The following is a 65,176-nucleotide window of genomic DNA, read 5'->3' on the forward strand; positions in this document are numbered from 1 at the left end:
CATTTCAGGGTATAATTTTATCATTTTGATTAAGCAGATGATATGAACACGACATTTTTTAAAATTAAAAGTTAAACTCGATGTTTCACTAAAACACATTGTATATATATATAGTAGTACTAGTGCTACTAATTAACTTGGTTGATGGCTAAGCACTCAAACGTGCCAAACATAAAAGTCAAGGAATTGCGGTACCTGCTGGAGGAATGCATCTAGAGCCCTTTCTCATCTCAATTAGAGAAACACTAATTGATCCACTTGGGAATAAACTTTTCTTAGAAAGCAGTTTTGCTGTCAGAATAAAATTAATTTGACAGCGTGAAAAGTTCCGGAACTGGTGAACGTGGTTTCGATCTCCAATTAGTAATACGCAAAATCGATAATGATTAAGTTGAATTTAGCCTTAATTTTAAACATGTTTTCTAACTCAGAGGCTTTTAAACAAATTTGTAAGAAAAATAAGGATTGGGGTTATGAGATTAAGAATTCGCGAGTGAGGTAAAACTTGAACTCAAATTAACTTTGGATCGAACCTATATATAGGCGTTTCATGAAGGATGTTACGATTATCCAAAAACTGTTGAATTAATGTGCCTTAGCTCATTCCATTTAGGTTTAGCAAACCTTTAGAGTTGATAAATATGTGGAGTACTCCAAACGGATCCATTGAATATCTCAAATATATAAGGAGTTTTGAGATGAGAAATTTCTTTAATTGAGCTTAATAAGCCATTAAATACAGATAAATCTCAGATCTAGAGGAATCCAATGCTTGAGAGAGAGAATATTCTCTCGCAGTGTTTTCTGTTTTGATTTTATTGCTTAACTGAATTACTTGGATTACATGTATTTATACAATCCATGACTGTCTAGATACAGTGTATTTAACTAACAACTTTCCTAACTGCCTAAGCCAACACCTTGACCAATGGAGACGCTCAGCTGACGTGGCAGCTGCGCTGGCTGTGATCAAGTGCAGTCGTCTTCAGGTTTGTCTCTATCAGCCCCCCTCAAACGAGGCGTCAAGGCATGGACGTGAAGTTTGTCCCTGAGCTTGAGGAACCGTGAGGCAGAGAGGTTCTTTGTGAGAACATCAGCGACTTGGTCAATGGTGGGGACATATCGGATTTCGAGCTTCTTCTGGACCACCATGTCGCGGATGAAATGTAAGTCAAGTTCGATGTGCTTTGTGCGGGCATGAAACACAGGATTCGCTGCCATAGCTGCAGCACCTAAGTTATCACACCAAACAACTGGTGGCGATGTGACAGCGACACACAACTCACTGAGAAGTGATCGAATCCAGGTAATCTCAGCAGCAACATGAGCTAAAGCACGATACTCGGACTCTGTACTTGAACGTGCTACCACACCCTGTTTGCGTGAGCTCCAGGAAACTAGACTTCCGGCTAGGAACACACAGTAAGCGCTCGTTGAACGACGGTCGTCGACGTTGCTTGCCCAGTCCGCATCAGCAAAGCTCGTGAGATGGAGTGACTTGGAGGGAGCAAGTGAGAGACCATGTGTCATAGACCCTTTGAGATACCTCAGTACTCGCTTACAGGCTAACCAGTGAATTGTAGTTGGAGCAGCCAGGAATTGGCTGAGTTTGTTGACGATGAACGCAATGTCAGGACGCGTGATAGTGAGGTATTGTAACGCCCCAATCACACTCCTGTATTGATAGGGCTCAGCAAGTGGTTCACCCCCTTCACGAGATAGTACTGGAGTTGACGCTGCTGGCGTAGAACATGGTTTGACACCAGTGAGGTTTACCTTGTTGAGCAAGTCAGCAACATACTTTGTCTGGGAAAGGAACAACCCAGACGCAGACCTGGAAACCTGAATGCCAAGGAAATAGTGAAGCTCACCCAAGTCCTTTAGTGCAAACTGAGAGTTTAAGTCCTTTGTGAGACGTTTGATGACAGCCGGTGTATTTCCAGTGACTATAATGTCGTCTACATAGACCAGCAACACTATGAAGACAGAGCCTTTGTTGAAGATGAACAGGGACGTGTCTGCACGAGAACCAACGAATCCCCACGCTAGAAGAGCTAGTCTAAGCCGATCAAACCAGGCCCGTGGGGCTTGTTTCAAGCCATATAAGGCCTTGTGCAATTTACACACATGATTTGGTCTGGCAGTGTCAACAAACCCTTGAGGTTGACTCATGTAAACCTCTTCTGTGAGAACGCCATTTAGGAACGCATTATTCACATCCAATTGGACAATATTCTAGTTGTGGAACACTGCAAGAGTAAGGACTACACGGATAGTGCAGGGCTTCAGGACAGGGCTAAACGTCTCAGTAAAATCTACCCCGGGTGTCTGTGAAAAACCCTTGGCGACCAGGCGTACCTTGAATCTTTGAACAGAGCCATTAGAGTTGTATTTGACTTTGTAAACCCATTTGTTTCCAATGATATTGTGTGCAGGTGGAGCAGGGACTAGGGACCAGGTTTGGTTTGAGGCTAGAGCAGCAAGTTCAAGGTTCATAGCCTGAGTCCATTTTGGATCTGTCAAGGCTTGGGCGACTGTTTGAGGCTCTAGTGGACCAGGTTCTACTTGGATAGGGTGTTTTGTAGCTGTAAGGACTTTTGGTTTATAGATCCCTGACTTGGAACGAGTGGTCATGGCGTGAGTGGAGGGGACTGGATCAACAGTGGGTTGATGCTCAGTAAGTTGTGGTTGTACTGGTTGAGATGAAGGTTCAAATGGGAGTGTGGTTGGGATAGGTGAGGGTGATGATTGCTGTGTGGTGACCATTTCTGATGAGGTAGGTGATGGTATGTGGGGTGAGTGCAGTTCACTGGATTGATTTGTGTTCTGTGTGTGTGGATCAGGTGTTTGCTGATGTGGTGGTGTGAAGGTGAGAGTTGGAAGCATGATCGTTGTAGGGTCAATGTCAGGAGATACCTGGTCAGAAAATAACTGAGAAAATGGGAATTCATTTTCATTGAACACTGCATTCCTTGTAACATAGATACGCCCTGATGAGTGTAGGCACTTGTATCCTTTATGTAATGAGCTGTAGCCAATAAACACGCACTTTGAGGACCTGAATTGCATCTTGTTGTTGTTGTATGGCCTCAGGTGTGGAAAGACTGTGCATCCAAAAACACGCAGGAATGTGTAGTCAGGTTGTTTTTGGAACAACTTCTGATATGAGCTCATTCCTTGCAGTACAGGGGTTGGAAGTGAATTGATCACGAACGTAGCTGATGAGAACGCATCCCACCAAAACTGTAGAGGTAAACGTGCTTGAGCAAGCATTGACAGCCCCAGCTCCGTGATGTGTCTGTGTTTGCGCTCAGCCTTCCCGTTTTGACCATGAACATAGGGACAGCTATAGCGAGCTGTGATGCCGTGTTCTTCAAGAAAAAGCTTGAAGGGTCTAAACTCACCACCCCAGTCGCTTTGTACTGCACAAATCTTGGCGTTGAGAGACTTCTCTACGTATCTCTTGAAGCTTTTGAACACTGTGAAAGCTTCTGACTTGAGCTTTAACGGATAAATCCATGTGAACCTTGAGTAGTCATCTACAAAATGAATATAATATCTGTATCCAAGTGTAGATACTGTCGGAGATGGTCCCCATAGATCTGTGTGTATCAATTGTAAGGGTCTAGTAGACACAGTTTGAGACAATGTAAATGGCAAAGAATGACTCTTCCCTAGTTGACAAGCATCACAGAACTGCTTATTGTGTTCAACAGACAAAGAGACATTACATTTTCTCAATACTGAATCTACAATTTTATTAGAAGCATGACATAACCTCATATGCCACGTGTGCCATTGGCATTCTTTTGTTGTAGAAAAATATACAGATGTCTCTGGCTGGCTGTATTCAGGTGACTTCTGACTCAAGAAAGCTGGATGACTTGTTCCTCCCCTGCGATCTTGTGACTTGCATAGCACGTAAAGACCATTCTCAAGCATTCCTTGTACCAGTACCTGCCCTGTCTGATTATCCTTAACAGCACAGCGATCAGCATGAAACTCAACATAGACATCATTATCTAGTGTTAGTTTCGATATGCTAACTAGACTCTTCTTTATTTGAGGAACACGCAAAACATTATTCAGTTTTATTTTTGCTGATTTGGAATGTAAATGAGACTGTCCAGTATGAGTAATGGAGAGACATTTACCATTTCCAACCATGAGCTTGTCCTTGCCATTGTACTCAGTGTTCATGTGTAGCTTGTCAAGCTCAGCAGTGACGTGGTTCGTTGCACCAGAGTCCGCATACCACGCTGGATCAGCCACAGTTTCAGGACCAGCATAGAAAGCTGCTTTGTTGAGTTGATTGTTGTCGTTGCTCGTAGCTTGTGCTGAGGTAGGTCCTTGGAAAGATTCATCGAGTCTGTGCCAACAAGCCACAGCCACGTGTCCCTGTTTGCCACAAATCTGACAAGTAGGTCGTGAGTTTGAGCCTCGACCACCAGCGAAACGTCCTCGACCACCTCTGCCTCTAGCACGACCTCTACCACGAGTGTCTGTGTAATTCACCATTGCTCCACTGTAGTTTGTGGTGGCTGACTGAACATCAATCGTCGACTGTGATGTGAGCTGCTCAATGCGCGTTTCTTGTGAGAGAGCCATAGCTAGGACCTCTTGAACGGTTATTCCAGACGAATCACCATCACATTGTTGTAGACGATTGTTCACCAGTGCAACAACAACATCATACTCAACAGGTAATCCCATGAGTAACGCCAGGATCAGATCATCGTCTGAGATGTCACCACCAGCCAAGAAGATTGAATCTGCAATGGCTTCCATTTTGGCGAAATAGTCGCAGATCGAGAGGTTTCCTTTCTTTGTAGCTTGAAGCTGAGCTTTCAGAGGCATTAACCTAGCCTTCGATCTGACATCAAATCTTTGTTCCAGAGCTATCCACATTCCATGAGAAGAGCGAATTCTTGTAACTGACCTGAGAATTGTGGTTGATAAAGACGAAATGAGCCAGCTCAAAAGCAGCTGATCCTCTCTCAGCCACTGGATATACTCTGGATTTGCTGATTTCGTGACATTTCCTTGGGAATCTGTGACTTCGATGACCTCATTGGGACAGATCTTCGTTCCGAAGACGAATCCTTCAAGATTATGGCCGATCACTGCTGGTAAGACCTGGCTTCTCCAAACAGAGTAGTTGTCTTTGTCGAGCTTGACAGAGATTGCAGATGAAAGAGTAGGAGCGAAGTGTGATGAGGCTGCTGATCTCAGGATCTCTGATGACGACGAGGAGATTCCGTCGAACGCCATTGATGAAGCTCTGATACCAAGATAAATCTCAGATCTAGAGGAATCCAATGCTTGAGAGAGAGAATATTCTCTCGCAGTGTTTTCTGTTTTGATTTTATTGCTTAACTGAATTACTTGGATTACATGTATTTATACAATCCATGACTGTCTAGATACAGTGTATTTAACTAACAACTTTCCTAACTACCTAAGCCAACACCTTGACCAATGGAGACGTGGCAGCTGACGTGGCAGCTGCGCTGGCTGTGATCAAGTGCAGTCGTCTTCAGGTTTGTCTCTATCAAATACCAAGATTAGACCCTAATGTTTAAAAATATCTAAATATGGACTTTTGACCCAAAATCGGACAAAAATACCCCTCTGAACCCTATACATTCACACTTCATTTTTATCATTTCAATCACACTCAAATCCACTCAAATCCTCTATACTTAAGTGGGTTTCAAAAGAATCATGAGTAAGATTACTAACTTAATCATTTTTACAAAATTTATGATTATATATGAAAGAATGTAGCAAAAAAAATCGATCAGATCTGAAAACAAAGTCCAAAATCTGGATTTAACTTGTTTGTACGATGGTATACGATGTGGTAGGATGATATTTAACTTTTTGTACGATGAAATTTAGAAAAAAATTGCGTTCTGTACGATGATGTACGATTCTGTACGATGCATCTCTGTACGATGTTGTACGATTCTGTACGATGCTGTACGATATAGAAGCTAATTTTGCATAGTTTGACTGTTTTTTTGCAGTTTTTATCATGATTAACGGCACTTGTGAGAAGGAAGGACACCAATGGGTTTTCACCAATGCAGAATTTCGTGCATTCGTAGTTCCGAAAGAGGTAATGTACACAGAGTTAGTAGATTTGTTATACGAGAAGTTCGAGTTAGACAGATTCGCGTTCGACTTAAAACTCGAAGTCCCATACACAGTCGGTACAATTCCGCTGGGTCCTGCCGTATTGAAGGACAATGGTGATGTTTCGCATTTTATGAAGCACAAATATCGTAATAGATTTCCACTTTGAGTAAGTTTGGTACCGAAACAAATCATTGCACCTATTACGTATTGAGGAGTATGTAAAGGGAAAGATGTGGAAGTTGGAATGGTGTCTCGCAATGAACCGAAGAAGAGACGAAATACTCTTTTTATCGAGGATCAACAAAATGATCCTATAATTGAAAACAAAGACGGTGGCTGTGACGATGACTTGTTTAACGAGTACAAGGGTGTCGAAAACGGTGACGACGTATACAGGCCAAGGATTTAAATACCGGGGGAACCGGACGGGAACCGGTCCGGTTCCCCCTTTTTGGAGCTACCCGGCACCGGAACCACCAAAACCGGAGTTTTCCGGTGGTTCCGGGTGGGAACCCGGTTCCCATTTCCCGGTCCGGTTCAGTTAAAAAAAAAAAAAAAAAAAACCGGCTGTAAAAGGCCGGATCCCGTTTGAAATTTGTCATTTGATTCGGTTTGATCTGTAAAACTTCCCGACGCATCTCAAGCTTTTTTTTCCCAGATCCCGGTCGGATCCCGCCAAACCACCCCCTTCCCGACGCGAGCACAGCCATTTTCTCCTAGTTCCCGCCGGATCCCGCCTTTTCCGGTGAGGTTCCCGTCCTTTTTGAGTTTTTTGATGATTTTGAGTTTAAATCTTGAAATATTTTGATGATTCTTGAAGATCAACTTGAAATACGAACAAGAGAGGAAAGTGTGACTTTTTCTCTCTTCTTCTTCCTCTCTTTCGTTTCTCAGCTCTCTCTCTCTCGATCTGCAGAGTTTTATTATTTTTTTTTATATTTGTGCTTTGGTTTTGGTCAAAAGTCAAACCTCAAATTGTGTGGACCCCACTTCTCTTCTACTCAACTTAAAGGTTTTGTCAATGAAAGTCGTAGGAAATGGTTTACTTGTTTATTTTTATAGAGTGATCAAAGAAATAAATGATAAACTTCTTTTATAGAAAAATAAATATTCTAGTAGTAACTTTCCATTTGAAACCTAAAATGATATTTCACCAAAGGAATGGTGTAAAATACTATAAAAATGGAAAAAAAAAATATATTGCTCAATTTTTTTTTAAATGATGGATTTTAAAACCATATTCATATTTTTTCAATATTAACTCTCATATTCACAAATAAAAACTACGCCAAGCCTTTCCAAATCTCAATAAAATATAATAGATCAAAACAAGTAATGATTCAGAATCCTCGAATTTACTTTTTTAAATTATATCAAACTGGAAAAAAAACTATCTGTATAATCTGTATACGAAAATCAACTAATATTGATAAGTATCTTCCTAAAAGACAACGGGCAAAAGATTCTAACTGATATTTTTAGGCTTAGAATGTGTCAAAGTATACTATTGTGTTTGTAATTTGGTATTTTGTTGAAACATTCTACACTATTTTTAATTTTATGAATTTTAATCTTCGTATTTTGTATGTTTTTTTGTATATTTTTTCTGAATTCCCCTCGGTAAATACGATATTTGACGGTATTCCTCTACGGTAACGGTAAGTTCAACGGTACCGGTTTCCTTTTTTTTTCCTGCTTCTCCCGGTATTCCTTTACGGTATGGGGGGTTACCAGTAAATTCGAAAGTTCGGAAAGATAACGGTAACGGTATTTCGATCCTTGATACTGGCGTGATAGAGATTGTAATCACAACAGTGACGAATATGATGGACACAATGGTGATGAATACGAAGATGGCGAAGGTGATGGAAACGAAGGTGGCGAAGGTGATGAAAACGAAGGTAGCGATGATGATGAAGAGAATAGTGACGGATATGACGTAGATAACAATGTTAGAGGTGAAGAATTTGAAGGATTCGCCAATCCCGAAGAATATGAAGAATTTGTGGAAACGTTTACGATACCAACGGGTCATTGTGAACCATCGGGTCAATGTCAGCGTGAGCCTCCGATGATCGGATCACCTATCGTTCCTTATTCATGGAAAGCACCTGAGTTCAGCGCCGATGATGTTGTGAAGGAAAACCCGAGTCATTATCCAAGTCATTCTTCTATAGGTAATTTAAGTGGATTCAAATGAGATTCAAGTATAATATGAAACCACCTATTGTTTAACTAATCTTTGAAACTAACAGGTAGCTCAGAAGAAATATATATTGGGTAGCAATTTGAAAACAAGCATGAACTGAAGAAACATATCCACTTGTATGCGTTGAAACATAATTTCGAATTTAGAGTGAAATCTTCTTCGAAAAAGAGATGGTATGTTCTATGCAAAGACGAGAGATGCACATGGAGGTTGATGGGTGTCGTGCAGTGGTCTGAGATGTGGGAGATTACGTTGTACGAGGGTAAACACTCATGTGGGCGTGTTGTTCGAACAGAGGGCCATCGAGGAGCGGCACCATGGGTCATCGGTCACGTATTTAAAGACAAGTACTCAATTAACTCTATGGCGGAGTATTCGGCGCATAACGTCAGGGAAGAAGTGAAGACAAGATGGGGTGTGAACATATCGTATTTGAAAGCTTGGAGATCCAGGGAGAAAGCTATTGGGTACGTGCGGGGTACGCCGGAACAATCATATCAGAAGTTACCGTACGTCTTGGCTGTACATGTTGAAGCAAAAGAATCCTGGGACGTTAACAGACTTTGTGCAAGATGGTGACAAATTCAAGTATGTTTTATTTTCCATTGGGGCGTGTCGTAGAGGCTTCAAAGCATGTCGGCCGGTCATAGCATTAGACGGTGCATTTCTGAAGATAAAATACGGCGGACAGTTGCTTTGCGCAATTGCAATGGATGCGAATTCACAATTATATCCACTTGCATTTGGAGTTGTAGATAGCGAGTGTCATGCTTCTAGGATTTGGTTTTTGAGAAGATTACGAGAAGCTATCGGTGAAGACGTACCTAATTTGGCGTTCATATCCGATCGCCACGTTAGCATCATACATGGTGTCGAGGTTGTGTTTCCCGGTATCCCTCACGGAGCATGCTACCTTCATTTACAACTGAATGTCTAACACAAGTTCAAGATAGACCATTGTCGCTTTGAATTTTACGATGCGGCTTACGCCTTCAGTAAAACAGCATTCGAATCTAATTTTAGACAGTTGAGACGCAAGGATGTCGAGATGGCAAAGTATCTCGAAGAAGTTGGTGTCGATCGGTGGGCCAGAGCTTTCTTTCCTGGAAAACGGTAAAAGTCTAGAACTTCTTTTGTACTGAATTTTTTATGTCGTTGATTATATAAATCAAGTATGTTTTATATAGGTACGACCTAATGACGAGCAACAACGCAGAAAGCTTCAACAACAAAACAAGGAATGCTAGGACGTTTCCCATTACGACGTTGCTCGAGTTTATTCAATTCACACTCCAAACTTGCTTTTTTGAACGAGAAGAGATAGCGAACAAGTTGAACACAAAATTGACACCAACGTGGCAAAACGATCTCGCACATCTAAATAATAAGGCACGGTTCGTCAATGCGTACGGGCTTGGTCTATATGAATGTCATGTCAAAGACGCAAGAGGTGATTTTGATGTAGACCTTATGGCGAAGACATGCACTTGCGTACTACCACAACAATTGAATATCCCGTGCGAGCATTCTATCGCAGCAGCCCAACATCGAAGCGTGGACGTGTACTCGTTATGCAGTGACTTTTATTTGAAGGAGACGTGGATTGAGATGTACAAGGAAGCCATATATCCGGTTGGCAATGAAGATCAATGGGATGTCCCGGATGAGATAAAAAACATGAAAGTTTTGGAACCCGTTGAAAAGAAGCAAGCCGGTCGACCGAAGAAAAGTAAACAAGGAAGAAGAAGAATTAATCGATACCCATCTCAAGGCGAAAAGATTGTTGTCCAGCGAAAATGCGGGAAATGTGGTGGTAGGGGACATAACAAAAAAACATGCACTTGGAGGGATTAAAACTTTAGACTTTGTGTTATTTTTATTTTTAAGTTTAAAACTTTAACGTTTATTTGAGTGACCTTTTTATTTTGTTTAATGGAGTGTCATCCGTATCATGTACATTTTTTCGATTCAACTCTGGAAAGCATGAAGTTTCAAGGTCAAACAGAACAGACTAGTATGTAATGATCAATTACGAGATATGTACACTTGATTAGGATCTTCCGTCTCATTTCATTTGAAACCATTTGAAAAATATATCATCATAATTCAATGAAAAAAGAAATAAGAATGTAAAAGGATAGTGATGAATTCTAAATATTTAAATAATTGATTAATATAATGTGATAAAAGATTAGAATCTATATTTTTTTTTAAATTGGGTTTTGTAAATTTGTAAGTGTCAAAGCGAACTAACTTCTAAATGTGATAAAATTATTTTATTCGAGTTCTAAACATGTTTATAAGGTACAATAAAAACACATTCAATAAATAGTCAACGAACCATCTCGATAATATGTTCATAAGGTACTATTACATACAAAACCAAAAAGATAAAACAAAAAACAATCGAAAATGCAAAATCACGGGATAAGGTGGTTGTAGAATAAGTCCACAGACCATTTCTTCCTGAACGTTCTCATATTGGCACTTTGAAGAGTGTCAAATGATTCGTTCAGTACTATATGCTCGACATACTTCACTGCGAACATCCCGTAATCACCGCTAAAACACAAAAATAAGTAAAAGAATTTGTCAAACTTGTCAAAAAACGTGTCTGAAGAAAGTTGTAAACTTGTCAAAAAAAAGTTTTTAAAAATAACTTGTAAAAAATCTTGTCAAAAAATTAAACAAACTTGTAAAATAACTTTTCAAAAAAAGTTGAATATCATAACTTGTAAAAAAAACAAAAAACTTCTAAATAGCTTGTCAATAAAAACAAACTTGTTTAAAACTTGTCAAAAAGTTCAATAAACTTGTCAAAAAAAACTTTTTAAAAATAATTTGTAACAAATCTTGTCAAAAAAATAAACAAACTTGAAAAATAACTTTTCAAAAAAAGTTGAATATCATAACTTGTAAAAAAAAAAAAAAAAACTTCTAAATAACTTGTCAATAAAAACAAACTTGTTTAAAACTTGTCAAAAAGTTCAATAAAGTTGTAAAAAAAAACTATTTAAAAATAATTTGTAACAAAAAATGTAAACATGTTTACCCGTATGCACATTGTGGGAGATTTTGATCGACGAGCCACGTCGGGTTAGTGAACTTAATTTCACCGTGCTCACTCTCCCAGTAAGAGTGGAGATGGTTCTTGAAGAAACCACCTATGCCCACAATCCTAGCAAATGCTCGAGTCCAAGTCTGAATAATAAACATTTTAACAATGTTAAGTAACCCTTATAATTTAATTAATTTTTTCTCTAAGGTAATAATTGTGAATAACAAAACATTTTACGTACCTCCATCATCTCCGTGAACTCCTTTTGATGATTCGACGACTGCATGAGATCCTTTTGGCAATCGAGGACAGTAATGGTCCAGGCCTGGATGTCGATCCGAAATGTGAACCAATGAAGGTTCTTGAAGTTCACGACGAACAGAATCTCGCGAGCACTATCCCAAGGCAAAATATCGGTATCCCTATACCCAGTCATCGGGGTAATAGTTGCCCTCATGTCCCAGTCCACGGGTTTGGGCTCTGCTCCCAGCTCGATGGCCTTCTTGATGTTCGCTTTTTCCTTTGTGAATCGGCCGTACACGTGCTGGAACCACCGACAATCCATGATTCGGACGTCTTGCCGATATCCGTCGAGAGCTCGTTGGCGAGCCCGAATCATGTGAATTATAGCATCAATATGCTGAGACATAACAAACATATAGCGTTATTTTAAATTGATAGGGAAAGTTAAATTATATAATAAATAACGTACCGAATCATGTAGCCATCTGGTTTCTGTCAATATCGTGTCGAAGAAATTCGTGTCTCCGTCGCACGTCTTCAGGCGAGTAGACTCCATGAACTTGCCGTCCCACTTCTTTGTCCGCAACCACTTAACGAAATTATTAAACTCCTTTAGTCTCGCGTCCTTCAACGGGTTGAACTTCGAGATCGGCTGTTCTGAATACTTGGGCCTCGTCGGATCAGTGAAATCGGCCCAACGCGACGACTTCTGTCGCACTTTCCGATCTGGACGTGGCGGAGTAAGTTGTGGCTTGTGGCTTTTCTTTTTAAGCGGAGTTGTGAGCGGGCGTTGCTTACCCGGAATGACGTCTTCTCTACGAGGACTCGACGAAGACGTCGACAACCTGAGCGAAGTCAACGGCCTGATCTCCGAAGACGGCTTCTTCGATGACTCGCGATGCGAAGAAGACGGCTCGTGCGATGAAGACGCCAGCTTTTGACCAGCCGCCGCATGAGGATGAGGATGAGGAATGGGAGGGGTCCGGCGGCGTTTACGACGACCATCAGCTTGGGTCGTGGGAATCTCACCCCCAGGCAAGCCCATTTGTTCCTCGAACAAAATGTTCAGCCTCTTCCACATATCAAGCTGCAAATCAAAGTAACAAAATATGTCACGAAATTTAAACTTGTCACGAAATTTAAAATAAAATGATATTTAAAGTTGAATTAAATTTAAACTTAACTCTAAAACGTTAAATTAAATTTAAACTAAAATGATATTTAAACTTAACTCTAAAACGTTAAATAAAATTTAAACTTCACTCTAACACGTTAAATTAAATTTAAGGGTAACCCTAAACCGCTAAATTAAACTTGTCACAAAAACTAAAAATAAAATAAAATTTAAACTTAACTCTAAAACGTTAAATTATATTTAAACTTAACTCTAAAATGAAATTTAAACTTAAATATAACTTGATTTAAATCTAACCTGGTTATCCCTGATGCGCTCAATTCTACGGCCGCTCGTGCTAAGAGCACGTAAGAGTATCCCTTGTGGCTGCAGCATTTGTTCTTGGGATGCTCGCAATTGTTCTTGGGAAGCTCGCATTTCTTCCCACATTTCCCGTGTTATGACAAAGGGCTCTGGAATGTCGGCGCGAGGGGTCGGTGTGGGCCTCGATCCCATTGCGGGACTGGTCGGTGTGGGCCTCGATCCCATTGCGGGAGTGTCTGACACGTGTTCGCCGTCGGAGTCTCCGACGATGACATCTTTTGCAACAGCCGCGACTCGATCTATTTCTTCTTCGATATCTCACGGCTCTATCGCATCTTCTCCCTCGACGTCTATGGGATACAGACATTTGCTCGTCTGTGTCTCGAGGAGAGTGAAAAATTCTTTCTCTGCTGCCCTTGGTCTCATCATTTGAAGAACACCCACCTTCAATACATTAATAAACGTTACCAATATTCCAAAATAATGTAAAATACATTAATAAACGTTAAATAATAAAAAGTTACCGTTTTTTTATTCAGGACGGCCTCGATGTCTTTGCCCATGATGACCACATTACTAGACCACGAGTGCATCCTGGGCACACGAATCCCCTAGTTCGACCCGAACCTCATCCCGATCTCTGGGATAGCCTCGTACGCCCAGTAATGAAGGGTATGGAGATTACCCGTCAATGTGTACTTGGCCTCTTTCTGTGCCACGTCCGGCTTGTCCTTCAACTTCTTTTGCAGCGTCTCGTGATAACGCCTTAGGTTCACCGAGAGGCTGGAATACGTCTCCGCCCAACTCAAATTTCCCCAAGGCATCTTGAAGAAGAAGGGGAGGTCTTGAACGATGTATAGAAATTTCTGCCACCTTTCTTCGATGGCTTTGTTGGCCGGCTGCCCCAGAAGATACACATAGACGAATACGAGCAGCCCGAGCTTGAACGCATCGTCATGGCTCTGACATATGGTGAACGCGTTGATCAACGCGCTCAACTTTCATCCGACGACGCCGTTCAAGTGGTTCGTGATCAATCGATCGTTGTTTCGCTCGTCTTGTTCGGCTTTGGTCGGACCGTCTTCATAGCTCATCCCCGAGACGAGTGCGTACTCGAGGCGTCCAAATCGTACTCGTTTGCCTCCGATACCAAAATGTATCTCCCCCCGTACCGTCGCCTCGATCTTCTTCTGAAGGAGAGTATGTACGAGCACCAGTGAGAAACCAAGCTCGCTCTCCGTAAAAAATTGCTCGAACGGAGTCCCGAGGATTCGTTCTTTTATCCCGAGCTCATCGAATCTCCTTCGTACCAGCTTCAAGATCCCCGTCCCACCGTAGGTGATACGCCCCGAGAATGAGACGTTGTATATGTAGTTCAAATTGTCCTAAAAAAACAACAAAATTAGGTCAGAATCACAATTCATCGTATGGCATCGTACAGACTCGTATAGCATCGTATAACAAAAAATTCTATTTTTTTAAAACTATCGTACAGCATCGTATAGCATCGTAAAACAAAAAAATTTAATTTTTTTTAAAACTATCGTACAGCATCGTATCGCATCGTACAGCATCGTACGATATCGTATCGCATCGTACGACTATTTTTTTAAAAAAAAACTTAAACCCATCGTACATCATCGTATCGCATCGTACATCTCTATGAATTTCATCGTACGACATCGTACAGCATCGTACGACATCGTACGATGTATCAATCTCATCGTACACTGGCCCTAATTTCAAACCCTAACATTCTAAATCCGACCCAAATCAACTCAAATCAACTCAAATAAGATTAATACTAACTCATAAACCCTATTCTAACTATTTCCAAAGACATTTAACAACAAATTAGTTGAAAACTTACATTTTTAGATGATTTTTGAGATCGGGATTTCTGTGTTTCACCGCTGTCGAAGATTGAAGCATTTCCATCGTACGCCATCGTCCTCTATCGTATTATATCGTACTGGCTCGTACAAGATCGTATGCCGTCGTACAATATCGTAGGAGTTTTTGTTTTTTCTTTGTTTTGAAGTGAACGAGTGAAATGGAGAGAGAGAGAGAGGCGCGAATGAGTTCAAATAGAAGACAGTGGTATTTTTGTCTGATTATGGTACAAAAGTCCATTTTTGGATATTTTTCAATATTAGGGTCTAACCTTGATATTTAATGGCTTATTAAGCCCAATTAATGAAATTTCTCTTTGAGATCAATCCATTTTCTGATGGTCAACATGAACATTGACTTATTTATTTCACTTTTGTCAATGCCTCGTGATAATTGCATATCTCGATGTATTTCATGACTACTACAAAATTGGCTATACCAATCAATAGTGTTTGAAAATAGTTAAAATAAATATTTTTATTTTTATTGATCGATTAATTTGTGGTAAATATTTGAGTGAAACCCACACGTCGAAACTAAAAACTTTTAACCGGTTCTTTGTCTTGATATTCTTAATTTTCTTTTCTTTGCGGTTTTTTGTTTGATTCGATTTTATTTTTGTTTCAATTATTACGTACTCATGTCTACATATTTGTTATATATTTATTTAAATAAAATGATTGCAATTTATCTATTTTATTCATGTCCATTATTAATAAATATGGCTAAGTTGCTCATTAATTAGTCGTTGATATATACGTCAGGGTTTATTTATAAAATATCCGTGTATCCACATTTTAAAAAAAAAATATCTTTGGCTTTACGTGGTAGGAGGTAGATATTTTATCTAAATAATATACGTTTGCAATATAATGCGATCAGTATTCGGTGTACCGTTTACTTGCACAAAAACTAGTTAAACAGGTATATTTAATAGAGTTGTCAGATAATTCATTAATTTTTTTCTTTTGTCTAGCTGTTACGATGACTGCATCAATATATAAACACGTAGTTTCCGATTCGAAAGACACATTTGAATAGAAAAAAAAATCGTTTGAATTTAACATTATTCCATAATTGATTTAATTAAATGTATGTATCAATTGTATATATTCTATAAAAATAAGAGCCGCTAATTTAGCTGGTGCGTTAAATGTAAAAAACTTACGGGGTGAGTGCATTATTTCTTGTTAGTTCATTATCATTTTTCATCATTTATTTGCGTCTCAAGCTTAAATTGCGGTCATAATAATACTTTCATATTGTATTTGTGTCATGCAGCTTTGAATCATTATCGAGTAATCAGAGCTTTTATGGAAGAAAATGATTAAAGCTCTAATCCACATCACACGGCCCAATTTAAATCAGACGTGAATGCACCATCCTTGTCAAAGACTAGGTAATTATTCGGCCCAATTTAAATCAGGCGTGAATGCATGATTAAAGAGAAAAACAATGGGCTAAGGCCCAAATTTCCAGCGCATGTGAGATAAAAAAATAGGGAAATGGCCCTAAATACTACCACTTTTCATAATTTGGACCAAAATATGGAAGTCCATGTTTTGGACAAGAATAGTAGTTGGTCAGCTGAAGAAGTACAATTTTGCCCTTTTGTAAACATACTCACACCACACACACGTCAAAACTAATAAATTAATAATAAAAAAAACAAATTCTTCTCAGTCTCTCTCTACATTCCCGCTCTCTATCTCCTAACTTTCTGGCGAAATCGGCGCTATAACCATCGAGCGAGTTTCTGCAAGTCCGGCCAAAACCCGCTCCGTCGCGAGCCGTCCTCTACCTCCGATGCACGACTCCGAGCTCAGCCCAGACCGTGCCAATCTTCGCGTGAACTCCGATCAGAAAGAGGAGAATCGCGAGCTCCGAGCCTCTCTTTTCTTCGCCGCGTGACTCGGTCGAGACAAAGGAGACGCGAGCTCCACCGACTCCAGACCAAGGAAAAGCCATCAGAGAAGCTTTTGATGAAGCTCCGACGAGCCTGAGAACATCAGCCGAGCCAGAGGAGACCGCCGAACCGAGAGATCGACCGAGAAAGGATTGGAGGAACTCTGAAATGGTTTTTTTGTATTGTCGGAGCTGACATACAAGTCTACAATTTTATTTATTATAGACTTTGTAATAAATGAAATTGTAGACTTGTATGTCTACACTGACAGTATTTTGTAGACAAGTATGTCTACAATTACTATATTTGTAGACATACAAGTCTACAATTTCATTTATTATAGACCTCTATATCTACAATAAATGAATTTGTAGACTTGATTGTCTACAATAAATGAAATAGTAGGCTTGTATGTCTACAATTTCAGACGTTGTAAACTTGTATGTCAACTCCGACAATACAAAAAAAACCATTTTTTTACCCAAACACACGAATGAACCTATAAATATGAAACTCAGAAACACGAATGAAACCCAGAAACATGAAACCCAGAAATAGACACGAACGAAACACGAAACCCGTACGTCAACAACGAAACTCATACCAAAAAACAAACACGAACGAAACTCACCCAGAACTTCCCAGATTTCGTTCGCCAACATGAAGAGATAAAGTTTACCTCTTCGGCGACGACGACGACGGACAAACCACTGGCGACGACCAACAGAAAAAGGCAAGCTTCTTTTTTTTTTTTTTTTTTTTACCTTAAATGAATGAGAGAAGAAAAAAGAGGAGAAAGAGAGAGCTCTGAAACAACGAACGAGGAGAGAGAGATCTGAGAGCAAGTTTGATGGAAATGAACAAAATAAAAAACCAAATGGCATTTAAGATTTTTCTCACATGATCAGGTAGTATTTTTGTCCAAAAACAATGACCACAACATTTTGGTCAAAAGTATCGAAAATACTACTATCTAAGACCATTTCCCTAAAAAATAAGAGAAAGGTGGATTAAGCCCATTACGGGAAAAATATATGGAGATATTGTCATAAAGTGTTGATGTCAATAAATATAATAAGAATATCTTACTTTTTGTTTCTTCTACAAATAACATGCACGGAACTTTCCATTAGAATAAGGGTAACATACCCATAAGTACAGATTTAGACCATTTTTATAACACTATACAACACAAACTTAAAATAGATCAAATCTAGCACTAAATATCAGTGTTATCGCAATTTGTGTTTATTTACTACATGAAGAAGAACAATAAGCACATTATACTTGAAACATTTTTTTGGCCCTTTCGAAATATCTATAATGGTTGATAGAAATATCCAAGCAACTACTCATTTAACATGAATAAAATGATTCTTCAATCTGTATAAGACATAAATCTAACACAATTTTCTTAGAAAGATAGTAGCAGCAGACGGTTAATACACCACCAATCAAAACTAAGGCAACTAACACATAAACTCAAACTAGAACCCAAATAAACTCAGTCCAATTAGACAAAAAAAAAAAAAAAAAAAAAAAAAAAATCTAAAATTACTAAATAAACCCAAAAAATTGATTGTTTCACCAATTCAACCTCCTTCACCAGTAAAAAAAAAGTGAATTTACAATTTAATTGCTTTATTCTATTTTACTAACCAGGTCATATATTTTGATATAATTTGAGAATTGGTTACACAAAAATGATCGTATTTATGAATTGAAAAAAATAACTACCCACAATATTAATTTTAATTAAAAGCATAAACTAATAATTTTTATTAATACTGGGTATCGAATATTTAAAAATTGCCATTTAAGGCCCGATTGGCTATTTCTTGAACTTTCGGTAAAAGTTAAATTTTGATGTGGCGTAGTTCGTGTAATTCAATTTATAAAGTCAATAATATTGGTTTATTTCGTCGGGCCTTTAAACATCAAAATCGTACCCATGAATATGAAATTTGTGTATTTGATTTGTTTATGACCAACAAACGATTTCTTCGTTATAAATTGCGCTTGTGAATATGATGAGAGTGCTGTTTGATTGGGAATATTGCAAATGAACATGTGTATGAATGTCCCTCTCTCATGGGACTAAATTGTCAATTACCTAGTGGGAACTTCTTGTTGCTTCTCTTTTAGCGGCTACTTGGCATTCACCGTCTAATTTATAGGTTTCTTTGCATATTGTAGGTCGCAATTGCAGAGTACGTGGTATCATTATTGACTTTATTATATGTCCAATATCGATTGAGTATTTGAACAGTATTTGACATCTATCTACTATGAAGCTAAATTTGAAATGTGAGTTAGGCCCACATTTTTAATACACCCCACATTTTTAATACACATGTACCAACAAATGAATGGTTATTTCGTTAGTACGTGATCACGTACGTTTTTAATTGGAATAGTTCTAGGTTCCGTTTGAAACCCGGAAAATAGGAGGGAAAAGAAAATGAAAATCTCTTCTATTTTACATAGGTTGTTTGGATCGATGAAAATATGGTGAAAAAAAAATATGATGAAAAATGCCAGGAAAAATAACTTAAATAAGGATTTCATTTTCCTTCGAAAATCAAATGGAAAATGAGAATCTCTCCAAATTTGTCTACGAGGGGATCACATTTGTGTGTCTCGTCCAGGGACCGAGCCAGAAAAACTAAATAGGGGGGCTTATTTGAAAAAAAATATTTAGAGAGGCTAATTAAAAAAAATTCATAGTAAAAATGAATTTTTTTTTTAAAAAAAGAGTCAAAAGTGTAAATTTTTAGGGTAAAAAATGTAAATTTTTTTAAAAATGGGCAAAAAAATGTAAATAAAAAATATTTGAAGGGGGCTACTTAAAAAAATTCATGGTAAAAATGATTTTTTTTAAAAAAAATGGGTCAAAAGTGTAATTTTTTTAAAAAAATGGGTCAAAATGTAAATTTTTTTTAAAATGGTCAAAAAATGTAAATAAAAAAATTTTAGGGGGGCTAATTAAAAAAATTCATGGTAAACATCAAAAGTGTAAATTTTTTAGGGTAAAAAATGTAAAACTTTTTAAAAATGAGCAAAAAATGTAAATAAAAAAATTTGAGGGGGGCTCACCCTAGACCTGATTTAGCTCCGTCCCTGGTCTCATCGTTACTTTTCCGTCAATTTTCTCTCATATTTTCCATAACTTCCAAAAACAATTAGAATTTTGACTTTTTCTATTATTTTCTCTAACATTTCCATTTTCTCTATAATTTTCACTTTTTCTCTTATTTTTCGGGTTCCAAACGGAGCCTTATTGACCTGCCTATTTCTATTCCAAGCTATTTCGAACGACAAGTTGTTCCTCTTATTTTGGATCATCGAACTCAACCAACTCGAATCCTATTGTGGTTGTTTGTGACTCTTGATAGTAATCGAGTTTGTAATATTGGTTTACATTAGTTTTTTTTTTTTTTTTTTTTTTTTTTTTGCAAATAAACACGCCCTGAATTAAAAAAAAACTGATATCATATATATGTGGTATTTGTACTTTGAAGAAATCTCAAGGGTGAAACTCTCGTATTAGAAATGGTCAGTTCATGTGGTTTTATAGTCATGTCAAGCCGTTTTCACTCTTCATATTCACAACTTATTAATCTTCGTACTGTTCTACAATCAGTTGGAGTCCATATATACATTTATAAAGTCATATAAATAGAAACTTGAGAAATAAAGGCCACGCTCCGTCTAAATATTGAAGCAGATATTCGAAATTCCGATGGGTTTATTTTTTTAATTAGCTAGAGTCGTAATTTAGAGACAACAGATAAGGAATAAATAAACTCATAAACATACGTGTGAGTGTGTGCCTGCTTGTCACAGACCGTGACGAGAAGATTTAAGAAGACTTATGGTCCCTCGTCGAGAAGAAGAAAAAATAAAACAGAATATTAGGAACTCATATTATTGTCATATTGTCGTGGAAACAAAAACTTAATGAACGCATACATATGCAACTCTGAACATGGACCACGTTGAGCTTGTCTAATCTTCTGTAAGTTTTCTCTGCTCGATACTACCTTGGTTTGAGAGAAAAAGATGACGTTGAAATTAATAGTCTCTATGTTGCATTTAATAATAAGTTGCTACTAGATGAGTATTTTAGGTGTATGGAAAATTGCTATTAATTCAGCAGACAAGTAATGGTTTATTTATTGTTTTTATGCAAATTTTAGTTCATAAATATCTCATGTAATGATTGGTTTTAATCCATTTATATTATTAGTACTCGGAAATTCAAGTGAAAATTGTACAAATTTGATAGTGTATATATATTTAATAATATTATATATGGGCATATATTTTCAATATGTCATCATCAGTGGAATAAAATGCTCAATCGGATAAGCTACAATTCCATGTAAATAGACTCGGTGAAATCGGATTCCAAAGTTTCAGTTATTTATTTTAAATCTAATTTGTTATATCAATATCATTCTTCATATAGTGATCTCAAATATATAAAACTGCATGTGTACTTAATAACTATATGATGCCACTTAATAAATAAATTTAAAAAAAACACTAATGATGGCACGTGTAGACCTACTGAAATTGGCAGGGAAAGGTTTATTTGATCGGCTTCTCATCGTTCGTCATGTCCAGATCTGCATGCATACGTATTATTTATTATACATCGTCAGAGCGTAGAATTGATACACATATACATATGAGGATTGAATCAGTCCCTCGCCAGGAGAGTTCTGTTTCTTGGCTCTCTATTCCAAACAAGTATACGTAATAACACATTTTCTCTCACTGTAAAACGCATCTTTCTGTTTACTACTGCATTGAAATTTATTCACCATAGATTTGGACGATATATCATTATGTATACAACTTAATAAACCTTTTTTTTTTTTTTTTTTTTTTTTTTTTTGCAAATCTACATATTTTTTTATTTGCTACAATAATTTAATTGCTTTTTTTCTTTTCTGCTATGATATAAATCAGCTGCTTAATCAATCGTTAGTTTTATTTTAACCCGCTCCTTTAAAAAATATATTCCAGCTTATCATCAAGCAGTGGTTATTAGCGCAGCGCAACTGTATGTCACGTTTTCTTTGATCTATCTACTTATTTTGTTTTTTGGTGCGACTTTAATCTACCACAGCATTATTGCTTATAAGTCCACTCTCTTTTGGTGACGTGAAAATGCGTTTTAACTTTTAACAACTTTCCTGTTTTTTTTTTTTTTTTTTCCTTCTTTCAATCAAGGGAAATGTAGTTCACTTCAATGTTCATATTTGATCATTATTTCTGTGACACCATGAATTATAATAGGTTAATTAAACTATTGTTAAGCTAGGTCTTCTTTGTAATTAATTAATCAATACAGACTTGATGTTGAAGTTTGGTTTTTTGTTCTTAAATATTTCAGCCCATTAATTATCATTATATAAACGCATGTATGTATAAACTCTCCCTAAACAATTATAGTATACAGTGTATATTCTTATTTTTGAGATAAACAATCAAGACACGACCTCATTGTGATAATAGCCAACTGATTAGATAATATTTAATTGTTTGGTGTGAGTGGATCGATTTTTTTTTTTCTTTAAACTATAAAAGAAAAGAACAAAGGATCGAGTTATTATCAATACAAAACAAAATAAAGAATAAAACAAAAGATCGAGTTGCTAAAAAAAAAAACTATAAATGAAAAGAACAAAGGATCGAGTTATTATCAATACAAAACAAAATAAAGAATAAAACAAAAGATCGAGTTGCTATCAAAACAGACATGCAATGTGTTAGAATCTAGATGATTATATTTAGAATCAAACGAAACAAAATAAGAAGTGAAGGAAAGTAGTATAATAAAAAAAAATCAGGCGGCAATCTAGCCAAAAAGGTAAAAAAAAAAATAATCAAATTAATACTGAAAACAGGGGACCACATATTTATAGGAAGTACAGTGAATCCTTTTTCTGTTGCTCAAAAAACAGTGAATTCTCCTTAATAATTTGCAGTGGTTCGCCAGTCAATTCTAATTAAGATTCCGAACTAGAAAATAAATTGTACATATTGAATTATCGATTTTGAAAGATAACAATGTATATTTTTTAATAGATCTCAAAAAGACTAAAATTATAATACAACATATAAGTATATATAAACTCCTTATAAAAGATATAAAAATTTGATATTTTCACGTCTCAGCTTCGATGAACTTGATGAACTCAGATTTAGAGCAAGAACAAAGAAGACGAAGATAAAAGAAAATTCTTCATTGATTAAATTGGGGAAAGTACAATTCAAATATATACACGCTTTAACCAGCGATGTATCAGGGAAGACCAAAATAACCCTGAACTAAAGAAACTCACAAAGGACAAAAAAGTAATAAACTAATACACCTGTTTCGTACACTATAAGAAAGACAACACCACATCATCTCTTCTTAACAAATCTAATACTCCCCCTCAAGCTCTGCTGTAAAGATCTTTAAGGGACAGCTTGGACGTAATCGACTTCAACGCCGGAGCCGGTAAAGGCTTGGTGAACATATCAGCAAGTTGATGCTGTGTTCTAACAGGTAACAGCTTCACCTCACCGCGTTGTACATGACCACGCACAAAATAGAGGTCTATCTCTATATGCTTAGTGCGTTCATGGAACACGGGGTTCGTCGCTATGTACACTGCAGCTTGATTGTCACAAAACAGAACTGTGGGACTAGATTGTGTAATCTGAAAGTCTCTCAACAGTTGTTGTAACCAAATCAGCTCACTGGTCGTCGTGGCCAATGCACGATACTCTACTTCTGCCGATGATCTGGAGACTGTATTCTGTTTCTTTGATCTCCACGCAACTAGCGAATCCCCAAGAAATATGCAGAATCCAGTTACTGAACGTCGCGTATCAGAACAGGTCGCCCAATCCGCATCCGAGAATCCCTTGAGTTGTGTCGTGGAAGAGGCAGGAAAGAACAGCCCTTGACCTGGAGCACCTTTAATGTACCTTAATAAATGATGAACTGCCTGCAAGTGTACAGTCCGAGGAGTTTGTAAGAATTGACTCAATGCATTAACAGCATATGTTATATCAGGTCTAGATATGGTCAAGTACAGAAGACGCCCAACTAAACTCCTATAATGAGTGACATCATCAAGTAAGATGCCATCATCAGAGGTTTTGATATGTATAGAGGAACCTGATGTCAAATAGCTTACTGAGATCAAATTAAACTTGAAATCAGGTACTAAAAGAACATTTCTGAGCATGAGGTTCCCATTTAACAGTATATCACCGTAAGAAAAAACAGGTATCACCGTGTGGTTAGGTAAGGTCACAGTAGAGTTGCGCAAAGGTTTCAAACAGAGGAAAAGAGATTTAGTTGCACAAATGTGTCTTGTAGCGCCTGAATCTATAATCCAACTAGTCTTAGAGCAAGCAATACAACCTGAACTGTTATTAAAACAGCAAGAACCTGCATGGAAGGATGTCATATTGATATCAATATGACCTTCTGGAGGAGCTGGTGCTGTGAGTTGGTTAGAAAGCATGCTGATGATCTGGTGTATCTGATCGTTGGTGAGATTCACTGGAGGTGCAGGGTTGGACACTGGCTTCATCTCTTGGTTGATAACGGTTCCTTCTGCCACATTTGCCTGAGACTTTTGCCTTGGTTTGTATCCAGTTGGATATCCGTGTAGCTTATAACATTTGTCTGCTGTATGACCTGTCATCTTGCAATGAGTACAAACAAGTCCATTTTTCTTGTTTGCCTTCTTCTGGTCATTTAGAGCCATGGCCATCGGATTTGACTGTTCTTGGTTGATGAAGACATCACCGCTGATGGATCTTTGCTTCTCATCTTGGCACACCATTGAGAAAACCTTGTTGATAGGCGGAAAAGGCTCGAGGAGAAGGATTTGACCTCTCACAGTGTTGAAGGAGTCATTCAGTCCCATCAAGAACTTCATGACATACTCATTATGCATGAAATTGAGCAATTCTTTGGAGCCTCCACAGGTACAAGCGCAAATTGGCCTGTAATTGTTGAGCTCTTCCCACAGAGTCTTGAGTTTAGTGTAGTAGACACTTACAGACTTCTGATCTTGAACGAGGCTCATGATCTATCTCCTCAGCTCGAAGATTCTTGATCCATTGCCTTGTTCATAACGCTCCTGCAGATCCTTCCAGATATCCATCGCGGAGTCTCCATAGGCCACGCTTGATGAAATTTCCTTTGTGCAGGAGTTGAGAATCCAAGCAATGACGATAGTGTTGTTTCTCATCCAAGAATTGAGGAGGTTGAGATCCGATTCGTCAGGCTTCTTGATGGATCCATCTATGAACCCTAGCTTATTCTTGATCTGGAGAGCCATCTTCATCGATCGGCTCCAAGAGTGGTAGTTCTCGCCATTCATGTGCTGAGTCACCAAGACCATTCCCGGCGAGTCAGTATGATGCAAAAAATAGGGATCAATCGGCTCATTGGACAGAGTTTTCCGAGATACGACGCCAGTCGCAGAGAGATCGCCGCTCAAATCTTCTTCACCAGACATCGCAATCGATTGAAGAAGGTAAAAGAACGGAGAGAAGAAGAATTTCGAAGGAATGAGATTACGAGGAGTTTTGCGGAATAAACTGCTCTGATACCATTTCACGTCTCAGCTTCGATGAACTTGATGAACTCAGATTTAGAGCAAGAACAAAGAAGACGAAGATAAAAGAAAATTCTTCATTGATTAAATTGGGGAAAGTACAATTCAAATATATACACGCTTTAACCAGCAATGTATCAGGGAAGACCAAAATAACCCTGAACTAAAGAAACTCACAAAGGACAAAAAAGTAATAAACTAATACACCTGTTTCGTACACTATAAGAAAGACAACACCACATCATCTCTTCTTAACAAATCTAATAGATATTAAAAATCGTGAAAATTATAATTTCTCAGATGAGGGTACTACTATTAGCCTGATTTGTCCTCAACTATTGCAAACGGTAGATTGTGTTAGCGGCAATATTACAAATAATATTGATATAGACGGATAAAAGACAAATTGCATGCACGAAAAGTACACGTAAAATAAATTACAAAACCCAGTTACACCTTTGAACTAAGAACCGGAGAAAACACAAAAAAAGATCGGAAACGTCGAGACCCGTTTGACGGTTTCCTTGAAGCTTTTTATCGCCCTCCTCAGGTGCAGGATAATTCGGACGAAAGCCTCCCAGGATACAACGACGTCGGAGACAAGCTGAGCACCAACCACTTGACTCCCTAAGCGAACTTGAACCTGTGAGAGTACTATCACCAAGACAAAGAAACTTTCTGGGAAAGAGAGAGGGAAACAGGAACAAGTGGGGAATATATGGATTTCGTTGTATATCCAGAATGAGAGATCCGAAGGCCTTTTATAGCCGAGCATGCAGAGTAGGTTCCGAATTTGAACCATCTAAACGTTCAGCCATAATGCTCATTACTGCTCACTAACTCTGCAGGTTTTGAACGTGAGCAGCCTTGGAAGCTCGCTCAAAAACGCCTCCATTAAGTCTCCTTTATTCTCCCATAACACAAAAGTTATTTTATGGAATTAAAAGAAATCGTAAGTGAACTTTGCAATAAAAAGTTAAGGATAAGCCCAAGGCCCAAGCCCGAGACATTCCCGAAACCCGAAACCCGAAACCCGGGTCCGGGCCGGGCCCGGCCCGGCCCGGCCCGGCCCGGCTCGGCGGCGGCGCGCGTGTGTGTGTGTGTGCGCGTGAGGGGTTAAGAGATAACCCACATACACTCTCTTCTCTTGCACTTGCTTGACCACTAAAGAGAGAGGATAGTATATAAACACTACCACAACACACTTACCCAACCCATGTGGGACTTTTGCAATTCACTTTATTTACACATGACTAATGTGTTCTTTAAGCATACTTTGAGCATCAATTTCTCATTCATTATAGTAATGATTTTGGCAAATAAATAATCAATCTTATACCCGACGCAACGAGGAATAAGAATACGCAAGAATTAACAAATTCCGATGAGTGGACCCCACTCAAATATTAGCCACAAATCATCCATTTACTTGTAAATAAAGCTCATTATTTACAATTCTTCCAACAGATTGTGCTACCCATTACTCAATAAAATAACCCAAATATTAAGTAGAAAAAAATCACATATACTATTGTTTGTGCATAGCACTGATTTGACAAACAAGTTCTCGACTCTTATTCTCTCATTGCTTATTCGATTTAGGACGAATAACTTTCCTTCTATACATTACACGGGGTTTGATTTATAATATTAATGTAACACTAATCAACTTGTTATGTACTTTATGAAGTGACCATATCAAGTATGGAATTGATGAGGTGACCAAAGTAGCGATAACTGACTCCCTACACATTTATATATACATTTAAAGGAAAGAGTTTCAAACTTTTGTGTCGCATCACATGTCTCAGCTGATGAAAAATACTAAGAAGAGAAACGAGTAACGATTCCAAAAAAAAAAAAAAAAAAAAAAAAAAATTATACCAAAAACACATAAACTATAGATTTATTGGAAAACAGTACTAAACCAACACCACTGTACAACGTTTCCTTTATTTACTCAACATTGTTAACCTCTCTGAGAGGTTCGTATTATTCAACTAAAAAAACACATTATCACCACTTAACAACGGAGCCAAAAAAAAAAAAAAAAACCTAAAACGAGCGAGTCTTTATTAGGGCAAGCAAAAGCAAACCCTCAACGGTCGGATCAATCGAGATCCTTGGTGAAGTCGGCGGTGGCCTTGGTCAGCGACGAGAAGGTGACCTTAGAGCCGACGAGGAAGGGCTCGTCGGTCCACGTGAAGGTGTCGTATCGGAGGAAAAACTCGGCCACCAAAACCCTAGAGACGAGCACGATGAAGTCCTTCCCGGGGCACTGCTTGTTCTCCGTGGTCGGGTCATCGCTCTCTCGGCCGTTGGACCAATACACGTACTTGATGTTGCCCTCGGACTTTCCCATGAACCTGAAAGGAACGAACTCCTCGGCCTTCTCGAACACCTTCGGGTCCTTGGTCGCGAAGGGCTGGTAGCCGAAGATCATCTCGCCCTTCTTGATCTCGAACCGGGCGTCGTGTGATTGGACGATCAGATCCTTCTTGGCTTTGCCGTACTGGAACGGCACGGGCGGGTCGATTCTCAGGACCTCGTACACCGTTGACTTCACCAGAGGCATCTTCTCGAGCGACGCGATCGTCACGAGCCCGCTGCCGCTCAGGTCCTGTTTCACGGCCGTACGGACCTCCTTCGCGATGTTCTTGTGCCACGTCACTCCTGCGCGGCCCAGCCATTTGAAAATGTTCGGGAAGAGCACCTGATATATATACACACACACACACACACACACATATATATATATATATATATATATATATATATATATATATATATATATATGTAAGAAGAGATATGGCAAATATTTTAGTGCCGGCAACATTTTAGATAAATATTGAAGTGGGAAAGTCCCACATCATCGGTTTGTTGTGAGTGGACATGTATTTACTTAGTACCAATTAGATTTAAGATGAAATTGAATTTAACAAACAAATCATCATACATAATCTTTTACTTAAAAAAACAAAAAAATGTGTGTTATGGCCAACCAAAGATGACACAAAAACTCTTCGTCGCGGTGTAACGTAAATAAAACTACAGCAAACCAAATGCAACACGTATACCTTGAGACCTCCATAGGTGTTGAAGCAAGTGATGAAGATCAAGTTATGAAGAGCCTCGTCCTTATCGAGCCCGAATTTGGCAGCGCCGTCGAGTATGTCCGACGCGGCGTCGATGTAGGCCTTGCAGATTGCATCGTACTTGGATTTCACCAGGATCAGCGGTATCGGAAAAGTGTGGATGAGAAGATCCTCGACGATCTGAAGAATCTTGGTAGCCGGAGAGCCCACAGTCACGACCGGAATCACCTGAGGCACGAGCCAGAGATCCACAGTCTTGCTCGCCGAGTCCCCGAGCCCCGCCTCGGCTGGGCTCTTCTCGCAGAAGAGCCCGAACACGTACTCGAACGACTTCGGGTCCGAGATCGTGTTGTACTCCACGGAATCACTCCCTTTCAGCTTGTTATCGAGGATGGCGAAGAGCTCGACTAGGGTTTTACGGAGGAGCGGGATTACGCTGTCCCTCTTCGAGGCCAAGAGGCTGAAACAGAAGCTCTTGATGGCCTTGTGCTTGGGCTCGGACGGGTCGAGGAAGGAGAGGACTCTATAGCCGCCGGTGAAGTTGACTGAGGGCATGTAGGTTCCGTCGAAGACATCCTTCTTCTCGACCTTTTCCATGTCGAAGAGGACCGGGAAGGTCAGGGCGTCGAGGAGGATCACCACCTTCGGGTCCTTGGCCATGAACGGGCCGGGCGGGGCGTTGGCGCGGAACACGGTGGACCCGTATTTCTCGAGACGGGCCTTGAAAAACCCGTCCCGGCCCTGGTTGTAGTAGAAGTCCAGCCGGTCGCGGATCGCTCCGATGAAAGGAAGGCCGTAGCCGCCGGGGATCGGCTTCAGAGGAAGCTGCTCGTCGTTGGTCTCCGGCGGAGTGTAGAAGAAAGGCTGGCTTTCCTCGTCGTACTCCGGGTCTGGAATTCGGTACGTTGGGTGTCTCGGAGGAGCCATAGTTGCTGGGTTTTTTTTTTTTTTTTTTTTTTTTTTTTTTTTTTTTTATAGTGATGGAAGAGATATGGGGGAAGCTAGGTTTTTTCTGTGTGCGACCTCTGGTTTTTTGCTTTGTTTGTGTTCTAATAATGTGTCTATTTATAGTTGAATTTTTCTTAGGACATGTCATGCTAGGGCTAAAATAGTCTATGCATTCCATGAAAGGTTATTAATTCATAGGAATGGAACGTAGAGTAATCGAATGTTGGGGTTATATCTATGAAATAATTGCAGTTGACATTTGTAATTAGTTATTTATCAATTTTTGACATGGTAACAATTATTGAAATTTTATGTGAAATTAGCTAGAGAGCATTTCATGAAATTTAAGTTAATGCTAGACGTATGACTTATTTAGATTTCTTTTGTTAAAATTGTTAGAATTGTGAGTCTAATCGAAACTGCGACGAAGCTAACGACTGAAAATCTTATGACGATAATTTGCGGATCGATCTGCGTTTAGGTCGATGTGGGGTTTGGAAAGGAGGTGGTAAATCCCTTTCCGAGGGTCGTACGGAGCAGAGCTTCTTGTGCGAAAATCCTATTGTAAAATTTATTAGTTAGCGTTATTTTGGGAATTTCAGGCCCGTCTGTTAATCCTAGTGTTTTTCCTATAAATACCTTATGCGCCGATGTTTTTTGTATAGTGCAAGAGAGTTGTAAACATATTTTCTTTCTATTTGGGTTTTAGTGAGAATCTATAGCGACGAAGTGGATGTAACTTTCGCATTGAAAGTGAACCACTGTAAACCTGCGTGTGCTTTATTTTGTTCTTCGTGAATTTTGTTTTGATTTTAGATCGGATTTGTCTGTTGAATCCCTAACAAAAAAATTTACTCACTTCATTCAAAAAAATAGTTTGTAGGCATGCTATTATAGGGCCACGCACAAAATTCAACTATATTATTTTTTGTGTTTTTATATTTATATATTCATTTTATTTTTTTGAGTGGTGCGTGGGGGCTGAGGCCACATCAATAATATATATATATATATATATATATATATATATATATATATATATATCAGTAGCTCAGTTATTAATCAATACTACTATTTTGACCAAAGATATTTTCTTTTGAACGCCAAAACTTACTACTAGCTACATAAACATTTTCATCTTCTTTATTTTTCTTCATTGTAATACATCATTTTGAAAAAATTATATCAGCCCCCTATAGTTTCATGTAAATATATTAGTATCTAGCATTAGCGACGACGTAACTCCCAGTAAATCAACATATAAAAAATTAACCAAAAATTTATTGTAGATTAGTAATTAATAAAACAAAATTTAACCTAATATATATAGTAAACAATAAAGACAAACATATATATATAGTTTTTTTTTTTTTTTTAACAAGGAGCTTTAAACATTTGTAGATTTTTCAGTACAATGTATAGTAAAAAACTCACAAAAACACGAGTACCAGATAGTAATTACGATAACAAAAACATAAGATAGATGATAAAAGCAGACATAACACCACACAGCGTTTCCTTTATTCAATCCAACGGTGTCAACCTCTCTCCATATAGCATAGGACCGAGGTTTGTGTACTTATTCAATTAAAAATAAAAAACAAAAAAATTACATAATTATTACCCTAAACGACAAAGTCATTAGGGCTATAAGCTACACCGTCAGATCCGGATCAATCGAGATCCGCGGTGAAGGTGGCGGTAGCCTTGGTCAACGACGTGAAGTTGACCTTAGACCCGACGAGGAAGGGTTTGTCGGTGGTCGTGAAGGTGTCGTATCTGAGGAAGAACTCGGCGACCAAAACCCTAGCGACGAGCACGACGAAGTCCCTCCCGGGGCACTGCTTGTTCTCCGTGGTCGGAGACTCGGTCTCTCGGCCGTTGGCCCAGTAGACGTACTTGAGGTTGGCCTCAGACTTTCCCATGAACCTGTACGGCACGAATTCCTCGGCCTTCTCGAAAACCTTCGGGTCCTTGGTTGCGAAGGGTTGGTAGCCGAAGATCATCTCGCCTTTCTTGACTTCGTACCGAGCTTCGTGTGATTCGAGGATTAGGTCTTTCTTAGCTTTGCCGTACTGGAACGGCACGGGCGGGTCAATTCTCAGGACCTCGTGCACCGTTGACTTCACCAGAGCCATCTTCTCGATGGCTGCGAGTGTGACGCCGCCGTTCGGGTCCTGCTTCACGGCAGCCCGGACTTCCCTCGCAATGTTCTTGTGCCACGTCACTCCGGCCCGGCCCAGCCATTTGAAAATGCCCGCGAATAGCACCTGATTGTTATAATTCATAGGTGTACGAAAAAAAATTAATCATTTTTAAAATAACGAAAGTTTGTCCGAAATTAGTGAAATAGTTAAAATATATAAATGTATATATATGAAGTTTTAAAAAAACTAAGCAAAGTAATTTTAGCTGTTATAAATTGAAAACATAGTTATTATGTTAATTAGTTAGTTTTAACAAATATATAAGTAATTAAGTCATCAAAATTTGAAGATTTACTAAATAGTCAATTTTTATAAATTTTAAGTATATAATCATTATAATGATGTAATATTATTTGGACGTTTTGACATTTTATTTATACTTTTAGAGTCTAATGGTAACGATTGTTTACTATTGTTAACGTCTTTTTTAATTATTTATTAATAAAATATCGTGGATATTTACTTAAAATTTACTAAAAGTTAATTATATGACAAAGTTTGAGTTTTCATATGACTATATATCCAGAGAGCCATAGTTTTAAATGGGTATTTTGTTTTTTTGTTTTTCCTTATTTTATTGATTGATTGCAAGAAGTATATTATTTCCAAAAAAATAATTAAAGAATGGAAATTTATGCCTCCTGAATTATTTTCCACAATGATGTTGATGTATTATTGCCTTTTTTGTCTTTAATCATCGAGCATCTTATTATAAAAAAATGGCAAGAAATAAAAAATGATTATTTGTAATTTTGAAAAGAAAAATAGATAATGTCGTATGTGGTCCGTGGGGATCACATGCCTATGTTGGAACTTTCAAAATCCTTTGATTAATTACTAGCTATCATCTACTCTGTATTTGTCTCGTGACTAACTTTCGTCATCCCAAAGAAAAAAATTGCTGTAAAAAAAATGTAAAAATACTCATAGCCAGCTCGTCAAAAAACGTTAGAAAATTATTGAATCAACGTAAACTTTTTTTTCTTTCGAAACGACGTAAAAAAAATGGCTAAAAAGTTTACTCTTCTAGAAACTATTATGACGCTAACTTAATTTCTCAGCAACAAAGAAAAAGGCAAAAAAGAAAAAAAAAATGTTACTGCCCACCAGATCGTCTCAATACCACTTGATGTACAACGACAATAAAACACCATTATTACACAAACATGTATTATTATTATTATTACCTTGAGACCACCGTAGGTATTGAAGCAAGTGATGAAGATGAGGTTATGGAGAGCCTCGTCCCTTTCGAGCCCGAACTGAGAAGCGCCGTCGAGAATCTTCCCGGCAGCGTCGTTGTAAGCCTTGCAGATCGCGTCGTACTTTCCTTTCACAAGAAACGGCGGTATCGGAAACGTATGGATGAGAAGATCCTCCACCGTCTGAAGAATCTTCCCCGGCAAGCCCAGCGTCACCAACGGGATGATCTGAGGCACGAGCCACAGATCCACCGTCTTGCTCGCCGAGTCCCCGAGCCCCGCCTCGGCCGGGCTCTTCCCGCAGAAGAGCCCGAACACGTACTCGAACGCCTTCGGGTCCGAGATCTTGTTGAACTCCACGGACTCGCTTCCCTTGAGCTGAGTCTCCAAAGTCGTGAAGAGCTCGCCTAGGGTTTTACGGAAAACCGGGATAACATTGTCCTTCTTCGAGGCCAAGAGGCTGAAGCAGAAGCTCTTGATGGCCTTGTGCTTGGGCTCGGATGGGTCGAGGAAGGAGAGGACTCGGTAGCCGCCGGTGAAGCCGACCGAGGGCATATAAGTCCCGTCGAAGATGTCCTTCTTCTCGACTTTTTCCATGTCGAATAGGACCGGGAAGGCTAGGGCGTCGAGGACGACGATAACCTTCGGGTCCTTGGCGATGAATGGGCCGGGCGGGGCGTTGGCGCGGAAGACTGTGGACCCGTATTTCTCGAGACGGGCCTTGAAAAACCCGTCCCGGCCCTGGTTGTAGTAAAAGTCCCACCGGTCGAGGATCGCCCCGATGAAAGGCAAGCCATAGCTTCCTGGGATCGGCTTCAGAGGAAGCTGGTTTGGGTCCTCCGGCGGGTTGAAGAACAATGGCTGGCTTTCCTCGTCGTATTCCGAGTCCGGAATCCGGTACGTTGGGTATCTCGGAAGAGCCATAGAGATTTGGGAAGAGTTTTGTGTATGTGTTTGCATTGTTTGTGTTTTAATTGGTACATTTATAGTTGAATACTTTTTTTTTCTACTTTTTTTTTTTTTTTGGGATAATCAATGCTATAGGGACTAATTCGTCCATGCATGCTCTGAAAGTTTATTTCTTGGTAGGAATAGAGTCCCCTTCAAGTAATTTTAAACGTGAGGAAAGAAAGAAAAAAAAAGTAGTTGCAAATAATTTTGAACATATCCACGTGATATTTTTACCTGTAAGGTTTGTTTGTTTGCATTTTTGTATTTTGTTTAAGAAATAGAATATATTATAGATGATGTTTCAATTAAATTACATATTTTATTAATGGTAGAGATTTTCTCCAATTAAATGAGTTGATTGTTTAGGAAAAGAGTTAATGTTGTCCAAATAAATTATGAGTCGCTCAATTAGTTTAGTGAACTTATAATTTGTATCAACTTAATGATATGGAGTTGCTTTTTTATGAATAATCAAAAGTAAACCAGTAAATAGTTAACCGAATATCATCTCAATTAACTGATTATAATTTTGGAATTTAAAAAGTTGTTAGTTCATTTAGGCCAATGGAGCATCAAATTCTAATTTTAATAGATACATAAAAAATGAAAGACTATTAGAAAAAATAAAAAAAAAATATAATGGATTCAATATTAATCTTATCATATAATTAAAGAAAAAAAATAAAAGATCTGTGAAATTGAAATTTTTATTATCGGAGAAAAATAAAAGACAATAGTGACAAAATAATAACTTGTGAACCTGATATTTAAAAAGTTAAAAATGCATTATATTTCGTTGTAGACGTGTCTTTTGTTATATATGTGACCACGGGCAGAAAGAAAAAATCTAATTTAATTTACAGCATCAGACTCTGAAATTTTGTCTGTAGCTGAGTTAGGATTAGATACATCGACGATGGGACTTGCATGTACTCTTACGGTCTACACACTACACTAATATACAAATAGTAATAAAACGAAAAGAATATATTGTGGAGGTATTTTAGGGATTTTGGGCTTATATTTAATGTTTTTTTTTCCTTTATTTATACGGAGGATTGAAATGACAGGAGTAGGACGTGATATCGAAAGTTGTAGGTTCAATTCTCATCGACAAAAAAATAAATAAATAAATAATAAATAAATTTGCCCGGGCCCGATTTCATGTCCATAGTCCCAAAAAATGTTTTGAAAAATTGTGTGCATAAAAATTATGGTGGCCGAATAAAATTGCGACAATACTGTTTTAAGATAATTTATCAAAAATTAAAAATATATGTTCATTTAATATATATAAAAGTTAGATTCATATAAATAAATGTAACGTTTTATTTTTGTGCTTATTCTTGCAATAAAATTTTAACTATAATTCTAATTGTCTTGTACATAATAAAAAAAAATTGAAAACCATGTAACTATATGTATATAATAATTAACGTCTTTTATTTTTTGTTTTCTATTCTTTCGGCCTTTTGTAATCATACAAGGGAAATTATAAAAATAACACCTTTTTTTTTTATCAAAATAAGGGCTATTTGAATTTCACTAAAAAATTATCTTTTCAAATGGTAAAAAATTATTTTTCTTATAAAAAGTTAGTTGTGGAGTGTTTGAAGGTAAATTATTTACGGAATTAACATCTTCAAATGAAATAGTTGTGGAACTGTCCAAATAATAATTAAATTAAGAATTATAACTCGAAAGCCCAAAGCATTATAGGGGTAACACAGCAGCAGTTTAATAAAGGGAAATTTGCGTCAATGTCACAAATTCGTCGGTTTTTTGCATTTGTGTCACAAAGTTGTCAAAATTGCATTTGTGTCATGTATTTACATTCGTGTCACATGTGTAAATTTCAAATTACTCAATCTCATCATTTAATCTTTCTATTAGTTACTCCATATCTTCTAAATTTTTACAATACCTCATTAAAAATCACTCATTTTTCTCTAAAACTTTCTAAAAATTTTGCGTGTTACTTATTTGCAATTGGATTGCCAATTTGTGACATAAGATGCAAATACCACTTTAATAAACAAGGAAAAAAATAATACATTTTACAAAAGAATTCAGATTGCATGTCGCTCATGTCCTTCCAATCAAATTAGACAATGTCATAATTAAAAACATGATATGTACACCGTTTCTTCTTACGTACAACCTACACCGTGGGATCTCAATAGCATCATCAATCGAGATCCGCGGTGAAAGCGGCAGTGGCCTTGGTCAACGACGTAAAGTTGACCGTTGACCCGGCGAGGAAGGGCTTGTCGGTGCAAGTGAAGGTGTCATATCGGAGGAAAAACTCGGCAACCAAAACCCTAGCGACGAGCACGACAAAGTCCCTCCCGGGGCACTGCTTGTTCTCCGTGCTAGGGGACTCGGTCTCTCGGCCGTTGGACCAATACACGTACCTGAGGTTGGCCTCGGACTTGCCCGTGAACCGCCACGGAACGAACTCTTCGGCTCTCTCGAAAACCTTCGGGTCCTTGGTCGCGAACGTCTGGTAGCCGAAGATCATCTCGCCTTTCTTGACCTCGTACCGAGCCTCGTGAGACTCGAGGATTAGGTCTTCCTTGGCTTTGCCGTACTGGAACGGCACGGGCGGGTCGATCCTCAGGACCTCGTACACCGTTGACTTCACCAGAGGCATTTTCTCGATGGCTTCGAGTGTCACTTCGTCGACGTGATTCACGGCGGCGCGGACCTCCCTCGCGATGCTCTTGTGCCACGTCACGTCGGCGCGGCCCAGCCATTTGAAAATAAGCGGGAGAAATGCCTGGTTTTTAATAAAATAAAGTAATTAGCAGTTTTATTTACTTTCGTAGATATGATTACTATTGCCTCGCTATTTTTTTTAGCGGTAGACATCTATGGTCTGTTCCATTCAAGATTTGTTTACAAATTAATGTATATTTTATGTAAAATTATATGTAAGTGTGAGATATTCCAAAAAAAAAAAAAATCATATAAAAGAAGCATAAAAACCTACTATTTTTAATATATGGATATAATTGATACTATTTTTATTTACATTAATACACACGCACATTAAAAAAAAGGTAACAGTTTGAGAGGCATTTAATTATGAATGGCTGGACGAACACATTAGTTTAAGAGAAATTGCTCAAAATACCACATTTTCACTAATTTTTTCCAAAAATTCACCAAAGCATAATTTTGGCCAAAAATACAAGTTGACCCATTGTGAAAAACCAAGTTTACCCTCCACTTATATTTTCTTTCAATCTCACACCTACTATCATACCTCATTTAATACTTTTTCCGAATTAAACTTTTTTTTTTATATATAAAAAATCTTTATTTATCTCCCTTTCTATCTCTCTCTCAAACCAATCTCAAACACAATTTCACAAAATTTCACATAATTTCCGACCATTTACCATCTCAAACACAATTGTGAGACTGGTTTGAGACTCGGTTAGGGGAGAGAGAGAGAGAGAGAGAGAGAGATAAATAAAGAGAGATATATAAAGATTTTTATAAAAAATAAAGTTTAATTTGGAAATGGTATTAAATGAGGTATGAGAGGTAGGTGTGAGATTGAAAGAAAATTTAAAGTGGAGGGTAAACTTGGTTTTTCACATTGGGCCAACTTGTATTTTTGGCCAAAATTATGCTTTTGTGCATTTTTGGAAAAAGTTAGTGAGAAAGTATTTCTCTTAATTTAATTGTAGAAGGTTAGTTAGATGGTCTTTTTTTTTTCTTCTCTACAAAAATAAAATAAAAATGCAATATGACTAGTTGTGTATTTTAACGAAAAAATAGTTAAACAATCATTTTCATCATATGGTGAATGTCGATGTCTTAAATATCGGGAAATGGACATGGTTATACCAATTTTTTAGTGGTAAGATGTCTAAGCCTCATTCCAATTTTATTTCCAAATAAATGCTTATTTTTAGTGTTAAATTGTATATAAATATAAGGTATTCTAAAAAGAAAAACACGAAAGACATAAAAACCTATCATTGTCATTTTCATTTAAAAAAAAAACCATCCTTTTTTAAAACCATATATTAATTAACAAGTATCACAGTCTCGCTAAGCCAAAACAGACCCTGTTAGTTTAAAGATTAAAAGTGTTACAAACAAAATTATACAGGTTAATTATTTGAAATTATTTAATTAGTAAAATAGTTTGACGCTGCAATTATAAAAACCTAATACTTGCGTATATCCGTAAATTTATTAATTTCAATGCGCTATTTACATGTTACCCCACCAAACACATACTAATGAGTCACCGACACTTTTACCAAACCAATTTAGGGTCTGTGTTATGACTTCTGAGACGTTAGTAATAATATTACAAACAATTATGTACCTTGAAACCCCCATAGGCATTGAAGATGGTGATGAAGATCAAGTTATGGCAAGCCTCGTCCCTGTCGAGACCAAACTCCGCGGCCATGTCGAGTGTCTCCTTCCCGGCCTCGCTGAAAGCCTCGTAGATCGCAGCGTACTTCGACCGCACCAGAAGAGGCGATATCGGAAACGTGTGGATAAGAAGATCCTCAAACACCCGAAGAATCTTCGGCACGCCCAGCGTGAATAGCGGGATGATCTGAGCCACGAGCCAGAGATCCACGGTCTTGCTCGCGGCTTCCCCGAGCCCAAGCCCGGCCTCGGCCGGGCTCATCCCGCAGAAGAGCCCGAACATGAACTCGAAAGTCTTCGGGCCCGCGATCTTGTTGAACTCAACGGACTCAATCCCGGGCTCGAGAAACCGAGTCTCCATGGCGGTGAAGACCTCGTCTAGGGTTTTTCGGAGGGCCGGGATTAGGCTGTCTTTCTTGGAGGCCAAGATACCGAAGCAGAAGCTCTTGATGGCCTTGTGCTTGGGTTCGGACGGGTCGATGAATGCGAGGACTCGGTTGCCCCCAAAAAACCCGACCGAGGGCATGTAGGTCCCGTTTAACAAGTCCCTCTTCTCGACTTTCGTCGTGTCGAAGAGGATTGGGAAGGCCAGGGCGTCGAGGACGACGATGACTTTCGGGTCTTTGGAGATGAACGGGCCGGGCGGGGCGTTGGCACGGAAGATCGTGGACCCGTATTTGTCGAGACGGGCCTGGAAAAACCCGTCCCGGCCCTGGTTGTAGAAGAAGTCCCACCGGTCGAGGATCGCTCCGATGAAAGGCAAGCCGTGGCTTCCCGGGATCGGCTTTAGAGGAAGCTGGTCCTCGTTCTCCTCCGGCGGAGTGTAGAAAAACGGCTGGTCTTTCTCGTCGGAGTTTGGGTCTGGAATCCGGTACGTTGGGTAGTGTCTCGGAGGAGCCATGTGGAAGTGGTGTTTATGGCTTTCTATTTCTTTTCTTTATTTTGTTTCTTCTCCTTGTGGTTGTGTGAAAGAGATTTTTATCAAAGCGTTTTCATGTTATCTTTATATATATAGAAAAGTCGTGATAGTAATTTGTTAATCAGTTCGTGCCCTGTGATGGAAGTTTATTGTTTAGATGCACGTGAAATGTGATGCACGTGAAATGTTATGGTGTGCCTTGTTTCTCTTTCCCTGTTGGTGATATCGCTCTATATGGAAGAAAAGATTCTTATTGGATATTTTATGTACTCAAGATCTATATAGAGAGACAGATATAGTATTATTCTTTATTTGATGAATTGGACCAATCAGGTTTGTTTGGTTATATGTATAGTCAACGATCGAGGATATAAGTCGCTCTATTATAAAGAGGATTTTTATTATGAATAAAAGACATATCTGCCCTGAATTATGAAGTCACTAAAATACACTCTTCGTACTATAAAATTAACCATTCCTCAATATCAATTTTTGTAACGTTTTGATCTTTCTATATGTTTTGAGTCTAAATTTTCATTAAATATGCACACTTTTATCATGTAATAGCTAAATTTAGGAAATTTTCATAAATGCTCTTAACATAATATTTAATAAAAATAAAAATATGAAAGAAAATAAAATCTACTCTCTCTTCTCTGAATTTAGAAGCTTCTCTCTCTCTCTCTCTCTCTCTCTCTCTCTCTCTCTCTCTCTCTCTCTCTCTCTCTCTCCTTCTTCTTCATCGTGAGCCAACAAAAGCTTGTTGGACCGATTCCCCTCCAGATCTGCATTTGATTCCCCTTCGTCGTCAAGCTCGACCTCTTCGACAACACCTTTGACGATGAGGGGGATCGATCTCTGTCCTTGCGGCCTCTTCCGGTGACCCTGCTAGGCTGGGACTGCCTTCATTTACGTCGAGAATATTATCTAGATAACCGTCGATGAATTTTTACTCTTAAATTGTTGCCTCTTTTATATTAGGTCGGTGGGTTCGAAATGTTCAGGCTTTGAGTGAGTAGGTTTCTGATCTGAATAATTATTAGAGATTTTGGGTGAATAATGGTTTTGAATTTCGTTTTGAGATATATGAACTGAATATGAGTGGTTTGGATTTGCGTGAATCTGATGATGAAAGGAGTTTTATTCATGTTGATATATGGATTTCAACTATTTTTTGTGATTAAGTTTTTTTAACTATATTCAACTGACGGATTCAACTCAAAATACACGGAAGGACCCAAATGTTTAATATTGAACTACAAAATGATCAATTTTATAGTACGAAAAGGTGTATTTTCAGATGGAGCACGTATATTTTTTTTTCGATATTATTGATGATTCCTAAAACTTCGAGAGAGAAATAATATTATATCTCTTTGACTAAGAATATTTAGTTACTTAAAGATGAATATTTATTCAGTATATCTAAGAGACAATCGTAATTTTTTTTTTCATGAATCCATAAATAGGATCTGTATTCGAGGGTTAAGATAGCAAGAAATAATAATATACAATCATAAGATAGTACACGAATCCAGATCATCTCTCAATTTTTTTTTTCTCTTTTGCCACCTTCAAATTAATTAAAAAAAAAAAAAAATTGACAATGTCAAACGACTTATATCTGACCGCGACTCGTAAAACAAGTTAAAACTTAAAACTAGATTGGGGATTCAAGACTTGAATAACAAGGTCAACTAAAGACACATAAAGATTGGCTCAACTGCCTCTGACTCCAGCATATATAATAAATTTCGCTCCCCTTGTTATCCGATCAAGAAATTAAAGTGTTGAGCTTGAATCAAAACATCACATATATCAATGATTAAGTCATATAAATTAAAAATAGGGTTAAGCGGTTATATAGTCTAATATAACTTAAGTTTTTGCAAAATAGTTATAGTTTATCAATTATAAGCAAATTAGTCCAAGTAAGATTAATCTAAGTTAGATTAAATTTAATCCCAACGAACTATAAAGACAGAAAGTAAGTTTCATGAAGGCTGGATTAAAATTAATCGAAGTATGATTAAATTTAATGAAAATCTGTACTCTCAATTGGCTATTTTGCTATACCTAATGAAACTATGACTATTTTGCAAAAATCATAGTTTGAATTGGCTATTTCATACCATTTTTCCTTAAAAATATATGTACGCTAACATCGTTGTTAATTTTTTTTTTAGCAAATATTAAATAATTTTTAGTTATTAAATTAATTTTCAATGATACTGATAACGACAAATTCAATTTTTAAATTACAACTATGACTTAAATAAGATGATGATGATAATAAGAATTTGGTAACAAATTAGGCCATATCAAACATCATATTATAATTTACAATGTAGTAAACTCATTTGAAAACTTATTAAAAAATAGCAAATTGATGAGTATTGGCTCATAAATTAATGGGTTATAATTTCAATTGTGTCTTTAACATATTGTCAGTTTTGCAAATTCTTTTTAAGGCACTGTTTACCAAAGAAGGCAATTCCTATTTTGTAGTAGTTAAAGTTTACTAATTGATTAACAAATGTTTTTTTTTTGGCAGTCCCTAAGAAATAGTAGTCAGTAACCATTTTTTTTAATGTTAGTTTTTCACAAAAGTAAATAAATGACATAAAGTAACTCAGGAATGGCTCTCTGAAATTTTGATGCAGAAGCTTTCATACGACTTTTTTTTTTTTTTTTTTTTTTTTGCCACCATTTTTATCTCTTAATGGAACCTGCATTTATATGATTAACATGCATTATTTCCATTCGTTTCCATGACCAGTTAGTACATATTATTCTCAATAACTACTTTCCAAGATCAATTCATCAATGACAATAATGAATAATAATTTACATATTTTCGGAGTATATTATCAACACCATAAATCCCAAATACCATCAATCACTAAATAGGAAACAGCTCCATAAGTCTCCTTAAAACATATTATTTCCAAATATTTTCATAATTGAAATCGTTCATAAGAATCATAACACCTAAACTCAACAATCAATTTTTCATTGAAAAAATGGTATAAAATAGCAATTTGAAACTTGCTGATTAGCAAAATAGTCAAAGTTTCAACTTTTTAGGTAAAGTAACCAAGTTTACGTTTTCAAAATTTTTTGACAGCCAGGATTAAATTTTGGACGATTATTATAAGTAATTTATCGTTTTCAAAAAAATTAATCTTGGGATGAATTTTTTTTTTAAACCAAATTATTGCACATTTGGGTATTTCACTAAATTAAAACAAACCTTATTAACTATTTTGCAAATTCATAACTTTAAATTGACTATTTAGTTACATCACCATTTTTGAATACTCAAAATCAAAACCCCTAAAACTTTAACTATACAACACATGCATAAACTTTTTATTGTCGAACAGGCAATTACATTTTTCGAAAAAACACATACAACAGTGTTAATAATCAAAATAGGTTCATTCACAGCAGCTTTGAATATTTGTTTCCGCTTACTCGTAACACCATGAACCCCAAAAAACCTAAAATTATAAATACACAAGATCGTTTAATTAACTATTATTTCCATTTTTTTTATAGATTCGAAATCAAATATATGCAATTTAGTTCGTGGAATACTTTGCCAAAATCTTATTGTCAAACCAAGTCAAATCCAGGATTTTTTTTTCTTTTTTTTAAACAGAAAACCACCCTCGTCCTTTTCGTTTTTCTTTCAAGTTGTTTTGATGTTTTATTTGGTAAAGTAACACTGAGGAGACATAATAGGAAGGAAAGAGATAAAAGTGTTTTTCAGAATTCAAAATGCTAAAGAGTGAGTATTCTATTGGGATATAGTTCTAAGTAATCGGAAATACTTTACACTTATTATTAATGGCAGATTATTATATATTATTTATGATTTTATTTTATGCATTAAAGAGGGAGTAGTTAAGGGTATTTAAGTCAGATAAATAAGTCCGTTTATTTCGTCCGACAATTTTTCAAACATTCATAAACGTTTGCTGCATCACAATTTTATAGAATCCGATAGATAGATGTATGTTACGATTGTTTTGACACCTTGCCTATATATATATATATATATATATATATATATATATATATATTATAAAAACAGACCCGTTTATGAAATTTATTATCTGAATGGATCGGAATCAAGAAAATTCGAAGTTAAAAAATATTTAAAGAAAAAAAATCACGCAACTTTCGCTTTCAAAAACCTTTTGTGATATATATATATATATATTTCAAATTTTACTAGAACGGGTGCTGAAAGCCCAACGACAACGTGTTGATGATCCCATCGAGGGTGGACAAAGAGATTATGTGACTCATATTACAATAGAAAATGTCATTAGAAGTCTTTCATGGTTACCAAATGATATAATATTCTGTTTTACATCATATAGTATGAAATTCCTTAATTTTTATTTAATGACATAATTTTTTTTACTTTTGTTTTATGATTAAAAACCCGTTATATTCACTTTTTTCAAACAAAACAAATATATTTAGCACTAAGTACATTGTTGATTTCTATAGACACGTACGTCCATTTTAAATAGCAGAAATTAACATTCTAATTGTAATTAATCTATAATCTAAATATATTCAATGTTTGTCTAATTTATAATATTTCTTAATGTTTATGCTTGCTATTTTACCCATAATTTTTTTGGCTAATTTAAAAATATTTGTGTATAGAAATTCCAGGGTTAAATATACATATTAAAAAAATGAATAAGGGTTTTTAAATAACAAAAAGAAAAATTAAGAGTTTTTTCATTGAGTGAAAATATGAGTTTTTTTTTTATGATAAAATGGAAGAAAAAAATAGACAATATTACGTTATTTAGTCAAAGCTGAAGATATTTTTTGGTGATATTTTTCTTATTACAATCTATTGGCACCTCCATCTACCGAAGTTATCAAAATAAAATAAAAAATGTGCTTCTTGTGACACGTGGTGAATCATCAAGTTTATAATAAGTTGGTAGTACTACAAAGGCTATCACTCGAGGTAGCAAAGTTTCTTCTATACTTGAACGTGAACTTCATTTTTCTTACTGATTATTCTATTTTTGAATTTTTTTTATTATTTCAATTAGCTTTTTCCCTGTATAGTAACTAGTAAGAGTAAAATTGTCAATTTAGTGATTTAGTTAAATAGCCAATCAAAGTAATGAATCTGTAAAATAGTTAAAGTTTGTCTAAATTGAGTGAAATAACATACATGTGCAATAATCCAATTTCAAAAACTTTTTTGATCCTAGGATTAATTTTTTTTTAAGTGATAAATTGTTTATAAATAATCGTCAAAATTTTTGATCTTGATGTCAAAATAAATTTGACAATATAATTTTGATTATTTTGCTGAAAATTTGAAATTTTTGTTATAATTAACTTATCAATTAATTTCAAATGATTATATTATATAATTTTTCTCGAAGTATTTATCAAAAGTTTTAAAATATCATATATTCTTGAAATTACCATATATAAACCAAATATTTGTGTAATTCTCCTTTTTCTTTTAAGTGGCAGCAATTTGTTTATTAGATATTGTATTTGTAAAGGAATCAATTGATACAATAGAAATTATCATTCATGTCCAGCTGTGTCACAATTATTGTTTTGGGCGTTTTTGTGAAGTTGTTTTTGGACATCACTTTCATATTTATGCTTTTAGCAACCGTGGTCCTCTTCCTAATTCTAATTTTAGCAAAATGTTGTTATCTTTGCTAATCCCATCCATGCATAATTGTGAATTTGGTTTTTTTTATATATATATATATATATATATATATATATATATATATATATCTTTTAGACCAAATAATTGAGCTGACTGTCGACAGAGCGACTTTGACCCCGTTTGACATAGTTTTGTTTTTAAAAGAAGTTTTTTTATTTTAAACTGACAAAGTGTTTGGTAAACTGTTTATAAAACAGTTGTTGCTGATAACAAAAACTGATTTAGCATTTGGTAGAATAAATATATTATAGTAAAAAGACTTAAATAGACATGTTCTTAATAATTAAATAATAATTATTAATATGCTTATTTATATATTATTTATATACATATATATGAATAATATTTTGTACGAGGATATTACAGTAATTTATATACCAAACTTAAAAACACTTTTTCTAAAAGCTAAGAATCCTAGTTTTTCCATCTCATGTACAAAATCTAAAATCGTTTTTGAAATTTTTTGTAAAAACAGTTTTGCCAAACACTAGATAAGCAGTTTAGTTTTAATCTGAACTAAACGCGCAGTCAAAATGTCAAAAATTGAATGGATGCACATTAAAACTGCCGGGCCTGCGGATTCTCTCTTTAAAAAAAAAATTAAAAAATTGAAAAAAAAAGCGAGCCAAACTATAATTTGCTATTATAATGTAAATCGGAGATATTTATATTCGAAATAATTTAGTAAAATATGTCGTGTGGCGTTCATGCATTTCCCCAAAACGAAGGTAGATGAACGTTATATCAAACGTGTTAAATGTTATTAATATTCATCAACTACAAACAGAAACTTTCACTGTGGTCCTGTGGTCCTATGGGCAAGTATCCAAATAAAATCCAATCAGTACAAATATAATCAAACAAAAAAAAATCAAATTTATATTGTAGAAAATGACCTGTAGGGTCGTCACCAGCGCAATAATTCATAAATTGACAAACTATAGTATAAACAGATATACACTACTACTACTTCACACGTAAAACAAATGAATACTGTTATTATATGTAAATTCAACGAAAAAAAATATACAGAGACAAACGACTAAACAATATCGATAGAATGATAAGATTTTTAGAGAGGACCATTCATATTTCATCTTATCATTATAACTATCATTTCATCTTAAAAATAATCTACAATTGACAGAAAAGTCACCAATAAAATATTAACTTAACTTCTTTGAACTTGCTTTGAACATCGGAAACACCACTACAAATTATAATAATTTGATTGAATAACGGATTGACTAATGAACATTTTTTGAGTCGTTTCAACATAAACAACACCCGCATTATTAATTTTTTTTAAAAAAATGGAGTTCGTTGATTGTATTTAAAACATAACTAATTCATTAATCTATATTATAATGATGTGCGGCATGGCATGTGCAGTTAATCTCGATATTAATAATATTACACGTGATATGAGTAAGTAAATAAAGAACTAAACACATTTGAGCACAAAAGCAACTTCTAAAAGCTCATTTTTAATTTTACAACCCATAATAAAGGAAAACTCCACAATTACTTATTTTTAGATGATAATTTCTTGAATCCGTTAAATTTTCAAATATTCCATAAACAGTTCATATATTTTAGTTTACAAATGATCTTTCCATTATATATATACTAAAATTGTAAACAATTAAGAAAAAATTAAATGAAACTCTAAATTATGAAGAGAAAAACTGTAAATAAGAAAGGAAAAAAAAAACAGATTCTGATAATAAAAATGAGAAATGACGTATTCTAAAAAACTATAAAATTAAGTAGCTCCGATAATTTTAATAAATTATATGGTCCATCTTCTTTCTTAGATCCATTACCTACATAATCCTCCTTGTTATCTTTGTGTTATCATTGTTCTCCGCTATTGTCACCCTAACCTAATAATCTCCACCTTCTATACGATGATTAGTTTTAGGATTTTTTTAATCAGTTTAATTAAATTTGATCATTATGCTTTAAACTTAATTAATTAGTTATTTTAAATTTGGGTATTAATTAGCCTTATTTCTATAAAAAAAATTAATAAACAATGTGATTTATGAATCTTATAGCAAAGTAAACTTAATGAAACTAATGCTATAATAAATGTGGTATTTTATATATGGGCAGCAATGTCATTTTAAAAATTTGGTATTTTATACATATGCCAAAAAAATATTTTTGACATCTAGCATTTATGATATTTTTTCTTAAAATTTGACTGATTTGAAATTGTAGAATTAGCTTAGCAAATTATAGTCAATTGAGATTCATAATTTTACAGTGTAGTTTTTTTTAAGTATTAAATTTTAATATTATTATTATTATTATTTTTCATCATATCATATATATAATTACATAAAACATTTAAGATCAAATTACCAATTTTTTTTGTAAAGATCAAATAATTAAGACAAATCCTTGTCTCGGAAATTAAACTCATGTACTCACGCAAGAGGAGACCTCACAAGATAATGTCACCCAAACTAAATGTTTGAGTTACAATGTAAAAATTGTCTAAAATTAATAAAACAATCAAAATTAAAAAAAATGCTATCAAGTTTCAATAAAGCTTTTACCATGTAAATGAATTTTTATGTAGAGGTGGATACTATCTATGTAGTGTCCAAAAATTTATTAATGGTGTCAAAATTAAGTATCAAATTTTGACTATTTTATCAAAAACTTTTTTTTTTTTTTTTGGTAACGAAAACTATTGATAATATTGATGAGAAGTGAATACAATAATACAGTTGTTAAAAAAATTGGAAGTAGTGTGGAATTACCAATTAGACTATATAGTTGTTTCATAATTACTTATTTATATTTTTTACTAAGTCTAATGATTATTTTATTTTTATGTTCATCTATTTATAAGAAATTTATTATTTATAATTTTTATTAAACATTATTTTACTTTTATCAAATCAAACACAATATTGTTACATTCTCATAAATCTTTTTAAAATATTAATTTTAGAACCAAACACTATAATCTTACATTATTAGAAATCTTATTACTTTAATCACATTCTCAAATGTAATTACACTTCATTACCTTATAATATCCACATTCTAGGCGTGTGATATAAACTAACCGACTACAAACAAAATATATCTTCTAGCCGAGGACCAGAGCTGTCTGGCCAACGGCCAACCGCACTTTAGTGCAAAAAAAAAAAAAAAAAAAAAAAAACGAAAATTATAATGAAACGTCAATTCAAGAATAAATAGTAAGAAAATAAACATTATATATACAAACAAATATCAAAATTGCAGAGAGAACGATACCCCTCAAATGACTTTGTTTAAGTAGTTATCTTATTGCCTAATTATTACTCCCGTTGTTTCATCAATTGGTTTATGTAAATATAAGGTGAAACTCCAGTTTATTAAAACTAACTGTTCAATTAATTTGATTGAAATTAAATAATAGAATAACTACAAATATAGTAGTTCTCAATTTAATTAGCCTACCGAATATCCTCAGTTACAAATATAATAATTAATAAAAAAGATTTGGTTATGTTAATGACGTTAATTTTACCCATATAGTAAAAGCTTTGAGTGTGGTTTCTTAACACTAAAAAAAAAAAAAAAAAAAAAAAAAAAAAAAAAAAAAAACCCATCAAGCACGAACAGAGTTGGCTTCGGCCTAGGATGGTTTCATTGTTCTAATTTTTTTCGAGAAGTTCAAAAGCAAATATTTTAACTTTAGGATTAATTTGGTCTAAAAAGAGAGGGGAATGTGCATAATTTTTATTATGTGCTTCAATTTTTTTTAAGATGCATATTTTGTTCCTTTAAAATATTAATTAGGAACAATAAAGTTATTAAGTAGTGTATAACATTTTGGGGCTAATTAAGTTGAAACAAAAAGAACTTTTAACAAATATGTCGTATGACTCGTAGCACTGCCGGCCTTGGGCTAAGGCGGGCTAGGCTCAGGCCTAGGGTCCCATATGTGGATGTACCTCAAAAAATTTACACTTTTTACCTATTTTTAAGAAAATTTATATTTTTTATCCTAAAAATTTAAACTTTTGACCAATTTTCTAAAAAAATTATATTTTTTACTCTGAAAATTTAAATTTTATTAGTATTATAGAGCCCCAAAATATTGAATCGCCTGCCCTGACTCGTAGTATTTAAAATCGTCGCATGATGTAGGGGACAAAAAGTGATAGACCACCATACAACCACGGCTGACGGATTCTTTTTTTTTACTATTATTATTTTCAATGCATTATTAGTATAGATATATCATATATATACACGATAATATTAAAGAACTTATTAGAACCTTCATGTGACACCATAAAGAACAAATTAAATAAGGGGCATATATGTATATGTAGTCCGGTATAAAGATTTAATCTTACTAAGATTCGGTGAAATTACTTTTTTTTGGTATGTCTTACTATACATCACTAATAGTGACGACATTCTAAATATCTCCTTCACACACCCTTACAATTACACCCATAAACTTACATATCTTCAAGTATTTTTTTACACAAACAAACAAAATTATCATCCAATATGCCTGCGTGAATAAGTTAATTGAGGAATAAACAACAAGAAGAAAAACCAAATTAACAAAAAAAAAAAAAAAAAAACCATGCAATAAATTGTTAAACAAATATGTTATAGAATAAAAAGAGATTAATAATATCCCTCACACACAAACAATCTTCACTAAACATAAATGTAAATACAATATAAAAACAAACATCTCATATATATGTATACAGATATATATGTTAAATTCTCCTCATCACTCATCAGGACGAGGCCTTTGTCAATGACGTGATCGTGGCTTTGGACCCCAAAAGCAAAGTCCCAGCCTCAACCTCGTACGTGTCAAACCTGAGGAAAAACTGGGCCAACAAAACCCTAGCCACCGTGACCACGAACTCCTTCGCCGGACACTGCTTGTCCTCCGGCGAGGGATCGTCGGTCTCTCTCCCGTTCGACCACAGCACGTGCCTCAACAGCCTCTCTCCTTCCTCTCCGACGAACCGGTCAGCCACGAACTCCCCGGCCCTCTCGAAAACCCTATCGTCCCTCGTCGCGAAAGGCTGGTACCCGAAAACCATCTCTCCTTTCTTGATCTCGAAAGCCGAGTCGTGGCTCTCCACCACCAAGTCCCTCTTGGCCCGCCCGTACTGGAACGGCACCGGCGGCTCGATCCGCATGGTCTCGTACACCACCGACCTCCCGAGCCTCATCCGAGCCAGAGCCGCCGGAGTCACGCCGGCGCCGGCGCCCTCGGCCGCCACGGCGGCGCGGGCCTCCGCGGCGAGAAGCCGGTGGAGAGGCTCTCCGGCGAGCCCGACCCACTTGACCACGCTCGGGAAGAGGACCTTGAACCCGCCGTAGGCATTGAACCCGACGAGGAACAACAAGTTATGGCATGCCTCGTCTCGGTCAACGCCGAATTTCTCCTCGGCCTCGTCGAGCACCGCCGAGGCCGAGCCGCGGAAGGCCTCGAAGATCTTCGAGTAGGTCGGCTTCACGAGGAGGGACGGGACGGGGATGGTGCGGAGAGCTAGGTCTTCGAAGAAGTTGACGAATTTCGGGAGGCCTAGGGTTACGAGGGGAGAGAGTTGAGGAAACAGCCATTTGTCGACGAGCTTGTTCCCGTCGGACCCGAGCTTCGTCCCCGAGAGCTTCGAGCCGACGAAGAGCTCGAAAACGAAGTTGAACGCCGCGTTGTCGCTCAAGGCGTTGAACTCGGCTTTCTTCTTCTCCGAAAGCTCGTTTTCGAGGGCGTCGAAAAGGTCGTCGAGGCGGGCTCGGAGGATCGGAATGACCTTGTTGTGCCTCGATGCGAGGAGGTGGAGAATGAAGCTCTTGAGGGCGAAATGGGCCGGCTCGGACGGGTCCAAGTAAGAGCAGACCCGGTACCCACCCGTGAGGCCCGACGAGGGCTTGTAGGTCCCGACAAAGACGTCCCGTTTCTCGACCTTTGACGTGTCGAAGAGGACCGGGAAACTCGCGCCGTCGAGGAGGACGATGACTCTCGGGTCCCCGGAGATGAACGGGCCCGGAGGCATGTTGGTGCGGAAAACGGTTGATTTGTATGTCTCCATTTTCGACCGGAAGAACTCGCCCGGGCCTTGGTTGTAGAAGTAGTCGTACCGGTCTTTTATGGCCCCGAAAAACGGCAAGCCATACCCTCCCGGGATTTCTCTTAGAGGCTTTTCATGGCTAGGGTTTTGCATGGTTTTTTTTTCTTTTCTTTTCTTAATGCACGTGAGTGAGAATAAAATTCTTATAAGCTCAGCTTGGTTTGTGATCTCAAAAGCGAAAGAAATAATGATAGTATATCTCTAGATGGGGCCTTTATTGGGTGTATTTATAAAGAAGTTTTTGTATAGATCAATTTGGTAATGTATGTTCGTTGTTTTGACTGCTCTTTTCTTTCCTTGCGCGGATAGATTAATTTGATTATTATTCGGAGAATTATACCCTTGCTTTCACCGTCGAGCTTGCTTGTCGTGGACGTTATACATATAAAAATTTGATTGTGGTTGAGAGTTGATTCAGTCCTGAATAGACAAACGCGCTAGCCTTGACTAACATTACATGTTAGTTAAGACTTAAAACTCACATTAGTTCTACGTAATTATTAATTACAAATTGTATTATTATAAGTGTAAAACCTAATTAACGTAGAAGTGACCATAGGACTGTAAATAAAAGTCTAAGAGCTTAGGGATTGTGAACAATATCCCTTCGATATGAATTCGCATTGTTTATGCTACCCGATTATGAAGTCTCTATGTGCGAATAATCAAATTGATGCATTCAATATTGCACTCGAGCAATTCGTATGCCCTTACAAATTAATCTTATAAAACTAATTACGAGGAGAAAATTATCATGGTTGATTAATCCTACTATCTATAGATGTTGGTACATACATATATATATATATATGCATATATATATATATGTGCATATATATATATAGTCGTACTTTTATTTTGTTTACTTTTTTTTTCGTCAAACTGATCGTGTCTATCCTCTTGATTGTGTTCACAAATCCTTTCGCAAGTATAAATTTGAAAAGGCTGACATTTTCTTACGCTTAGAAATCTAATATAGTTGAAACGTATGACTATTATTTTATTTAAATCCTGGAAGGCATCCGTGAAAACAGGTGCAGACGTTGGGTGGGGAAAAATGTGTATTGATGAGTAAAATAAACATATAGACCATAACAAAATTGTAATGCAATATAGAGAATAGTGATACATTTTCATCAAATAGCCATATAAAATATTTTCCTACCTAAACAGAGACGATAAACACTCTACATATTTAGAGGAATTTTTTTTATTTTTTACAAGTAGGCCACTTGACCGGCGGCTATATCAGCATATCAGCCGTATTCATATTAGTCGTTTATATCTCATATTATATCGAACGTTGATGTGATTCCTAGCAAAACTTAGTTGATAATTTCACACGACTTTCAAAGTGAAAATCGCGGGTTCAATCCCCACCCACAACTAAGCTTCCTTAAGGAAAAAAAAAATAGAACGTTGATAGCTTGTCAAACATAATACATGAAATCAACTTATAAAATATGACAAAGTTATTTGCTACATTATTTAATATCAAAGTTAATTATTGCAGTTATTAAGTTAACTTTATATTAATGTACTACAATACATAATCAACATAATTGCCAAATTGCTCCTGGTTACTATGGCCATATTTTTTTTTTTTTTTTTTAGTATGGGTACTATCGGCCAAGATTACATGATATATTAGCAGTGCAAAGCGCAGGTGGCACTATCGGCCAAGATTACATAGTAGGTGGTACTATTGGCCAAGATTACATACTTATTAGAATAAATCCTAGGGGGCATGCATTTCTGCATCCCATGGGGGCTTGAACCCATGACCTCTCTGTCGAGGTGAGTGTGAGATTACCGCTAGACCAAGCTAGCTACCACTATGGCCATATTTTTAAGAGGACTCATATACAACAGCGGCCATTGACAGCTGATTGTCTAATACAGGTGAGATCCACCTAACATGTGGGTCTCACTCCCTCTCTCACACATCAACGTCAGCGGTCGTTGATAAATATCATTTTCGTATTTTTAATGATTTTATAGGCCTAATCGACCAGAGCAATAATTGGTTTTAGTAGTTCATTGAGTATTTTCTAATTGCTTTTATTGGGGTTGTATTATTTTAAAATTTTCATTTTAATTATATTCTATTGATACGCATTTTTATGCTTTTATTTACTTAAATAAAAAAATCACAAATACATACCACTAAAAAATTAACATACAAGACTGATAATGACTAATGTTAATATTCATGACGATAACATAAACAAATAATAATTTCATTATTATATTAGTGCAATGACACAATGGTGATAAAAATGTATGACGTTGCTCTATATGCAAATGGTAATATTTAATATAAGCATAAATATTTATAAAGATAATTATATTTTTAGCGAATATATCATAGATAAATTGAAAGGATGAATACTCTCTTCTAGTCTCTACCGATGTTTTAAAGGTAAAGGGTTTATTAAAACTATAATAGGAAATTACAGAAATAATGTTTTAAAAATATAATATTTGTGTTTTAAATCTTTCTTCAAAGTTCAAACTATAAACAAAATAATTTCACGCCTCTCTCTCTCTCTCTCTCTCTCTCTCTCTCTCTCTCTCTCTCTCTCTTTTCAATTCCTAACTTCCACTCATTTTATTGCCGGTTGCTTCTCTGGAACTTTCCCTGTGCTGTTTATTGATTATAAATTTACATTGCGTTGTATCGTTTATTTCTGATAAGGTTTATCTTCGGTCAAAAGCACGCTGGGAAGACTAAGATTGGTATGATGTTCATATATCTTGAATAGTTTGGTTGAGATCATACCAAAAAGACGAATATAAAAACTTGTACACTTTCTTTAATCCGCAATTCCCACTCTGAAATACAGACCTAAACATTCTCAACTAACCAAACTAGTTACACTAACAAAACAATAAAAATAGAAAACAAGAATAATCTTAGAGGTCAAATGCCATTGACCGCCCTAAAACATGGACGTGTCCGGTGGCGGCCCATAAAGGGTGTTCCATGAATAAGGGATGACCCACTTCCCTGTCAAAATTATTAGCACACAGACATTAGTGAAAAGGATAACAGATTAGTAAAAGATCGAAAAAAAAAAAAAAAAAAAAAAAAAAAAACATAATGGAACACCGTTGAATAAATGGAATCACATATTCCTTACTTACACGCAGAATGTATATGGCAATGTAACATCATGTTAATGGTTGATTTATTAATGCTAGCATTAAATGCGACTCTGAACACCAATTTTAGTTTTTATGAAGGAGGGTTTCGTAGAAAAATTTGACGAGGCAATTAACTGTTTATCCCTTTTTCGTTTTAAAAAGGTTTGTGAAAAAAATACACACACACATCTTAAATAAACTTAATGAAGCAACGAATTGTCGAAATTACCAGGATTGACACCCAAAAGATTACATGTAGCCTCAGCCAAGTTGAAAGCATCGGCTATGTTGTCTCCCTCGGAGCAGTAGCGAAATAAGCAGGTGACTTTCAAGCCTTTGGCCTTCAGGATAAAATAAAATAAGCACCGGGTATTTGATTGAGCCAATATATGCACTCATAATAGAGTATACTCTAATTTAAAAGAAACGAATGTGAAAAAGCGCGACTAAAGAGTTACCTTAAAACAAGAGTAAAGGGCAGCAAAAGGCAAGCTCGGGTAATAATCATCCTCACATTCTTCTTCGTCTTCTAAAAGGGCAAGCTCATTGAGCGTTGCATTGCCTTCTGCTAAGTCAGTAAGATATTTCCATCTCCTCTGATCAGGGCTATATTCTTGCAATCTTTTCCATCCAAGTGACTCGCAGTGATTGTCTCTTCCATCGTTACCGGTGCCAGACAAGTAATGTATCTGAGAGCCACTGGAACAGCACAGAAATTAGATTAAGCATAGGAAAATAGAAAGAAAATACCATACTCTCAAGCACGGATCACAATATTGGAAGGGTAAAGAGAACCGGTAATACATCTGGTTTGGTTCACTTTATCAATTGAGTCAGGTTTTGATAAACGCCTTAAAAATTAAAGCAGGCAAAGACTCTCTTTTCACGATACTAGGTTTGTCTGGAATTTAGATAAAGATATTTGATTGATCAGTGATCTAAAATGAAATTAGTGTTATTATACCTTGATGTATCGATTCGTTGCCACCTTCCGAAATCTAAGCTAGACAGCAAAACCACATGCTTCTTTCCACTAGCAACCGCAAAATCAGCCAAGCTTTTAGCGAACTCAATCATCATTCCCTGTTTCAATGGCCACTTAAAACCTCAGAAACGTTTTTTCTGTGTAACCATATTACAAGGTGAAGCCAAAAGACTTGTTGCATAATAAAAAACGAGTTGCTATTTGTTCCAGCAAATTATTCACAAAGAAAACATCCCGGTTCAGTTGAGAATAATCGACGAAATTCCTTAAAAGCCAGATGCTTTGTTAGTTTAAATTCACCTTAACAACTGGGGATCTTTGTTGAATTAGAGTCAATGCATCAGCTGGTGATTCATAAGCTGCAAAAAATAAAAAATAAATAAATTCTTAACGACTAATACAAACTACGCGTGACTTTGGTTCTGATTATAAAGAAAGACGAGAATTTAAAAGAAAATATATAATTCGATCAATACCAAAAAAACCGGGAATAAACCATCAGCGAGATAGCAGATTCACAATTCTAGTCTCTTAATGGCAGCCCAATAGCAAGTTTAGCCCTTTTGAATGAAACAACTGTGAAGGTTTTTTCTTAGCAAAGGCTCAAATGTTATGAACTATTGTAGGTCAAATAGCAAGTTTGGCACTTCGGGATAAAACGGCTATTTGGAAGCTAAGACTAAATGTTATGTTGTGAGCTAGTTCTTTTATCAAAGCTGATGTTTCATGAACCCTAAAAATCCATAACGATTCTGGTTCGAGTACCTTCAAGGGGAAGAGCTAGGTCGCCCTGAGGGACAGGGCCAAAAGCGTCATTTCCGACGCAAGGAAGAACAAAAGGACTGTCCAAAAACCCGACTCTCTCCGCTCTCATCGTCGAGATCAGAAGATCCATCGATAACTGGCCAACATTTCCGATCGACAACGCTGGCTGAGACAAAAAGCTCAAAATCAATTATTAACACCGGAAAGACTTGTCGAAGATAAAATATTGAAAATTTGAAGAAAAATTTGGTGTATAAGAACTAACCAGGATGAGTGTGGAACAGTTTTCTTGAACCTTTTTTCCATCTTCATCGACTACGAATTCCATTTCAGTTTTTTTTTTTTTTTTTTTTTATTATTACTTTTTCCCTCTCTGTGTCTGATCGTTGAGGTTTGTAGGGATACTTCAACTTGAGGAAGAAGAAAGAAAAAGGTTGTTTGGGCTCGTTTCGTGGGCCTTCCGAAATTTAAATTGGCCTTCAATCGGCCTCGGTTGAAAACTGGGCTATTTGATCGAGATCAAGGGAAAATTTCAAGAATAGCGAGCTAAGAAAATCTCCATAATCAATAACTATAGGGAAATTTCAAAATAACTCTTTTTCAATATGATCGTTTATAAAAATAGCTTTAAATTTATTGAAAAAATGGTACAAAATAGTCATTTGAAACTTATTAATTAGCAAAATAGTCAAAGTTTCAATTTTTCAGCAAATTAGCCAAATTTATGTTTTTAAAAAAATTTTGACAACCAAGATTAAAATTTTTGACGATTATTATAAACAATTTATCACTTAAAAAAAATAGTAATCTTGGGGTAAAAAAAAATTGAAACCAAATTACTGCACATTTTTTTACTATTTCACTAATATGACAAATCTTTGCTATTTTACAAATTCATAACTTTAAATTGGCTATTTAACTACATCATCCTTTATAAAAATAGCTTTAAATTTATTTTATTACGATTATACATGTTAACTGTTTAGTTACTTTTTAGAAATGAAGCTGCAAACAGTAAACAAATTTATTAAAAAAATTATGTAAGCATAAAAGAATAATTATTTACAAATTATAACTTAAAAAAAGTTATTTTTACGATAAAAACTTTAGACATGTTATTTTCGTGATAATCAGACATATGAGGTGTTATCTTGCCAATTCGAGCTTCATCACAGGACAAAAGAAAAATATACCTCTTGAGTGTTTTTCCTTTTTAAAATTTAGGACGGAAGAAGAGGGTGAGAATTTTGAATTTTTAGGATTTAAAATATGAGCTTGTTGGTGTTCATCCTCGTCTACAGGTAAGGAGCACTCCTCTCTATAAGAAACTTAAAAAAAAAAAATGGAAATTTTTGCTTAGTTTCTAATATTTATAATAGTTTGATTATTACTTTGTAGTCATCAATTTATATAAAACATTGTTAAAGTTATAGCATGTTTTCTTGTTTTTCTTTGTGTGTTATATGGCTTTAGCTCCGACCTTTACTGCATCCTCTGATTCCTCTTTATTTAACACAAGAGACACATAGACATAATTTGTTTTTATTCATTATGTGTTTTTTTTTTCATATGAAACCAACAATATATTTATTCCTTAAAAAGAAAGCGTATTGAAACTTCATCTACATTATTTTTATGAAATTTAATTTATACAATATTTCTTATTATATATAGTCGACTACTCCTAATTTCAGTTCTTGATTCCGTCCCTGGTTTAGACCCGGCACCTATGGCTATAGTAACATCTCACTTTTCTCACTTTCTGATTTCATTAACACGTGGCGTGAAGTGACTGAATATCATGTACTACAAAAGTCACGTTCATACCCCCACCCCCAATCAACCAAATGATATACTTGGCGTTATTTTTCCAATTATTTATCCAAGCTTCACAGGAGATATCCACATTTGAGCCTCGAATCCAATCCGACATCTTCAAAGCCATTAACTCCGAAATGCACCCAAGTCAAACCATTTGACTTTATACACTTCGTACCAAAAAGTTTGTTAAACGATGAAAATGCAATGTTATACAATAATATATCTTTTTTTTATAGACACCTCCAAAGTATGCCTTTCATGCTGTCCATAATTCTCAATTGTGCCACATGAAGTTGACCATAATAGTATCTATTAATGAAAGGCTAATTACTTTTATGATATTTGAGCTATCACATAAATATGATGCTTTATATTGCTACATGGTTTAAATTTCCTAATGATATACATGATTGAATTGAATTACTGAAACAAATCATGAAATAAGCAAGTGTATAGGTTATAATAAACCCGTACATATAACGGCATGATAAAAAGTTAGTAGCCAGCGCTTGACGCTGATTTTTAATTCTTCCAACACCTGAACATTTTCTATTTAACTTAAAAAATTAAGAATAAGAAAGAAAAATAATAGAGAGGGCCAATATATTCAGAGAGAAATCTTACGGCCAATATGACGGAATTTCAAAATATATAAAATATAATTGAGATCCGAGTACATATACGCAATTATAAAAAGAGAAACAATTGATTAAGATCGATGTTGACTATTGAGATGTGATTTAGTGGCTAAGATGTGTGTAAGTAATAGTATTGTCTCTCTCGGGAGGCCACCAATAATAGGAATAATAATATGTCATCAAACAAAAGTATTTATGATATTTTGTCTGTTTTTGAAACAAGGTATTTGATCTTCTAGACTGGCATACTTCGTCTTGTTGGCTAGTCTATGTCTGGTACGATTTCACTAGGGACGATAAAGCGATACTACAGATCATGTGGAAGCTGAGCCAAGTGTATAGCACTAGTAAATAGGCTCAAGCTACTTTAACGATATTATTTTTATCGGCTCGCTCATTTCACCTTAAATCTGCTACGCGTCGAAATACTGACTATACATACACACTTTCAAGTACAACCACATAAATGAATTACTGTGCATGTTAGGGTTTTCATGTAGCGCACACTTTTTACGTTTACGTGTGATCTTTTTCATCTGGGTCTGATGTTATTTCGTAGCTAGGACCTACGTAGTTTTCTGCGTTGCAAAACACAGCCAGGTGTACATGTATACTGTACTCTACTATACTATATATTAGGACATTTTATCATCATGAACATTATTTCTGAACAATCTAGATTTTTATTCACTTGCAAGGTCCTAGACTCCTAGGCTACTTTTTAAAATAACACAGAAAATTGGGATCTATTGTATTTATTTATTTATTTTAGGGCTGCCAAATTTTCAGTGTGATGATTACTCTATTTATTTACGCAAATGATATGTGAGTTATTATTATCTAACTATTTGTTTTGAGCAGTTTAATTATTTTCATGTTTTCACTTAACAAGCTTAAGACATGTGTATTATAACACATATAATATGTTAATATTTGTTTATGCAAGATTTTATAGTTTTCGTCGAAAGATTTAGCATATGGCATCCTATATATAGTTTAACTTTCTTGATATTATTTTTCAGTAGAAAGTTGAGGGAAGTCATAAAGTTGAGACACATTATATATATGCTACAAGTAGAACTTTTTTTTTTAACTATAATTATCCATTCAAATAACATTATACAGGTGGTAATTATTGAAGGCTCTTTAAACCCATGATGCGCAAATTTATTTTGTTCATCGAAGATGTGGCAGTAATCTGTGAGTGGCGTAACAAGAATATATATATATAAAGGATACGATGGACAACTTCATGATGATAATTAGGAATTTGAGACCAAGTTTATAGTGGGATAAAGGCTAGGCATAGGCGAGACTTAAAAGAGACGCTAAACGAAAGTGATAATTCGCTACTGACAAATATCATTTTTTGCCATCTTCTATTTTTTTCTTTTTAGCTGACGTTACTACTTAGTACTGACTACTTACTATCCCACTGGGTCACAAATTTTTTTTGTTTGCCTCTATCAACAAATATTTCAATTGATTTATAAATCAAGCTCTTCTCCTTCTAACTAAAATTAATTGATGAATTAACAAAATAGTTAAAATTCATTTTAGTGAAATATAATCATGCCTATTTTATTAGTTATGCAGTCAAAATCGTATGTTTCTTTTTAAAAAAATATTAGTGAAAAAAAATTATGATAGTATTTTTCTTTCAAGTATTTGTTGCAAGTAATCAATTTTCTACCTTTTTTTAAGAATCTAGTCAAAGTTTTATTTTATTAAAGAAATAACTCATCAAACAAAATTAATTAAATTAATTGTTCAATTTAATTCATTTAATTCGGCCTGATGAACTATTTTCTAAAGTAAATTAAATTAATATAATCAGTTAATTAATTTACTTTGACCTAGTGAATTATTTTTTAAATAAAATAAAACTTTACTATTTTTTAAAAAGACGGTGGATTACTGAGATACTAATTACCCCATTTTCTTTTTGCACTATATCTAACTATGTTGCTCGCATTAATAAAGAAGATTTCATGTTGCTTACAGCCCATTTTTCCAAGAAGACCCCGTTCAAAGTGCTTATCCACAAAAAAAACACTGAGTTTCTTAAATAAAGAAGAAAAAATGTAATGAGCAGTTTTTTTTTTTTAGACAAAAATACTTTTTCAAACACATTCTCTCACTTCTCTAACTCTTAAGTCTTAACTCCCTCACATCTCACTCTATCGACGACCTCTAACAAACTCCACAAATTTCTGATGATTTCCGATGAATGAGGGTAAATTTAATTAAAAATATAGGTTTTATTTTTATTTTTAATATTATCATCGAAAAAATAATGAACTTTATCGGATGTAATCGAAATTAAGGACGACAATAACTCCTTAGGGGCTAACAAGAGGCCACGCTGTTTTTGCACTTTGTTGGCAATATGTGAACCATATTTTTTTTCATAATCTAACATTGAGGAAATTATAACCCAATTATAAATCGTATCAACAAACGTGATTTTTTTTTTCCTCACTCAAAAATCATTGTGCAATAATTCGATTGAAACTACTCTTCACGTGAATATTATTAAAGTATTTAAATAGGAGTACATTATAAATATATATATATATATATATATATATATATTATTTCTTTCATTGATTTGAGATTAAAAAAAATTGTGACGTGTGTGTGTGAGCTCGTAATTAATAACAAATAGAGTTAATTCATGATTCTTAAGACTCGTGAAAACAAAAGGTCATATGACTAATTTGTTTCTCAAAGTGGATTCGCACACTTCGTCTAGAAGGCCGGTTTGTATCTAATAAAATTTAAATAAGCATGAACCCTTTCTTTCTAAAAGTCAACTCTTAAAAGAGGTCAATAAGTCGGCTTCTAATCAAACATATTATATTCCAAGCAAAAAAAAAACATATTATATAAAATATACAATGATTTCTTTTTATATTTATCTAGTACTATATAAGGAAGAGAAAGCCTATACACACACGCACACATATAGCGAAATTTTTTGAATAGTTATCGGTGTGGTACTATTAAAATAAACAGTATAGTGTCACAAAATCTGTACTTTTTTTTATTTTACATAATTTTTTTGAGAATATATATGTGTAAGCGTTACACCGTGTAACGCTATGAGAATCACGTAATCTAAGAGAAGATCATATAGCATTAATATATTCAAACACGTCATATATTTGGCATAATTAATATATAATGTTAATTACTTAGCATATCATGTGTTGTTTGATTAGCAAACATGACCAAAAAGTTCCTTAGTTCAAACATAAATTGCCACAACTAGATAATCCTTATTATTGCAAACAATGTTCCCTGTTTTCAATATTTTTGACAACAAATATCGTACACTTACGTAATCACTGCTCACGATGATAGGAGCAAGATTTTCTTGTAATAAATATATATATATATACTGTACACACATATTTATATGTATGTATATTGGGTTGATTAATTAGAGAGTTTTTGTTCAGCCTCTTGGAAAATGTTTGATAATCATATAACCAAACAAGTGTATTTTAATTCATTAAAAAATGTTTCTAGAACGACCACCAGTTTTTTTTAGCATGATAATCTTAGAATCATGGACGTGTCATGTCCTACTTCTACAAGTGTAATTTTAATTTGATCAAGACTTGAAATTTCATAATAGATTATCTGACGTAAAGCTATCTGTTTAGAAAAATTAATTAAACAAAAAGTTTACATACGTGTTTGATAATTAGAGGCAATAAGCTTAGATTATGATAACGTTCAAGATTTATTAAATACCAGAAAGTACATTAATTCCCTAATATTTTAATAATCAAATGAACAGCTGGCTGCTAATTTCTCTTCTAACTCACTTTATAATTATAATTTCGTATGCTTCTGTTGGGTTTCAAGAATAGCAGGCAACACAAGAGATTTCATTTAGACATAAAATAGAAACACTTTTCCCAGTTTGACTTCGACACAGTCCAAAAAGTGCAAGCAAGACCTGCCTAAATATATATATTGTTGACCTGTAAAATTAGTACAACAATATCTCACGAAAATATACAGACTCCGAGTACGGGGACTCCGAGTACAGAGATGATTTAGGCAAGACTTTCTCTTTATATAGACGAATCTAATACAAGAGAGCAGTATTTTCTAGAGATTCAAAGTGAAAGAAAGTAAGTAAAAAACCAAAAAATCCCCCTCTGTCCTGTGCCACAAGCTCCTATTTATACTTGTCTGGTGTAGCTTTGTGGTCGCGGGCTCTGACGGTTATTCTGGGGAACGTGGGGTGATCAATCCCACGTTCTAGACGGTTTTTGGGTAACTGCTGATTCCCTTTCGTTGAGGTGGACGATTACTAATCTTTACACGATTTCTGAACCGTCAAGGTGTGCGTTTAAGTATTTGAAACATTTTTCCTTTTGGTTTGACTAGTCTTTGACCTACGGTCTTCTCTTCTCTCCGAAGTTCTGATCGGTAGGTTTCGTTCTTACCTTATGAACGTGTCGTTCTTTTTCAATGGACAGCCCTTAGGTCTATTTTACCTGAGCGTGATGCTGGATTCTTCATTCTGCTCGGGGGTCTGACTACTCTACTCGGTATCTGACTACTATATCCCATAACATGCATATATACACAAATTTTAATTCAATAGTAACTTGTAATCCTTTTTTTTTTCCTTCCCCTTAATTAACGCATGCGAGCAATTTGGCAATTCCATCATTAGATGATATTTAAATATAAAAACATATTGGTAGTGTTTTGTTAGTGTACCATTTTGAGTTTGATGGACCAACTGGCAGGTGGAGGTGATATTTATCTTCTGCAGTTTGAAATGGTATAGATTACCATTCTATAACTGACTCACGTAACTACAATACGCATATGTATATAAACTCTCACACACCAATGTGTTAGTCATTCATATGCTATTATGTTTTTATGTAATAGCTCGCCTGAAGTCGCAATTTCTAAATTATAAATTAATATCTAAAACAACGTAAAAATATTATTAGTTATATTGAAATTTGAGTATTTATAAAGTAATCAATATATAGTACATAAGGTAAAATAGTCATATTAATCAACAAACAAATAAATGTGATAAAATTAGCCTGTTAATAACTACTAATTAATTTTTTTTCAAGTAAAAAAAACTAAAATGAATCACCTATTTAATTTCTAAAATTTCAAACCCTAAATTCAAAGTAAAATATTTTTTAAGTGCATTTTATAAAATTTTATGTATTGGTTGATATCAATTGCAAAAATAAAAGGGTTGAATTTGAATACAATTTTTGAATTATTTATCATATTATTAAATTGGTCATCTTATTAATAATCTTAAAATATAAACTACTTTAAAATTCTATGGTTCTGAGTAATTATCAAAACAAAAAAAATACGAGTAAAGTCAGTATAATTTTTTTTCCCAGCACTTTTAGTTTTTGAATAAAAATTCCACAGAATAAAAAATAAAGATTGTGGTAACCTCACAAAGTCAGCTTAGCTTTGAAATAACGGCCAACATACAAATATTTCAAAAGCGCTGCCAAAACCTAGCAGTCCTATGTCCCAGGGTAGTACGGTTGGAATTTTCTTTCAATTATTGAGAACATGTCAATATACATTAATCCAATTTGAATTTTTCCGATAAGTTTTATTGAAAATAGTATTTACTTGGCCTCCATTTCCCACCTATAGTTGCATGAAATTCAACATTAATAAACGAGAGTGTATCAGGGATATCATTGGATGACGCACTGAATACGTTTTGCTTGTCTCAGCTCATATGATTCGGCCGGTGACCAGAAATCCAATAACAAATATCATCAAATCAGATCAGATATGATATTCGAAATCCCGGTTTTTATACTTTTTATAAGACTAATTTACTTTTCCATTTTGACACATGGAAGGCTTCTGTTTAATAAATCATCATTTTCATTTACTATTAATGTGCTCTGAAGTGATAAAAAATAAATAAATAAATAAATTAATGATCATCCCAGAGGAAAAAGACAGAATTCAGTATGTTCAAAGACAACTCACCACATACAATATGAGTGACATTTGATAATAACCATTCATGGAGATCGTGAACGCCACCTCATAAAAGGAATACATTGGTTGCCTATATATTGCCACGTGTCGATTTTATTTTGTTTTTAGTTTAGTTTATTTCTTTTCTTGACTCTAATATTACGTATCCACTTACCTAATTTACATGCATATGTGTATGTGTAGATTGATAGAATCTGACCCTAAAATCCTATCAGTGTCGATGATACTACTAAGTACAATTACTAACCCCTTGTTTTTTTTAACATCTGTCAGTATAAGCAGACATTTAAAACGTCATATTAATCAACATTTGGCGAAAAATCGTCGGTCAACGCCTTGTTAATCTTGTCGCGACGTGAGGGATAAAAAAGTAGTGTTTTTCCCATGCATGCATGTTTAGAAAGCAGAGCAACTTGTAAGAATTTTCATTCTGGCTAAGCTCATAAAGAAACGTCCTTGTCAACGCTCAACGATCTTTGACATTTTTCTAGGTAGTTGCCAATGAGATTTATTGAGCCGCAAAAGCGCGGTTTCGGCGTTGAAGATCAGTGAATTATATATTGTGGGAGATAAGATATATATATATAGGTTTGTTATATTGTATAAATGTATATATGTGTATGTACATGTAACTCTGAAGATTGTATTATTTGGTTTTGGTTCACCAACTTTGTG

At 35.6% G+C, this 65,176-nt stretch overlaps 6 protein-coding genes across 6 annotated transcripts; all 6 read right to left on the reverse strand.

Annotated features, from left to right (window-relative positions):
• Window positions 1–24,996: 24,996 nt before the first annotated feature.
• LOC149387795 (uncharacterized) lies at window positions 24,997–25,428 on the reverse strand. Its single transcript, XM_089622251.1, has one exon. It carries the CDS (start codon window positions 25,426–25,428, stop codon window positions 24,997–24,999), a length of 432 nt encoding a protein of 143 aa, XP_089478377.1.
• Window positions 25,429–27,440: 2,012 nt separating this feature from the next.
• On the reverse strand, window positions 27,441–29,590 carry LOC149387796 (allene oxide synthase 3-like). Its single transcript, XM_089623975.1, has 2 exons — window positions 28,605–29,590; window positions 27,441–28,240 (listed from the first exon to the last, which is right to left on the reverse strand). Exons 1-2 carry the CDS (start codon window positions 29,547–29,549, stop codon window positions 27,638–27,640), a joined length of 1,548 nt encoding a protein of 515 aa, XP_089480101.1. The 5' UTR covers window positions 29,550–29,590; the 3' UTR covers window positions 27,441–27,637.
• Window positions 29,591–31,053: 1,463 nt separating this feature from the next.
• On the reverse strand, window positions 31,054–33,963 carry LOC149387797 (allene oxide synthase CYP74A2-like). The gene is made up of 2 exons (XM_089623390.1): window positions 32,965–33,963; window positions 31,054–31,840 (listed from the first exon to the last, which is right to left on the reverse strand). The coding sequence occupies exons 1-2, from the start codon at window positions 33,937–33,939 to the stop codon at window positions 31,244–31,246; spliced, it is 1,572 nt and encodes a 523-aa protein (XP_089479516.1). The 5' UTR covers window positions 33,940–33,963; the 3' UTR covers window positions 31,054–31,243.
• Window positions 33,964–35,950: 1,987 nt separating this feature from the next.
• On the reverse strand, window positions 35,951–39,460 carry LOC149387798 (allene oxide synthase 2-like). Its single transcript, XM_089624760.1, has 2 exons — window positions 38,279–39,460; window positions 35,951–36,709 (listed from the first exon to the last, which is right to left on the reverse strand). Exons 1-2 carry the CDS (start codon window positions 39,230–39,232, stop codon window positions 36,119–36,121), a joined length of 1,545 nt encoding a protein of 514 aa, XP_089480886.1. The 5' UTR covers window positions 39,233–39,460; the 3' UTR covers window positions 35,951–36,118.
• A 10,125-nt stretch (window positions 39,461–49,585) lies between these two features.
• On the reverse strand, window positions 49,586–51,302 carry LOC149387799 (allene oxide synthase 1, chloroplastic-like). Its single transcript, XM_089624176.1, has one exon. The coding sequence runs from the start codon at window positions 51,200–51,202 to the stop codon at window positions 49,760–49,762; it is 1,443 nt and encodes a 480-aa protein (XP_089480302.1). The 5' UTR covers window positions 51,203–51,302; the 3' UTR covers window positions 49,586–49,759.
• A 2,432-nt stretch (window positions 51,303–53,734) lies between these two features.
• On the reverse strand, window positions 53,735–56,411 carry LOC149387800 (clast3-like protein). Its single transcript, XM_089624177.1, has 7 exons — window positions 56,272–56,411; window positions 56,007–56,172; window positions 55,542–55,600; window positions 55,221–55,339; window positions 54,715–54,955; window positions 54,486–54,597; window positions 53,735–54,119 (listed from the first exon to the last, which is right to left on the reverse strand). The coding sequence occupies exons 1-7, from the start codon at window positions 56,332–56,334 to the stop codon at window positions 54,052–54,054; spliced, it is 828 nt and encodes a 275-aa protein (XP_089480303.1). The 5' UTR covers window positions 56,335–56,411; the 3' UTR covers window positions 53,735–54,051.
• Between the last annotated feature and the right edge of the window lie 8,765 nt (window positions 56,412–65,176).

The sequence above is a fragment of the Urtica dioica genome, chromosome 8 (genome assembly GCF_054948205.1).
Source record: "Urtica dioica subsp. dioica isolate 48M chromosome 8, U.dioica_male_clone48M_v1_H2, whole genome shotgun sequence".
Taxonomy (NCBI): Eukaryota; Viridiplantae; Streptophyta; class Magnoliopsida; order Rosales; family Urticaceae; genus Urtica; species Urtica dioica.

What these genes read in the sequence shown, in the direction of transcription:
- LOC149387795 (XM_089622251.1), bottom strand. Translation starts at nt 25,428, where the DNA reads ATGTCTGGTGAAGAAGATTTGAGCGGCGATCTCTCTGCGACTGGCGTC.
- LOC149387796 (XM_089623975.1), bottom strand. Translation starts at nt 29,549, where the DNA reads ATGGCTCCTCCGAGACACCCAACGTACCGAATTCCAGACCCGGAGTAC. An exon ending in ACACCTATGGAGGTCTCAAG is followed by an intron (nt 28,241 to 28,604) that starts GTATACGTGTTG and finishes TATATATATCAG; the next exon opens with GTGCTCTTCCCGAACATTTT.
- LOC149387797 (XM_089623390.1), bottom strand. Translation starts at nt 33,939, where the DNA reads ATGCAAACACATACACAAAACTCTTCCCAAATCTCTATGGCTCTTCCG. An exon ending in ATACCTACGGTGGTCTCAAG is followed by an intron (nt 31,841 to 32,964) that starts GTAATAATAATA and finishes TATAACAATCAG; the next exon opens with GTGCTATTCGCGGGCATTTT.
- LOC149387798 (XM_089624760.1), bottom strand. Translation starts at nt 39,232, where the DNA reads ATGGCTCCTCCGAGACACTACCCAACGTACCGGATTCCAGACCCAAAC. An exon ending in ATGCCTATGGGGGTTTCAAG is followed by an intron (nt 36,710 to 38,278) that starts GTACATAATTGT and finishes ATTAAAAACCAG; the next exon opens with GCATTTCTCCCGCTTATTTT.
- LOC149387799 (XM_089624176.1), bottom strand. Translation starts at nt 51,202, where the DNA reads ATGCAAAACCCTAGCCATGAAAAGCCTCTAAGAGAAATCCCGGGAGGG.
- LOC149387800 (XM_089624177.1), bottom strand. Translation starts at nt 56,334, where the DNA reads ATGGAATTCGTAGTCGATGAAGATGGAAAAAAGGTTCAAGAAAACTGT. An exon ending in CCTAGCTCTTCCCCTTGAAG is followed by an intron (nt 55,601 to 56,006) that starts GTACTCGAACCA and finishes TATTTTTTGCAG; the next exon opens with CTTATGAATCACCAGCTGAT. An exon ending in CAACGAATCGATACATCAAG is followed by an intron (nt 54,956 to 55,220) that starts GTATAATAACAC and finishes GTGCTGTTCCAG; the next exon opens with TGGCTCTCAGATACATTACT.